Source organism: Solanum stenotomum, chromosome 5 (assembly GCF_019186545.1).
Source record: "Solanum stenotomum isolate F172 chromosome 5, ASM1918654v1, whole genome shotgun sequence".
NCBI lineage: Eukaryota > Viridiplantae > Streptophyta > Magnoliopsida > Solanales > Solanaceae > Solanum > Solanum stenotomum.
Window position 1 is genome coordinate 1970731 of NC_064286.1, and position 70503 is coordinate 2041233.

Genomic DNA, 70503 nt, shown 5'->3' on the forward strand with positions numbered 1-70503 from the left:
AATTTAAATTCGTATTGCGTACTTTGGAGTATTTCCGTCCATCATATTGATTTGATTAATTTAGATTTGTATCATGTTTCGTCTTTATCATGATCCATGTTGCGTAGGTCTAATAGCACTTCTTATCATGAGTTTTTTTTATTTTATTTATTTGGTTACGTCTCCCCTCGTATTACATTTATTTGATATTTACAATTTTATTGATTTGATTAATTCAAATTTGTGTCATGCTTTTTAGCATGATCTGTGTTGCATTGGTCATGCCCCATTGGTATTACATTTATTTGATACATGAGATTTATTGATTTGATTAATTTAGATTTGTATCGTGTGAAGTCGTTAGAGACTTTTAATTGAAGAAAGTAGTTGGGAAATGATGAGACTATATCGATATATCAGAGGGACAGTTTATCTGTGCTTTGCTGAATAAATTTTGCACGTCAGTCTGATCCCAATTACTTCTAAATCCTTTGTTTCAATAATTTTATATTTTAAAACCAGTTATATTAAAGTTTTATCGTTTGGTGTTTTATATATTTGCAAGACTTTTTGAAACTATTTATTATGTTAATAGTAGTTTGGATGCTTGTTGAAAATAACAAGTATTTGATGAAGTAATTGAGATATGCATATGCTAGTAAAATTATTTGTGTTTTGTCGGGAATTTAATATTACGGAATTTATAAAATAATATTTACAATATATCGATCATTAAAATTAAAACACTATATTATTTTACAAATGAAAATTATTACATCTTATCATTTATCTTTAATAACATAAATATAAATTAACGACTTTAAAAATACATATCAGGCATCCTTGGTTTGACCTCCCGTAGTGGTCCTTGCTGATCTGTAACATAAACAATGGTGTCAGCAAATCACTCAGAATTATCGTTGTTTTTAAATGAAAGGAAATTCTTCTATTTATAAACAACAAAAGATAGTGTGAACAAATATTTATTGTGTCTTATCGGAAAGGTTACAACTATTTGAAAAAGTTATAACCCTTCAGAAGGGTTACCATCTTTTATAAAAGTCACAATTTTTCATAAAAGTCGCAACACATCATTAAAGTTGCAATTTTTCATAAAAATCATAACTTTTCGTAAAAGTCACAATTTTTCATAAAAGTCACAATTTTTCATAAAAGTAGCAACTCTTCATTAAAGTTGTAATTTTTCATAAAAATCACAATTTTTCGTAAAAGTCACAATTTTTCATAAAAGTCACAATTTTTCATAAAGTTGCAACTTTTCATTAAAGTCACAATTTTTCATAAATGTGTCAACTTTTTATGAAAGGGGAAGGATAGTTTTAGAAATAAATAAATTAAAAAAGAATTCTGATTTGTGGTGGCGCCACGTAGGCGGGCCTGATATATGATTATTCTGAATAAAATTGTTACTTTAAAGTGATCTTAAGTAAATTTTACGAAGTGTATATATTAATTAATACTATGTAGAAAGAGAAATATTAAACAAAATGACCCTATTTGACAAAATTATTTGTTGATGTGTTTGTTTGCGGGTGGATTTTGTTGTTTGAGGTTTGGGGTTCAATTTCAATCCCTAAACAAAGCATGTTTTTTGCAAGATATATCATACTTGTGCTTAAAATTGTGGTTAAGTAAAATTGAAGTCAAAAACAATTTAAAATTGGTCTAAATAAATGAGATATAATAACTTTTATATGTCCTTTTAACTTGTAATAAGAAGATTAATAGTCATTAAATATGAAATAAAGTTAATTTTAAATTTATTTCGAAATTATTATCTTTAAGGGGAAAACAAGGAGTTATGAATCAAGAAGAATGGTTATTACGAGCACCTATTTTACCAAAAGGACTCACAAAAATTTATCAATGAGAATAAATAATTAATTTATCACATATCATGTAAAACTGTTGCTTTAAAGTTGAAATTAGGTGCGAGTAAACTTTTGACATTGTTCTAATATACCACGTTCAATTGAAATATGAAACTTTGTTAAATTGGTCCTAATTACACTTCGAACATCGATCTAATATACCATTTTCAAATCTTTTTGATGAAATTTCTCCCTCCGATACAAAAAGTGAATAAAGGGAATTCTTAAAGGCAGAATACTAGGTCGTTTTTCTTTTTAGTAGTCGATGCACATGAACTTTGTATCCCCTTTTGCTTCAATGTTGTGAAGGATTTGATGTACAATTTACTTAATTATTATCTCCATTTCAACAAAAACTCCATCATTATTTTCACACACGACAATAATATATTCAATATAATTTCATAAGTAGGTCTGAGGAGGGTAACATGGTCTCACCCTAGGGCGCACTGAACTAGGTGGGAGCAAGTTTGACAAAAGATTACACTATATATTCAAAATGAATTATTTTTTATGAATATATAGTAGATCAATATTGAATCTCTTTAACTTTTTCATGTGTTTACTTTTTCTGAACTCCTTCGTCAAATTTTTGGTTCTACCACTAGTCTTACCGCTATGCACCTTGTCAAATTCTTCCTTTCAGAAGAAAGGTTTGAAAGAAAGAAGTTTTTGATGGACCCTCGACCGAAATAACTTATATAAAAAAAACTTTATGAAAAGAAAATATGGCAAATACTATGATAACCAAAGTAAAAGGTAACAAACACACACAAAAAAAAGTGCCAGACAATATGAATTATAGCTGCCTAGTAAAGATTATTTTTGCCAGCTGCCTCTAGCTAGTTTTAGTTTTTGGAAAGCATGAGGAGACAAAGCAGGTGATCATGTCTGTCTAATGTTTTTGTCAAATTGCCCCCTTTGTACAAATTTCATATTTTACACAAGTTTTGGCCTGCATGTTTATAAGTAGGGTTGAAATAGCACATGGTCACTGTGGACTTAAGAATGAATCATTGCCCTTTTCCGAGTTTGAATTCGAGATTATAGCATAAACGCTTTAGGATGTGTTTAAGATATGTTTTTAAAATGCAAATTATAAAACTATACTACTTAAGACTTTAATTAATAAAATATCAATGTACTTCTATTTAATTACATACATAGTTTTTAAAAGAACATTTCAACAAAAATGTGTGTTTTTGGTATATAATATAACTATGTGTGAGATTGGTATATAATACCAACGTGTCAGACACTGTATACCAACATTATTACATGTTTTAACGCAAGTAATATTTAAAAGATTCAATGTATGATGTGGGCATATAATACCAACATTTCATTCAAAACAGAATCATTTACTTTAAGTAGTGGTTTCATATTCAATGTTTCATGTAGGTATAAATTACCAGAATATCAGTCATTGTATACACCAATGTTTACTATTATTTTTGTTTACACAACTATATATACCAATAATGCAACCATTATTTTTAACATTTTTATCATTATTATACATAATTTCTTACGTTAATGTTGTCTAATATAAATCAAACTTTTCACTTTAACTAGCTTTAAGTGTATTCAATGTTTCAAATCGGTATATTATACCACAATATCATCTAGTATATACCCCTCATTTATTATCAATACTTGTGCCTATTTCATCACAAGTACACCAAATCGGTATGTGATAGCCATTATTTACATCCATTTTTGTTAACATTTTTCAGTACTACTCCAAAATTATACCAAAAAATTTACGTTAATGATGTGCATTAATTTTGGTTCCAAACAAAAAAAATATTTACTCTAAGTAATGTTTTCAATTCAATTTGTATCAGTATTTGTGTTATTTCACAATAAGCACACCAATTGTGCTACATTTTTTTTGTATGTTACACTAACATTCACTCATTAGTAACAACACAAATTTTTTGAACATGTTGCATTTATCTAAGTCACCTAGAACGCAACAATGTATGTCAAACATGAGAATATCAAAGATATGTCAATTAAATCATCAATAATACAAATAAACTAATCAAGAGTAACCAAATTAGAGAAAAGTGCACTTATCAGTCTTAAAAAAATTCAGAATTGTTAGAAGAAAACATCAACAATAATAATTGAAATACAACAATGTTAATTCTGATAAGCAAATTTGGGGTAAGTCTTTTTATTATGTCATGATGTACTACATTTACTACAAGTGACTTTACTCCTCTTGTATTTTTCCTTCGTTAAATCCCTTCTTATGGTCGTTACTTGGTGGTTTGCCTGGTTGTTTCCTTATAATAACCCATATCGTTATGAATCTTCATTGGTGGAGATGGTCCACTCACGACATATTTTGGTTCTAAATGAAATATTGTTGTGTCAACACCTAATTGGGAAGCAATAGTAGTAATTAAGCCTTTATATTTTGTGTTTGCATCATATGTTACTCCTTCAATATCATAATCAACATATCTACCTATCTTAGATCAAAACATATTCAAAGTCAATCTCATCAATCAGCCTGGTCAATTCAATGTATTAAAATAATGTGCAAATTACAAAAGAATACTACTTAAAACTTTAATTAACAAAATATCAATGTACTTCTATTTAATTACATACATAGCTTTTAAATTACATACATAGTTTTTAAATTACATACATAACAAATTAATAAATTTTCGTTTTTTTAAGTTATTTATGTCGTAATTATGGTACTTAATATGTATACGTAAGTTTTTTGCCCGTTTTCAAAATATCGCTATATATGTATGATTCATTTTTTACTTAATTGATACAAAATAGCCCCCCCCNCCCCCCCCCCCCCCCCCCTCCACACACACACACCCAAATCATGCTGTAAACTACAGGTATGTGTTAGTGGCGAATCACTTCAAGATATTACTAAATAATTATGATATGTTTTTGCTCAATTTGTCCAAAACACCTATGCTTTAAACTATAGACATGTGATTCAGTGATGGTGCAAATTTCATGTTTAGCCATGCTTTGGACTTCTTGTCTACAAGTAGGGTTGAAATAGTACAAAAAGAAATACAAGGCTTCGAGATTTAAAGTTTATAAATTTTTAAAATAATTGTAAGTTAATATTAAGCGAATTTATATACAAGTATTCACATGTCTAGGTAAGAATCGATCCCTTAGATCCACCTTTGAGTTACGTGTTCATTCTTAAAAACACTAATTTAAAGAATATATAATTGTCTTCTATATATGTAGTTTGCGTACTCGTAATGAATCCGTACCTTGATTGAAAAAGAATCATAAATCTCTATTTTGAAAAAAAAAGCATTTTTAGTGAAGCCTTAACACGTGAACCTACAGAAACAGAACGAGAATTTTCACTAAGAAAAATGTAACTCTTCTTTTATCATATTTTTCAAATTTGACATTAATTTGTTTCTAGGTGTGTACCTATTTCTTTAGCAATTTACTCCTATATATGAATTTGGTACTAGACCTCACAACCCTTGGAAACATACACTAGTCCAAGGCTTTCTTTTTATAGTTTAATGATTCATAGTGGGTCCACATGACATTGAGAAAGTAAGGTACCAAATGAAAAATAAAAGCAAAAGAGAGTTGGGATTTATTTTTTCCATTTTTTTTGGATGTTTGATATTTGTATCGGAGCTTTAATTAATTTGAATTTATGCCAAGTAAAACTTATTTAATAGAAAATCACTCTTTATAAGAATTTTTTTCTATACTCATAATTCAAACTTGAAACGTCTGATTAATGGTAGATGAATCTTATCCATCCAACACAATTTTTTATATTGACTTGAAAGTTAGATACTAACCTATAAAAGACTCGATGAATATCAAGGACTATTTTTTATTTGAATTGTATATAATTATGTTCAAATATATATAAATTATCCATATTCAAATAGAAAAAAGATAAGAATCATTCTCTCTTCATATCTAGAGACAATATCATAAAATTATTCAAATTAGTGTTTTATGTTTTACTAAAAATAAATGGCACATAAGTTCTTTGATTTAAAGTTCAATATGAAAAAGGAGTTACTAGACACTAAAAACGGTATTTGGTATAATTAATTGGTATGGTACCTACCATACTACAAAATATTGAAATCAAACTTCAAAATATCGAATTATATCAAATTTAAATTAATATGATAATGATATAATAATTTTAAAAAATTAAATATCAAAATTATACCACAATTATCAACATAGATGGTGCTGTTGTAAATTATGATATTATAATTATTTTAAAAAAATAAATAATCATGAAAGGCCTGCAAATTACTCCAAAGTCTTCTACATAAAAATAGGCATTGACCTGTACCACTACAATTATTATTGTTGTTGTGGTTGACATTATTATTTATTTTTTACTTGAATAAGCAATAAACATGCATGGATGAAGAATAAAGTATGAAAATTCGATTACGATAAGTCGATAACTATCTGATTATCTTTTTTCTATACGAATTTAAATTTAACTTGGGCTCAATATAAATATTGAACACTGAATTAAAAAAAAAAAGAGAAATATTAATTAGCAAAAACACAAATGTGAAAAATGAACGCCTTACAAATATATTCTCCCACTTTGTTAAATAAATTATTCTCCCACTTTATTAAATGTGGTCCAGAAATATTACGATTTTTTTTACATAAACTTTGATTATCTTTTGCTTAAACAAATATACAAACAAAACTTTGTTTGTCTTTTTTTTGTTTATTAGTTAGGAAAGGTTCGCTATTTTCCTAAAGATATGACTCATATGAGCACAAAGAATTTAAAATTGATGCTACTTATACCTTAAATTAATAGTATAATAATAATTGAGTTTACAATTAAATATATATAAAAAAATTAATTTATATAAACACGATCTAATTAAAAACTATAAATCAATAATCAATCTTTTAAATCCGTCCTTGACCCCTAGTTCAATCCTAATAAGGGTTGAATTGGACTATTTGAAACCCCGTAAAGAGATTCTAATCATTTATCGTCCGAGATCGATTACATTTATACAAAGCTTTGAACTTGACTAATTGAAACTTCGCGAGAAGATTCCAATTCTTTAAATTCGCCTACGACCAGTTACGTGTGTATATATATAGCCAAACTTGTATTATTACATAAGATATGACCAACTTGTCTATATAGTAATGTAGAATGATAACATATATAAAGTACAAAGACGAACAATTTTGATGGTGAGGTAGTTGAAATCTCTCCACTAATTAATCTCGTGGTTCAACCTTCATCATAACAGAATTAGGTGCTAGGGGCAGAGGCGGACCCACATTCTCATTTGAGGGTGCACGTGCACCCGTTAACTTCAAAAAATGTTACGTATATATATGTATATATACCTTGAGATATAACATATATTTTATTAGGCGTCTTCAAGGCAGTAAAGTTGAATGGGTGCACTGGTTTAAACGCTTTGCAACGTTGTGTTCATGGTGCGAAGTAAAGTTTAAAGCCATCACTCCCCAAATCAAACTTTGCATAAGCGAATTATTTTATTCATATTTATATTTTAATAAAATTATCACAAAAATGGGTATTAGGAGACATGCTTTAGCTAAGGTGCTTTAGTCTTTGATAGTGCACCCATCGTCTTCAAATCCTGAGTTCACCTCTGGCTAGGGGTGAATTTAGCAGGTTGGTTATAGATTCATGTGAATCAAGTAATTTTTTTTACTTAATCTATGTGTATACATATATGTTGAAGAATATACATGTAAAACTGTAATCAACCCTCTAAATCTGCTTCTAGCTTCTAATCCCAATTGACGAGGATTGAACACAATATCTTAGTGGAGAAATTTCAACCACCTCATCTCACACCGGTGAAAATTATTTGTCTTTATACTTTAAATATATCATTCTATATTTTATATATATACTAGATTTTGTTGCTCGTGCTATGCACGGGCCCAATAACATAAATGATATGTTTTGGGGCTAATAACGAAGTTTTTGAAGCGATTGTTTGCTTGGATAAAGGAATAAGTTTTTTTATCACAAACCTGTACTTTCTTTGACGCTATTCAAGGCACAATAAGACTACCTACATACAACATTTTTGAACAATTTTATGTTATCAATTATCACGATTTAATTTTAAGAATCAATCAATTTTTTTTCTGTTTTTTTAATAAATATTTTAAGTTGTCAATTATCAGGATTTATTGTATTTTATACATAATTTTTAACGATAGATTAATTTCAAGAATCAATCGAATTTTTTTAAATGTATTTATTTTTGAAATATTTTATGTTGTCAATTATCATGATTTATAGTATTTTTACGATAGATTAACTTCAAGAATCAATGGAATTTTTTGTATCTTTTTCAAAACATATTTTATGTTGTCAATTATCATGATTTATAGTATTTTTAGGCAATTTTTAAATATAAAAAATTTTAAAAAATAAGACAAATAAATTAAAATGGACCCAATATATGTTATTTTTGTTGTCTCAATTTATGTGACACAAATGAAATTTGGAGAGTCATTGAATATTATATATTATACTTGGGCATAAACTCTCTTACGCACGGGCCCAATAACTATTATTTTTTGTCCTAACGTATGTGTCACAGATAAAATATAGTGAGTTATTTAAATTTAATATGATTTTTAAATATTTTAAGTTGTTAATAATGTAATTTATAATATTTTTACGTAATTTGTAAATACTTAATATATATTACTCCACTTGTCTCAATGTATGTAGCATAGATAAAATTTCAAGAGTTAATCAAATGTTGTTAATTGTTAAGATTTACAATACATTTTACGTAGTTTTCAGTAATTTGACATTAAATAATACATATTATTACTTTTGTCTCATTTTATGTGACATTGATAGATTAATTTTAAGAATCGGTCAATTTCTTTTTTTGTGCATTTTTAATAAATATTTTAAGTTGTCAATTATCACGATTTATTGTATTTTATACATAAATTTTAACGATAGATTAATTTCAAGAATCAATCGAAATTTTTTATATGTATATTTTTTAAAAATATTTCATGTTGTCAATTATCATGATTTATAGTATTTTTACGATAGATTAACTTCAAGAATCAGTGCAATTTTTGTATTTTTTTCAAAACATATTTCATGTTGTCAATTATCATGATTTATAGTATTTTTACGCAATTTGTAAATATAAAAAAAAATTAAGACAAATAAATTAAAATGGACGCAATATATGCTATTTTTGTTGTCTCAATTTATGTGACACAAATGAAATTTGAAGAGTCATCCAAATTTGCACTTTTTTTAAAAAAAAATTTAAAGTTATTAATTATTGTGATTTATAATATTTTTATGTAACTTTCAAATAACTTCCTAATTTATGTGATATGGATAAAATTACAAAATTAACCCTTTTAAAATGTCTTCCAGATATTTTAAGTTGTTAATTATTATTATTTTTAATATTTTTTTGGTAATTTGAAAATGATATACGTTATTTTTTCTGTCTCAATATATGTGACCCGGATAGAATTTTGAGAGTCAACCTATTTTATGGTAGAATTTTAAATATTAAATATTTTAAGTCATTTATAAATGATTTATTATATTATATTATTATATATAATATTATGTTATATATATATTATATTTATTTTCTACTATATAATAAAAGAGAGTTTATGTATATATTATATTATATATTATATAAACTCCCTTAGAAAATAAATATATATTATATATATTATATAGTAGAAAAAATAATTTATTATATTATGTATTAAATGTCTCATCATAAACTTTCTCTTATATATAAGTAGAATACATATAGACAAGTTGGCCATATGTTATGTAATAAATAATAATATAGGTAGGCGCCCCCACCTAGTATTTCCACGATTTGCCACAACCAATTGTACATAAAAACAGACATATACGCACGTAATCTCATTCACGGACCGCTACCTCCATCTACTTGTCTTATTTATTTATTTCATTTTTTTCACTTTAAAATAGTTGATAAAAATTAAGTGTTAAAAATTTATATTTTAAGTCTTATAAAAGAAAATTGTGTATCTCGTCAAAATTGGAATAAAGTTATACATCTTACTTTTTTTAGATTTTATTTGTGAAATTACAGTAAGTATGTTATTGGAAAATATTTTTAAGAGGATATCACTAGAATAATTAATATCAATTTGATTATAAACTTCTCATTTTATCATTTAATGAAATGATTTATAACTAAATAAATTTCTTTGGATTGTTTTAGACGACAAATTTTCGAAAGTCTTTATTTTTTCTCAAAATTTTAACAGTTTTTGTTAGATGGAAGATGCTTATCAATGGTAAAATCATAAATTGAGATTAATTTTAACTTACGATAAAATTTAAGATTTGAAGTTATGAATTTGTACAATGATTTCAACTTAATATACAATAATAAGTGAATACACAATATAAACAAAACTTGGTTAATTTTCTTGTGAACACACACGATATATGTACTACTCCTTTGATTTATTTTTATTCGTCACGTTTTAATTCACGAAAGAGTAAATCCATCATTACATATAAAATACTTTTGACATATATCGAACACGAATAAACTTTTTTAAAAAATACATCTAATTTGATCAGCTTATAAACTTAGCCAAACACCTCGATAATAGATTAAAAAATTTCAATTCCCTTCAATATTTATTTATGTATCATATACATATTTAAAAAAAGTGAATAAAAAGAAGAGAGGGACATTTGGGAAGAGAGGTAGAGGATGAGCACTCACATCCTCTGTTTTCATCTTATTCCTAAAATATTAATAATAATAACTATATAGCTATATACTCCTCTTTAGATCTCTGGTTATAATTTCTACCATTTCCCCAATTTGGGTTTTTTCTTGAAAAAAATGTTCAATCTTTACAAATGGTATGAGAAGATATTTTTGATTTGTCTCTATTTTTTTTATTTTCTTTTGATTTTTTGTTGTTGAGCTTCTGATCTGTTGGAATTTTGATGTTTTCAGATACATTGGATTGTTTTTTGATTGATGGTACAAGGATCCATGTTCTTGGATTGAATCCAACACTTTCCCCTTGCTGTTTGATCAGTATTCCCACCTGGAGTCTGCCTGATTTGCTAGATAAGGTCTGTTTCTTGTTTTGTTAATCCTTTTGTTTATCCACATTTTTGGATCTTTTTATAAAAAAGGAAAAAAAACTGGGGTATGGGGGAGGGGATTACAAAGTGGGAATCAAATTGTTATCGAAAAGATGAAAGTTCAGGTAGCCAACCAACTGAGTTAGTAAGATTTCCACCTATGGGGTGTTTTAAATTCCCAAGTTTTTGTTATATCAAGTTGGTAATTATCTACCTATGTTAAATTTGATTAAGATGCAGGCATTTTTGCTAATACAGATTCATAGTGATTGAATTTGTCTAGTAGTAGTATTGATTTTCTTGTATTATATGGTGTTAGATGTGATTTCGTTATGTGGGTGAAACTTAGTTTTGTGGATATTCAACTTATGATTGCAGCAAAAAAACTGTTTTTTCTTATGTTGAGTGGAAGAATTTTGCTCAAATTCTTAGTGATTGTCTATTTGTGGTATGAACTTTTTGCATTTGCTTGTGCAAGATGTGATTTTGTTATGAGGGAGGAACTTTATTTTGTGGATATTGATCTTATGATTGCAGAAATGATGGAGTCAGATCTTGGTAAGCTATTCATAGGTGGGATTTCTTGGGACACGGATGAGGATCGTCTTAAAGAATATTTCAGTTCATATGGAGAAGTGGTGGAAGCTGTGATCATGAGGGATCGTAATACTGGCCGTGCTCGTGGTTTTGGTTTTGTTGTATTTGTTGATCCTGTTGTTGCTGAAAGAGTAGTTAAGGAGAAGCATATGATTGATGGACGAACGGTAGTTGCTCTTATATTTCATTTTAATTCTTTCTAATTTATTTTAGATGAATTTCAATGCAGAAACATGGTCAATGAGGATTGTTATAGCTGAGCCAACTTGTTTGTAGTTGAAGCATAGTTGTTATTTATTTTATCTTTAGATATTATAGTGAAATGGACATACAAGATTCATAAAGCCGATCCCAACTAGTTTGAGATCGATCCATAATAGTTGTTCTACAAGTTTAATAATCATAGGTTACTTAAATGTGAGCTGGCACGGAAAGCTGTAATGGAAGGTTTATGCTAAATGATTTGTTGCACTTTTGCAGCAGCTAATTGATAGAGACCTATTGTTTACATTAAGTTTATATACACTTCAAAGACTCTATCAAACGGATAATCATCTCCATTTCTGAAGCTTTGGAACAACGGTAAAGTTGTCTCCGTGTCACCTCTAGGTCACGGGTTCAAGTCGTGGAAGCAGCCACTAATGCTTGCATTAGGCTAGACTGTCTACATCACACCCCACCCCAAGGGGTGTGGCCCTTCCCCCAACCATGCTTATGCAGGATGCTTTATGCACCAAACCGCCTTTTTTATCTCTACATTTTAAGTTGCTTCGATTTTCAGGTTGAGGCAAAGAAGGCTGTTCCTAGGGATGATCAACAAATAATAAATAGAAACAATAGCAGCATTCAAGGATCTCCAGGTGGTGGACGCACAAAAAAGATATTTGTAGGAGGCTTAGCATCTACTGTCACGGAGAGTGATTTTAAGACATACTTTGATCAGTTTGGTACAATTACAGATGTCGTAGTGATGTATGACCATAATACTCAGAGGCCAAGAGGGTTTGGATTTATAACTTATGATTCGGAGGAAGCAGTTGATAGGACATTGTTTAAGTCTTTTCATGAACTAAATGGTAAACTGGTTGAAGTAAAGCGTGCTGTACCAAAGGAGCTATCTCCAGCGCCTAGCCGTAGCTCTTTCATGGGATACAACTATGGACTCAATAGAGCCAACAACTTCCTCAACAACTATGCTGCTCAGGGTTATAATCTAGCGTCGGTTGGAGGATATGGGGTCAGGATGGATGGCAGGTTTAGTCCAGTTGCCGGTGCTCGTGCCGGTTTCTCTCAGTTTGCTTCTCCTGCTTATGGAATGGGTGTCAATTTGGACCCGGCGTTGAGCCCCACCTTTGCAGGAGCTTCCAACTTTAGCAATAATCTTGGTTATGGACGGATACTAAACCCATATCTCGGTGCAAATTCAAGCAGATACACTACTCCTATTGGATACAGCACAAGCAACAATAGAGCGGATTCTTTTCTAAGCTCCCCAACCAGGAATTTATGGGGAAATATTGGCCTCAATGCTTCAGCAAGTTCTGGTGGTCCAGGTTCATTTGTAGGCTCTGGAAGCGGAAATTATGGCGTCTTTGGGAATAACAATGCTAATTGGGGCTCTCTTGTTTCCGTTCCGGGTGGTAATTCTTCTGGATATGGTGGTGGAAATTTCAGGAGTGGGGAAAATAATTATGGGCTGGGATCTGGAGGACTTGGAAGAAACAATGCTGCTACAACCTCATCGTTTACTGCATCAACTGGTGCTTACGAGGGGTCTTACGGAGATCAATTCCGTGGTGCTTCAATGTATGGTGATCGAACTTGGCAAGGCGTGTCTTCTGATGCAGATGGTTCTGGTTCATTTGAATATGGTCTTGGAAATCCAGCTGATGTTTCTGCTAAAGATTCTGAGGATTATATCGGAAATTATAGTATTTCAAATAGACAACCGAATAGAGGTAACATTATACTTCCAATTGCCTCCCTTGGTATTTATTTGATAAATCTTTTTGCATCATTTCTTAATTTAACCATGAATCCGTATTTTGGAATATGAATCAGACTTTTCCTTTGGCAAGATCCTAGCTTGAAAAACATTAGGATATAGACACAGTAGTGAACAAAAGGTCTATGGATATTCTTTTCGTTAGTACTCTCTTTTAGGTTCAAAATTTGAGCTCAGTATATATGAAATGTAAAACTTTATTGTCAAAGTTTCTGAGTGGAAGACATAAAATGCTAGGTGATTTCTTCCCATTTGTCCTAGCCTTGGCGGACAGACTTTTTGTCTATTTAGGATTTTGGCAACCTTGCATTTTGTTCTTCTTCAGATGAGGCAATCTATGCCCAAAAAATACACCAAAACTTCTGGCCAATCTTAATTAATGACAAAACAAAGATGGATTGGATCGAGAGGCGATGCTTATGCCTTGTCACTATGGTGATGGGTGGTGAAAAAACTGGGAAAATTGCCTAGGGACCTGTCTAGTGTGGAAAAGGTCATCTTCACTATTCATCCACTCTAAATACATGTGTGTGCACATACACGTGATGTGAGCGAATATTATTTTTCACCCCGACCATATTTGTAGATGGGAAAAGGCCGTCTACACCTTGTAATCCACCCTCAACTGTACGTGCAGGCGCACACATGCACACACACTGAGACATGGTACACACACTCATGCACACGCATGTGCACACTCATAAATAATGTTTATGTAAAAAGGTATGGTAGGGGGAGAAAAATACGTTTTTTCCTCCCTTTTCCAGATACCATTGCCATCCCTGGCCATGACACTCATTTGTGGTCACGGATTACCCAGACTTGCCAACAATGAACAAACACTAGTGCTAAGAGGGCAGTATGGGATCCTGCATGCCGAAGTGGAGCTAGAATAGAGTTGTGGGTTCGGCCGAATCCAATAGTTTTGGTCCAAACCTTGTATTTATCTTAAGAAATTCATTAATATGTACTACAAATTATTAATTTAGAACCCAATAACTTGAAAAGACTAGAATCCCAAACCCATAACCTTCAAATTCTGGCTTTGCCCCTACCTGCATGGTATGGGGTCACTATTTTCAGCTGACAGCAAAAGCAGCCTTACTCGTATATGGAGATTGTCGACAAAACTTGTTTTATCTCGTATATACAAATAAAAAGATTGTCTTCAATTAGAGATATATAATACCGGTTTGCCATCATTTTGGTTAAACTTGCAGTTGGATGCATAAAATAAAGCAATGTATGTATATTATCTTTCTCCAGCACAAGTTAATTCTTGAAAGAATGCTATTTGTTATTCAGAAATTGAGACAGCTCATCTTTTCTTTTTGACTGTTTCCAGGAATTGCAGCATAGAAGATTTCGTTATTTGGATATCTGAAGATACTTAGGAGAACAGACTTATAAGAGAAAGAAGTGGAAGTCGATGTTTATATAGTACCCCTCACAATATATATAGATATATATATACATATATATTTATAAATATATTTCAGATATAAGAAAGCTGATCTCTAGAGCTAGTGAGGCGCTTGTCCAGTTTTAAAGGTGTTTTGTGACAGTTTGAAGTATCAATATAGTAAAATCAATATAGGCTCTTTTTTCAGCACTCGATCAAGATGTATATCAGATTGCAAGGTATACATGATACCGTCTATTGTAGTTGATGTGTTTGTGCACCCCCGCGATAAGACCAGTACCTCTGGTACTATGTTGAGCGTTAGAGTTGTCATTTTTTATATTCTTTTTTTTTTGACGTTTTGTTCACTGTAGTGCCCGGCAAAGTTGCTGGTGTTTGTTCTTATAGTTTCCCCTCTCTTTCTGGGATTTGCTTTTCTTTCAGATTGTATGTGAGGTCATGTTTGATTTACTAGTGTGAAACAATTGGGAATACCAACTTAGGATCCCATCAAATAAGTACTGAATATTCTGAATTCATTTGATACTGCAGATTTTGTAAACAATATATTTGAAGCTTTATGTTTGTGTATGGGACTATATTGCACATGAAGTAGACTTTCCCCTTCTCTTTGCTTGCATTGCTTATCCATAAGTGCTTCATTCAAATAATCCATGTTTGAAGTTTGTTTTGACTTGTATGGTTCTTTGCTTTTTTAGGTTTATGTATTTTTTGCTATTTTGCTGGGATAGGAGGGTGCGGAAGACAAAAAATTGTGGTAGGAGGATAGTAGAGAGCGAGACGTAATCTTGTTGTCCGTTCATATTAGTAGTCTTAATATTGCTCCTATAGTTTTTAGTCATTTGATTTTGTTACACTATCTGTTGATCTTTGTAGCTCAATTATCGTATTGATTTGTTGTAGTTTTTGTCATGTTACTATTTGTTGTTCCTTACACTTCCGTTACTTCTCATTCGAGATTGTGTTCTTTTCCCTGAGTCGAGGGTCTATAAAAAATAACCTCTCTACCTTTTGGGTAAGGGTGGGGTATAAACTCTATCCCACTTTCTAGGACTATATTGAATATGTTATTGTTATTTTATATTGCTCGAACTTTCCACAAATATCGTTACAATTTAGATTCTAAAAAAATACACTATTTTTGAAGGTTTTGACATGTACCAAACAAATCCATCTTGTTGGTGTCCATGTTTTTAAAAGTAAAAGGTGCAAAAAATGGATAAGATCCATCAGGCTTGAAGCGAAAAGCGAGAAATGAAAAATGCAACATATGAATTTTGGTATAATATTAGTCGAATTTCAACTTTCAAATTGCAATTATGCTCCGATACTAATCTTCCAATAATTGAAAATTGAGATTCAAAGCTCACTTTGCGCGTCATTGTTGGAAACACTACTATTTGAGGCGCATATCTTTTGGCGTGAAGTCGAAACCTTTGGCTTGGACATCATTATCACTTAACGTGATAAAGTGATGACTTTTAATAACATTAGTTGATCCTACTATAGTTTTTTTTGTTAGTAAAGTTTTGACACAAAAAAAATAAATATTGATCTGGTGAGATCACTTTTATACAAACAAGATATAGTATTTGCGTCATCAGCTATGCTCAGTCTCTCTAGCTCTTAATTTAGAAATCTTGATAAAAGGATAAAAATGCTAGTTGTGAACTCATAAGTAAATTGCTCCCGTTATTTGATTATTTGATAAGCAATGCAAAGGTGGATCATAGATTCAAACTATGAATTCAAGTTCAAAATTCTACTATAATTCATTCAATCTATCGTATTTGAAATCTATTCAATATTATAACCACCCCTCGAAGTTATTACTTACTTGATTAATAATCATTATGTATTGAATTATAAGATAAAGTTTTAAGATGATATAAGATTTTTAATGATACTTCTGAACAAATTGTAATCTAAATAGTAAAATATTGTCTACTCTTATCATTCCTTTGAATCAAATATTTGTACCAAATTGGAATAAATAAAAATTGAGGGACTGAAATTGAATTAGAGGCTAAACAACAAGGACTAAAATGCAAAGGGAGGACAAAACTGGTATTTTAACTACAGCTAGGGTTTTAAAAGATGGTTTAAAAACCCAGTGGGTCTCATTTAGCCGTCCCGCTTGAAGAGCCCTTCTCCGTTGCAGTGCAAAATCACCGGAACCCTAGGATACTTCGTCGCCGGCAACCATGGGTAACGAAATCGATCCTATCAGCTTACCTTTGACTTCGTTTATCTCGTTTGTTTGTTTTCTATTATTGTGAGATTGTGAAAAATAAGCTTAAAAGAGCAATTTGCTATGGTGTTTGACAGGTATCTCTCGTGATTCGATGCACAAGAGACGTGCCACTGGAGGCAAGAAGAAGGCATGGAGGAAGAAGCGAAAGTAAGTGGAAATTATTGTTTTCATCTCAATGTGATGTTACAGAAGATTCAAAATAGTCGATACAAACTAATTCGGGATGAGTGTAGTTGATAGATTGGATATTTCTACTATTTTGTAGCTGGATGCAATGGAATGGATGTGTTGTTTTATATAGTTTTAGTTAAACTAAGTTGAGGTTGAGCAATGAGATTTGTTGATGTTATTTTGACCTGAATTTAGTTATCTGTGTATATAAGATTGATATAGTCGATCAAACTTATTTGTGACGAGTGTAGTTGATATATTGAATATTTTCTACTATTTTGGAGCTGAATGTAATGCAATTGATGCAAAGGTCTTATGCAGTTTCCTAAAACTTACTCGAGGTTGAGAAATGCTGATTTTTTGATGCTATATTGACCTGAATGTAGTGATTTGTGTACATAAGATTGATATATTCGTCCAAAATAATTTGGCAGGGGGTCTAGTTGATATATTGGATATTTTCTACTTTTGTAGCTGAATACAATTGGAATGGATGCAAAAGATTCATACGGTTCAGTAAGAGTAACTTGGGATTTGAGTGAAATTGATTTTTTGATTGTCTGACTATATTGATCTGAATGTAGTGGAATGTGTACTGATATAGCAGACCAAAGTATTTTGTGGTTGAGTGCCATTGATTTATTGAATGTCAATACTTTTTGATCTGAGCATAGCTGAAATGGATGCTACATGAGGATTTTTGTAGTTGATTCAAATTAATTTGGGATAGTGTATTTATTTTATTGAATGCCATTTGTCTGATGAAATATGGACCTTTTATAGAGGAAGAAATGTAGATTTATTAGGATGTAGTTATAGGTGGCTTTTGTTACATAATTGCAATGAGTTTTTGTCTTTTTCCTTAGAGTAGATCTTCCCAAATTCTTATCTTGGGTTGTCCATAGATATGATTTCAATTGAGCGTACATTATGATGTTGACTTTTGATTTAATGTCTCTGTGAAGGTATGAGATGGGAAGACAGTCTGCAAATACAAAGCTGGTGCCTAATGCTAAGACTGTTAGGAGGATCAGGGTCCGAGGAGGCAATGTGAAGTGGCGTGCTTTGAGGTTGGACACTGGAAATTACTCTTGGGGTAGTGAAGCTGTTACTAGGAAGACCCGTTTATTGGATGTGGTCTACAACGCCTCAAACAATGAGTTGGTTAGAACACAAACTCTAGTGAAGAGTGCTATTGTGCAAGTTGATGCAGCTCCATTTAAGCAGTGGTATCTCCAGCATTACGGTGTTGAAATTGGTCGCAAGAAGAAGAGTGCTGCCAAGAAGGAAGGAGAGGTATTTGCACAAATGCTTTTCTCATCTTATGTGGGCTCTTTTGTTCATGATGTTCCACTTCTTTTTATTTGATAATTATTTTATGATACAATTTATTGACTTAATTCACACACTTAGTTGCAAGATGTTTTGCTTGAGTATTTGTGAAGCTACAAATGTTTCTTGCACTGTATGTGGTGTTTCTCATGCAAATTGAAATACACAATTGATTGTGTTAAATTTTATAGAGACGTTTTGCCCCTCTTTTCTGAATATTGTTCTTTTAATCTTTTTCAATGTCTCTTGTGGTGAATTTTGTCTCAGTATATGTTTACAGCATCGTGTTCTATTGGTTTGGTTGGCATAGAGTCTCAGTGCATTATGTGAAGGTTTCTATTTGATTTTTCAGGAGGTTGCTGAGGCTGCTGCAGAGGAGAAGAAAAGTAACCATGTCCAAAGAAAGCTGGAAAAGCGTCAACAGGATCGCAAGATCGACCCACATGTTGAAGAGCAATTTGCTAGTGGTCGTCTATTGGCGGCAATCTCATCACGACCTGGCCAATGTGGCCGTGCTGATGGGTATGAGTTTTCTTCTCTATTTAATCTTTGTAGAAAACTATGAAGCTTAAATCTGTAGTCTCTTTGTTTCACTCTACCGACCTGCTACTAACTAATATTTTGACTTGATGTTATGCATTTAATGACATAATACATTTTTTCAACTATGAAAACTCTTGGCCATGCTAACTTGAATTTGCCAAATCTTTGAATTGGAGGTCTAGTATTATCTTAATTTTTTTTGGCTGCATCTTTGCTGATTTTTTTTATGGCTAAACTAAGATCATATGTCATTGAATTAATGATCTTTTCCTTGTTGATATAGATTTAACTATCTGCATCAATTCTGGTCCAAATAAACCGTGATGAAAAAAATGATTTAACGAAAAAAAACTTTTCATCTTAACCATAAAAATGATTTAACTAGAATTTTAATTTAGTCTATAAGACAACAGTGTATGTTTGGTCTTGAATATCTTACATTTATGCATCTTTTGGAATCTATTAGTTATGACTTTGGACTTGGAAGATATAAAATACTTCCTCTGTACCAGATTATGTGAACATTTTCTTTCTAGTTCGTTCTAAAATAATGGAAGCTTTCTAAATTTGGGAACAATATAACTTGAACTTCTCATTTTACCCTTGATGAGAAGCTCTTACAGGGGTAATTGCATAGCTTCCTTTCTTCAGTGTTTATATCTATCAGTTTGCGTCATATAACTTTAACTTCTCATTTTACCCTTGATGAGAAGCTCTTACAGGGGTAATTGCATAGCTTCCTTTCTTCAGTGTTTATATCTATCAGTTTGCGTCATTTGCTATTTGTTTTGTTAGCCTGCTATTTTGCTGTCTTGTGTCCTTGCACCTTACTATAATTTCTTCTTTAGGGTCTATTGGAAGTAACCTCCCCACCTTGCAAAGGTAAGGGGGTAAGATCTGTCTACGTGTTACCTCCCCATACCTCACTTGTGGGAATACATTGTGTATGTTGTAGTTTGTTGTCGAGAACCTCTTATACCGTCCCAAATATTACAAAATGTTAAAAGACCACACATCCCAGAAGTCTGAAAATTATGACCATAAGTTGCAAAAGCTTTTCTTTCTTTGATTTCAAACCGATTCAAACTTTATCACATAAATTGGAACAGAGAGAGTATCATGCTTGACTCTTGCAGCTGCCATTTCTTACATTTTTTTATTTTAACTTTTGGCAGTTACATCTTGGAGGGTAAGGAACTGGAGTTTTACATGAAGAAGCTACAGAAAAAGAAAGGGAAGGGTGCAAGTGGTGCTACTGCTTAAGAGTTGTAACTCATCATAAGTTTTATATGAGATTGCCTCTGTTATTACTCTCCATAGAATGGGAATTAAGAACATCCTTTAGCTATTATTAGAGTTTAAGATCAGACTTATCTTTTTTGTAATGCGATGTCACATGATTTTGACAGGGTCATCTTACATCACTAATGTTTTCTTCAGATACATTAAGATAAGGCTTGTGTCAGCTTTCAGATTTTACATTGTTGAGAACTTTGCGTACTATGAGTTCAATTTTTTTTGGTTTTCCACCGTATGTCCAGAGCTTTCATTAGAGCTCCGACTAAATTTAGATAGCGCATTGTATGTATCATTCAGGAGTAATGCTTCTAACATAATTTTTTCCATATTCGGGGTTGAATTCGAGACTTGTTTTCCACTGTTACATTTTAATAGCAAAGGTAAAATAGACACAAATAAATAAATTATTTCTTGATTTTTCAAATTGAATAAACATTGTTTGATAGCTATTTTTATTATATACTCTCTCTTATTCAAAAAGAATAATCTAGTTTCCTTTTTAGTCTGTTTAAAAAAGAATGACTCTTTTCCTTTTGTGGTAACGCTTCAACTTTTCACGTGGTATATTTAAAATCACAAGATTAAAACGCTTTTTTTTTTTCTTAAACTCTATTTTAAGTTAAATTTGGTCATTCTTTTTTAAACGGATGAAGTAATACAAGTAAAGAGGGACGGAGGGAGTAATAAAAAAACAATATATTAAGGTACAACAAAGAAGAATAACACATGGCCACGTGTATTTGTTACATGATAATTTCGTCTTCTTTTTCCCAAACGTGTTAATTTCCCCAGCAAGCACCGCAAATTTTTTGTTTTCTTATTAGCAGCTAAAACGTTCATTCATACATATCATGCAGCAAAAATATTACTTAGAAATAGAAAAACCCCCAAATGATGTTAAATTTGATTCAGAATTGAGTTTTAAAAATGGCACTGTTCGATTATGTGAATGATACTGGAAATAATAGCAGCGATGAGATGGTGGTTTCGATAACGGTTTTCGTCGCGATTTTGTGTCTTTGTTTAGTGATTGGTCATTTACTCGAAGAAAATCGATGGGTTAACGAATCCATCACCGCCATTATCGTTGTAAGTATATATACATACATATATATAATTGAATTCTTGAAAGTTCGAGATGGATGTTTGAATTTTTTCTTCTAGCAGATAGTACTTCCTCTGTCTCAATTTAGAAAATTTATATGAGTCATCGTAAAAAGGAACATTTCTATATTAAATAACAATTTAAATTTAAAATGTCTATTTTATCCTTAATGAAATAATTTATAGCTACTATAATTAAATTTTACCACAAGTTTTAAAAGTTTCCCTTTTTCTTTCTTACATTGTGCGGAGTCAAACTAGCTCACATAAAATAGTACGGAGGGAATACTACTTATTACACTTATGATTTTATAGTAGAAAATATGGTTTAAATTATGTCGTTAAATATTTTTGTTAAGATTGTCTTACAATTCAGTCTATGGAATAGAGGGAGTAGTATTCTATAGACTAAATTTGCGGGCAATATTTGATTCTTTCATCCATTGGGATTTGAATAGTCAAATGTATTGTTCAAAGTTCGGATCTTTGAAAATTTTCTTAATAGTTTGTTATGAATCTTTTACCGATCATTCTGAACATATTTTCAAAATTTTATTATTTTCTTAAAATACAATTGATGTAATTATAATTTAAAGTTATAGACAATTAAATTTGTAGTTACATTGTACTTTTTAATTTGTCTAATTCACTTCAATTTGAATCAATCATGTTTTAGCATTGACTTCATAAGATTATCTTCAATTCTTTGAGGTGTATTCTTAGATTATCTTATAAACCATGACAATCACTATAATATTGATGATTTTATAAGTAAAAATAATACTCTAATTGACATAACCTATTAGGTGAATTCTTGATCTATTTTTAAATAAATATACTACTTCTAAAGTAATTTTGATAGTTTAACAATTCACTCCATTGAAAAAGTTTTTAAAAATATAATCAATAAGAACTTAATATAAACATTTGTGATGTTATATAACGTACAATAATTTGTATGTCTATTTATGTCTTACGAATTATTACAAAAATATTATATTGTCAATTGAAAAAAAAAATCAATTATCAAATTATAATTGACTATCATATATTTTAATTATTTTATGAGAATAAAATAATATATATATAAAAAATATTAAATAGATATAATATCTCTTTTTTTAAAATTTGACTTTAAGCCGCACATTCTATTGAGTTGTCCACATCTTTATTTTAATTTAATTAATTAAACGAATAAATAAATAATAAATCACTTATAGTACTTAGAAGAATAAGTCCTCAGCATAATAAGAGGATCAGATACAGCAAAATACAACAATATAAAGATATCCTCCTACACTTGTGTATTTGGCTGCATGATAATTTAGCCTTATTACAAATGTGTCAATTTTCTAGTCAATACCGCAAAATTTGTCTTATTTTTAGCTCACTCTTTCCACTTTCATATATATCATGCAACAAAAATATAGCATACAAATAGAAACTAGCAGAGTTGTTAAATTTGAGTGTGAGTGAAGTGGTGAAAAAATGTCCCTTTTCAATTACGTGAATTTTATTGGGCATAAGAACAGCCATGAGATGGTGGTTCCGATCACTCTGTTCGTGGCGATTTTGTGTATATGTTTAGTAATTGGCTCTTTATTCGAAGAAAATCGATGGGTTAACGAATCCATCACAGCCATTATCATTGTACGTATACATACAATTCCCCTCTTTTTCTTCGTTATGAATTAGTAACATGTACATTGAATTTGAGGTGTTGAATTGATTCATTTGTACATTTTTTATTGTGTTTGAGTTGTCAAATGAATTTGGATATGTCCATTCAAAAGCATTTACTTTTCAATAATGTTTTGAAATAAATTATTTGAGCCAAGTACGTGTTTCTGAGAAACATGTAAGGTCTGCATACACACCGCTCTTCTCCGACTGCATTTGTAGGATTACATTAGATATATTTTTGTTGTAAAAGTATTACTCCCCGTGTTTCAATTTGTTTTTATTACTAAAGCTTGTTTAAAAAAGAATATCTTTTTTTCTTTTTGTGACAACTCTTTAATTCTAACTTCATGTAGCATACACACCACTCTCCTAGATTGCAGTTGTAGGATTACATTGAGTTTGTTATTGTTGTTGTAAAAATATCACTTGTTTCAGTTTGTTTGTCTCACTCTCGTTTGTGATCCGTTTTAAAAAATGCATTTTTTCCTTTATGACAACGTTTTAGTTCTAACTTTCCACGAGAACACAAGATTAAAGATAGCTTAAAGTGTATTTTGGCACATTCTACATATCATTAGATCCAAGAGTACAAGATTCACAAAGTCCTTTCATTTTTTATTTTTTAAAATTTTGTGTCAAATCAAAACCAGACAAGTAAATTAAAACGGAGGAGTACTTTCTCTGTTCTAATTTATTTGACATAGTTTCAATCAACAGGCCCTTTAAGAAAAAAAAATACTAAAGAATTTTGAGACTTGGTGGTCTTAGGAGCACCCGAGCAACATAGTTTCTTAGTCATATTCATAGTTTCCCTGAATTATTTGGTGTTATTTTATTTTTACGTTTAGTTTACGGAATTATGTGTTTTGTTTTTCACTGGTTCTGAGTGTAATAATCTACTCCTCTGGTGTATAGGGTCTCATATCAGGGACAACAATACTTCTGATAAGCAAGGGGAAAAGTTCTCACATACTTAGATTTAATGAAGAAGTGTTCTTCATTTATCTACTTCCACCGATAATATTTAATGCAGGGTAAGAAGTTTTATGTTAAATTATAATTCCATCAATGTCAAACATCTTACTTTTTAAAATGACATGTTGTGTATACATATCTTATCCAGATACCAAGTTAAGAAGAAGCAGTTCTTCCATAACTTCTTAACTATTATGTCGTTTGGAGTTATTGGTGTTTTCATATCATCAAGTATTATCGCATCGGGTAATCTATCATTCCAAAGCTTCTGCTTTTGTTATATATCTAATTTTTTTGTTTAACATTCATTTCTGATTAATATAGGCAGCTGGTGGATATTTCCCAAGCTTAATTTCAATGGATTGACTATTCGTGACTACCTTGGTTTGTTCGTTCTATCTGAGTTTCCTTGTTTGCTTTCATTGTTGATATTAGCTAATTCTCTGACTTATTAACTGATGCAACTGTTCTGACTTCTGATTAAGGTATTGGAGCAATATTTTCGGCGACGGATACTGTTTGCACACTGCAGGTTAATTATAATGGCATGTGAGGTTGTGTGTCCTGTTTCGTTAAGGCAGCTAGTTAGTTACATCTGCATTGCTGCAAACTTTATGTGCAGGTTCTTCATCAAGACGAGACTCCGTTACTTTACAGCCTTGTCTTTGGGGAAGGAGTAGTGAATGATGCTACATCAGTTGTTCTATTCAATGCAGTGCAGAAGATTGATGTCGCAAGATTCAATGGCTGGTCGGCTTTCCATGTCTTTCTAGATTTTCTGTACCTGTTCTCCACAAGCACTTGTCTCGGAGTTGTTGTTAGTCTTTTAACTCTTTTAATTCCGTACTATGTGGTAGAGGCCGGATGTAGTTATTTCCACAATACTCGAAAAAAATAAAAAAACTGTTTATGTTGTGTCCGAGGGTATAGGATGGTGTAATTGATGAATTATCGTCTTCTAAGAAACATTCGTAGTTTCAAGATTATCCTTCCTAGTCATTGATTTCGCTTCTACGCGAATGTATAGTTACTTATCTTAAAATGTGTTCTGCTCCTTGGAGCACGAGTGCCACGAGCAAACAGCCTTGCTGAATGTGTCCTGTTTCTGCATGCAGGCTGGACTTATAACATCATACATTCTGAAGGGCTTATATTTCGGAAGGTAAAATTCGTGTTTGATCTTTCTGTATTCATATATGGAAGCTCAGAATCTACATTATCCTATAAATTCTAAATGTTTCATATCTGTGCAGACATTCTACCGTTCGTGAAATATCTCTCATGCTTCTGATGGCATATCTGTCTTACATGTTGGCTGAGGTATAGTAATTACTTGTACTATACTGTTTTGTGTTTACCTGTATGTGTTGAGAAATCACTAAATTAGTACACATAATTGATTTCAAACCAATAAATCAAATGAGACGTGGTAGAATCCCGAACTTAGGCACCATATAGTTCAATCCTAGTTTCGTCTGCGAATTCTATTTTCATATATTTTTAAGTAGTCTCATGGTATTTACAAACTGATTATGTTGTTTAAAGCTTTGGAGCCTCAGTGGGATTTTGACCGTCTTCTTTTCCGGAATCTTGATGTCTCACTATGCATGGCATAATGTGACTGATAGTTCAAGAATCACTACGAGGTATGCATGAAGGTGCCATTCATATATTTTCTGCAATTTTGACCTATGCTCGTATTAGGGGAGACTTAATGCCTTTAAAAATGAGGCTTCCGTCTTAGGCCATCAAATTTGAGGTGCCTCTTTTTTTTTCTTTTAGCAATAATAGAATTATTTTAAGTCCCTTTTAACCAAAAAAAAAAATTGTATTGTGTCTTTCATTTTATTTGTCTTTTTTTTTTTAGTTTGTTTCGAAATATTGAACAATGTTTCTTTCTTTTTTGTCAATTTTTAAATTTAACTTCCACACGACATGTTTAAGACCACAAGATTAAAAAATATTTTGGTATATATATATATAAGTGTCATTTCATCTCACATAAGCATAAGCAAAGGATAAAATTGTCAAATAATTTCTGAAAGATTAAAAAAGGTACAAGAAGTTAAGGCCAAAAACTATAAGATAAAGCCAAAATGACAAAAGAGCCCTCAAACTTACATAGTAATTCCAGGAAGCACACACGTTGACGGTAACGTGTGTGCTTATTCCCCTTTCTTATTACTAATATAGTTTAGACCATAGAAAAAATTAAGTTTTTCAATAAAAATCTAGAAGATTAGATGTTAGACTTAGGCTACTAATTATCTTGAGCCGCCACGGAGAAGTATGATGATGTATTGAGATGATATATACTTTGGACCACAGGCATGCATTTGAAGCTATGTCTTTCATTGCTGAAACATTCATATTTTTGTATGTGGGGATGGATGCGCTGGACATTGAAAAGTGGAAAATGAGCCAACAGAGGTAAGATATCAACTCAATGTTATCATTCAATTATTATTGATTTATATTTGGTTATCAATTCATCTTAGGCTTGGGCCACAACCTTCTCGTATAAAAAGGAAGAGATAGATAACTTCTCTTTGAGTGTTCAATTAAAAGAACTCAGTGTGTATGTTTAGTGCTTTTAACTTAATAGAGTTTGACTGATTTGGTGAACAATGTCCTTGTGGGTAGGGGAGGATCTAGGGGGTCGGGAAGGTATTGAACTTCCTCGGTAATAAATTACACTGTATATATAGCTTTTGAATATCCTGAGGACCTGAGCTCAAAGACATGAGATTGACTTATTAGTGGTTTAAAATTTACTTTGAGGTTCCAAGTTCAAATCCATAGGCATTATATATTTATTTTTTGAACTCCCTGACTGAAAATCCTTCTAGAATCAACAAAACAAAGCTGACTCTTTTATATCCAGTCTTGCTGGTAGTGTTTGGACTTCAATGGGAATATATATTACTGTGCTCGTGTTGATGGCTATTGGGCGTGCTGCTTTTGTGTTCCCTCTCTCTGTTCTTTCCAATTTCATGAATCGAAATGCTACAAGAACGCCGCCAATAACGTTCAAACATCAGGTAACATGCTAGTTATTTCTTGAAATAAAATGTGCGCTGTGTCATGTGTGCTATTTTATCAGATAGTAATTTGGTGGGCTGGTCTTATGAGAGGGGCGGTTTCTATAGCCCTAGCGTTCAAGCAGGTACCTTAGCATTTCCCACGATATGGATCAGTTTTAAAATGAAGTCTGTCTGATTAATATTGAACGTATGAACTTTCGATGCAGTTCACTTTCTCTGGTGTCACTATTGATCCAGTACATGCCGTAATGGTTACGACTACAGTAGTTGTTGTGCTCTTCAGTACTCTGGTAAGTTAATGGCAAATTGGATAAGATTTTGATATTTGGTATGGTAAAATCTATTAGAACTACAGAGATTTTGACATTTCTGGTCCTTAGAAGTAGCAAAACAACTCATCTCTCGGTATTCCGCCAAATAGTTTAGGCTTAAACAGGTTTGGGTCATTACATGTATGGAATGCAAACTGAACATACAAAAGAAAATTGGAAATTTTGAATCATGTAAATTTGGAAGAACTTTAGCTAATGATTTAAGAAAAAAATATAGTAGTTTACTAGTCTCTGCATTTTTCCGAAGAGAAGAATAAAAGAGAAAGGAGGTCGGGTAATGTTGCGGGGTTGGGCTATGGACAATTATTTGACCCTTCTTGACGTAACTATGTTTCCCAAAGCAAACTTTGGGACCCTCGAGTGATGACTCATTTATCAATTTGACATTGTTGCCTGTCCATTTGAACTTAGGGTTATTCGAAAACGACCTCTCTACCTCCACGAGGTAGTGGTAAGGTCTACATTCTTTCTACCCTCCACAAACACCACTAGTTTGATTTCACTGGGTATGTTGTTGTTGTTTGGCCTGCCCATTCGACCCAACTCGTCAATTTGTTACCTCTCCCTTTGTTTACTTTTGGTAACTCCATAAATTCATTGGTTTCATTGCAGGTTTTTGGCTTCTTGACAAAGCCACTTATTCATCATCTGCTTCCGCATAACGACAGTAGGAGAGGTATAGACAGAGAATCATCTATCTCAAAAGAGACACTTCCATTGCTTTCGTTTGATGAATCTGCCACAACCAATCTACTACGCGCGAAGGATAGCTTGTCCATGCTGCTTCAAAGACCTGTATATACAATTCATTCCTACTGGAGGAGGTTCGATGATACTTACATGAGACCGGTATTTTGTGCACCAGCCATAAACGAGGAGTCTGTGTAGTAAGTAGTTGAGACTCGCCATTACACAATGGTGACAATCGTACTCTCTTTTCGTTAAGGAAGCAAATCATCTGTGACGAATGATGGATTATCGAGATTTTGAAATTTTGACATCTGAACTATGGTTGGAGATTTTATACATTTGCTCTGATGAATCAAATCTTGTTGGAATTATGGCATGTCTTGTTCCTTCGACTCTTCAAGAAAATTAAAATGCATAGCAAGGGCACGTAGAAGATTCGATCTCTTTATGCAATAAAATGAGGATTTGTCTATTTGTTGGAAATGTCTTGTAATGCTGCTGCTAACATGCCGCTGATGATTCAAAAAGTTGTTGTAAGACATAGGTTTATGTTGGAACAATTAGTAGTGATGAAATCAATTGGTTGATCTTTACTTTTATTTATCATATCTATTTGACATATATAAGTTAATAGGTACAGTGACTATCTTATGTTCAGAAAAATCGAAGTCTATCGGTAACAATATTTTTATTTCATAAATATTGGGGTATTGACTCTACCTTTTAGTTAAGACAATGACACTAAGATCCATTGACACTTCAACTAAAAATAGTATAAAACAAGATCTATTGACACTTCAACTAAAAATAGTATAAAACACTGTAAAGGGTGGACATAAATATAAAAAAATCAAAAAATTGGAATGAATCGAACTAATTTGGGTCTTCGATTTCGTCTTTTTGGTTTTTAAGTTTGGTTTTCTTGACTAAGACAAATATGGTCTTTTAAGCGTAATAAGTATTTCATCTTCGAGTAGTAGTTGAAGATAAAATGTTCTTAACTAAGACAATATGATCTTTCAAGCGTAATAAGTGTTTCATGGCGAGACATGTCATAATTTAGCATGATTTTAAATTTGTAAGTGACTTGTACATTGATTTTATCATCATTTATTTTTATTAGCATCGAACAATCGTTTTGATAAACATTACTAAATTGAACATTAGTTGAAAAAACCAACCGAACTACATTAATTCAGTTTGGTATTCAGTGCACACTTTTTCAAAACTAGAAACTGAAGAATCAAATCAAAATTTGATAAAATCAAACCAAAGAACAACCGTGCACCACTACTAACAACTTTATTAAACTGTTTATAAGAAAAAACATTGCTAAAATTTTATATTGTCTAACAACTTTATTAGATTGGTTATAAGAAAAAGATTTGCTAAAATTTCATCTTTATTTGGTACTCTCTCTGCCTAACAGTAGTTGCCTATTACTGACTTGACACATGATTATAAACAATAAATGATAATGGTAAGTTTACCAGAGTACAACTATTAAATATAAGTTATCTAAACATTGAAAATAAATCGTACTCCCTCTGTCCCTAATTACCCGTCTACTTTTGAATTGACACATCTATTAATGACATAGTGAGTTTACCATTTTACCCCTATTAATTATGAAGTGGATGAAAAGTCCTACATTTTAAAAAATAATTAGTCATTTAATTGAGGGTATAATAAGTAAAAAGAATTTGTCCTTTCTTGATTTGTCAAAATGGACAAGTAATTAGAGACAACTATAAAAGGAAAAGTAGACAAGTAATTAGAGACATATGGAGTATTTAGTAGCAAAGGTAAAGTAGACATAAAATAGTAAATTATTCATTAATTTTATAAATTGAACAAGTAAAGATGGACGGGGAGAATATGTTATAAATATATCTTATTGGTATTTGATATGAATAAGTTAATTATTGGAGAAACAAATAATTAATTAAAATTTATCTACTAAAACGGAAAAAGAAAAAAGACCTATAAATTAGGCGTCAGTATCGCCAAATTTCTGCTAGTTCTGAGTTTCTAACATTTCACTCTCTACCACCACCGGTTACTCTTAAATAGGGTTTCTCCGTTGCGCGCGCCACCGCAATTCTCCGGCGACTTCGCCGTCGTTTCGATTTCGTTCTATACACAGGTGCGGTCTTTTTACGTTACGCTATGGAGTTTCATCGAATTTACGTACAGAGCCCTAAATTTTGTTAATTCTTTGGACCAAAGAATCGGTTTATGAATGATTTTGGTGAATTTCGTCGTTCTACGTCGTTTTCTGGTGGTATGAATTGTTTATTTTCCTTGTTTTTGCCTTAATTAAGCAGTGTAGGGAGTTGGTATGAATTTGTGTTATGGATGTTTTGTTTAGAAAGTGAATGATTTTGGTGAATCACATGGTTCTACAACGTTTTCTGGTGGTATGAGTTGTTTATTTTGCTTGTTTTTGCCTTAATTCGGCAGTGTAAGGAAGTAGTTTGAATTTGTGTTTTGGTTGCCTATCTAGAAAGTGAATGATTTCGGTGAATCGCAATGTTCTACTACATTTTTTTTGGTGGTATGAATTGTTTATTTTACTTGTTTTTGCCTTAATCAAAACTCTGAATCTCTCTTTGCTTGTCAAATGAATAAGCCTGGGAGTAAAGACATTCAGTCTATCCACATTATATAAAGGAAATTCAGCTGTCCATGAGTCTCGCCTTGTTACTCCTAATCAGCCTTTAATACTCCCAACTAATTTTACTAACTTCTAAATATACTTTCTAGGCATAGAAGGATTGGATTCAAAATTGGTGCTGAACTCCAATTTTAGATATATAACCATGCCTAACAATCATAAATTTTCACATCGATGGAGGCTTCATTTTTGTCTAAAACAAGTTTTCTACTGTATTACTGCAAAAAAAGTTTTCCACTATATGAAGCCATGTCTTAACTTCGTGCTTCTTAATATTGTATACTGAGTGAATTTCATTGGCATGTAGTCAGGTATTGCCCCAGAGCATTTGGGGAAAGTGGGAATGGTATCTTCTGATGATGAAGCTGAAGCAGTCCCAAGTACTGTCTCTAACTATGAATTTGTGGATGATAAGGATGAACCTGTTTCATTTGCGGAGCTAACATTTCAGTGGAATGATAATGAGAGTTTGGATGGGAATAAAAGACATATTTTCTTGCGTGGGACTGCGGATAATGGCCTTCAGAAGATTTATAAGCAAGTCACAACATGGAAGATTGATTCTTCGCGTATAGAGCCAGCAATTTCAGTTTTGTCTAAAGAGAACAATTGGATCAAACTTGAAAAACCAAGGAAGGCTTTCCAGGATACCATTAGGTCAATCTTGATCACTGTGCATTCGTTACACTTCCTGAAAAGAAATCCAGAATCTTCTGGCAGAGCTTTGTGGGATCATTTATCTAAAGTTTTCAGGTTCACTTATAGATATCTTGTATATTAGCATATATGTTTTTTCCCTCGAGAAATCTGGAATCTTACCTATGTTTTTGTAGTGTGTATGAGCCCAGGCCTTCGGAGAATGATCTAGTGGATCACATGATTTTTATCAATGAAATTGTTAAGCGTGATGGAAAATTGGCGCAATCTAAGGTTTGTGTGATTCCTTGTTGTGATCATTCAGTTAGTATGTGGAAAGATCTCTGATTCTAATGGTTCTAAATTCACTTTTGTTATCCTTCTCAAAAAATAAAAATAAAATTCACTTTTGTTATCTGTTTGGTTTTCCCTCGTCTTTTTTCTATCTTTGAAATACAATTGCATAAGGGGGTAAAACTGAATGTATGTTAGCATGTTTCTTGACTGATATCACTAATAAATTTTCCACTTTGACCTTGGCTTCAAATTAATTATGGGGCGAGGCTTCAAATTTAATTAATTCTCATGTTGTTATTCAAAAGTACTTTCTGATCTATCCTGTAAATAACATAATGTTTTTCCAAAGATGAATTAACTAGTGTCTGAATTGAAATGGAATTCAATCAGGTCGTTTTTTTGAGCCTGAGTTTGTCTGTTTTCTTTTTTGAATTTGTTTTATTTTTATTTTTGTTTGTATTCTCAAATATTTTGCATCTTTGTAGCCAAAGGTGAAACTGATCTTGTTTTATGCAGGTTTTACTTACATTTATGGAGGAGAAGCCTAAGAAGAAGAAAATCTTTGATGAGGTTGTACATATTCTTTCCCTTGCATTTCTTAGACATGAAGCAGGAACTGAGGAATAGAATATTTTGTTCTTTTTTTGAGCTGGTGCTTGTTTCTTTTGCAGGTTGGATCAATATCTGAGTTTATAGTCGATGAGATCATAAATGACGATGAAGAAGAAGAAGATGATGATGAGTCTGATTACAATCACTTTGAATCTCTCTGCGCAATATGTGACGATGGTGGTGAACTTCTTTGGTCTGTGCTAAGCCTTTACCATTCCACAAAGACAACACTGATATATATCTTGTGTTGCACCTTTCGTTGAATCTGCAATCACATACTTGAATTATCAGTTCGCCAAATGTTTTATCTCATCTGATTTTCTTTGATATATGTTCCAGTGTTGATGTTGTGTATGCACCCCGATAAAGATTTGTACATAGGTGTAGACCATTGATTCAGCTTATTCGTCATCTTAGTGAAATAAAGTCTAAAGAAGGGACTGATAAGCTCGGCATTCCAATGTCTAACTGAATGTATAGCGATATGCCCACCTCCTTTGTTTAGGATTTCTTACTTTGTTCTACTGCTGTTGACATTTTTCTTTGCACCTAGTTCTCCTAAGGACTTTTGTAATTTCATGGTCAATATTTACCTGATAGTAGCATGTAGGTAGTCCTGCTTCCCTTTTCAGAGGTGGTTAGTTTTGGTTCTGAATTGCTTATATATCTAGTGCCTTTTTTCTGCTTCTCCAAATAATATGCCTCTTGTGGTCCTAACCAGCTGCGATGGGAAGTGCTTGAGGTCATTTCATGCTACTGTGGATGATGGTGCTCAATCTCAGTGTGGATCTCTTGGTTTTACAAAAGCTCAAGTTAAGGTATGTCAAAAATTGCCCGAACAATGAAATATTTTTAGAACTTTCTGTTGATCAATTTCTACCCTTCTAGTGATGACATCCTCATCTCTGGTTAGCAAATTGATTCCTACTACTAATACATGTTTCCCCTTACAGGCAATGAAATATCAAGATTTCTATTGTAAGAATTGTGAATATCAGCAGCACCAGTGCTATGCTTGTGGGAAGTTGGGTTCTTCTGATCAATCATCTCATGCGGAGGTACTGTGAGACCTGTTGTGGAATAGTACAATTGTTTGAAGATGTTCCTAGCCACCTGTATGAATGTTGACTTGTTAAATCAATAGGAAAGATTACTTGGTGCATATTGAGATAGCACATACTCTTATTTTTTGGTTTGTCTGGGTGCTGTTGTCTTCTTCTTCTACCTAATTCTCCCTTTTTAACTCTAGGTTTGCCACCTCCTTCTTTTCTTTAGTCTTTTTATTTTTGTTTTTGTTCTATCTTATTCCTCTTTTATTTGTACTCGGCAGTCATTTGTCTATGATAGGAGTTATTGACTCCTATTCCCCGTGGAAGGAAAAAACAAAGAAATTTTTCACAAAGGCTAGCCAAAGTACCTAATGCATTTAATTGTGTATGATGCATTTTTTCATTAAGAAAGCAAATATAAGTATGCATCCCTGTGTTAAAATTATCTTAGCTTTGAGTTGGTACTGTGAATTGGATTTTTTCCATGGATATGGTGTCAAAATTCAGGTATGGTTTTCAGGTCTTCCGTTGCGTTAATGCGACTTGCGGCCATTTTTACCATCCACATTGTGTTGCTAGACTGCTTCATCCTGATGCTCAGTCGAAGGTTGATGAACTTAAAAAGAAGATTGCTGCTGGTGAATCTTTTGCTTGTCCTCTGCATCAGTGCTGCGTCTGCAAACAAAGAGAAGATAAAGATAAACCTGAGCTACAGTTTGCCATGTGTAGACGGTGTCCAACATCCTATCATCGGAAATGCTTGCCTAAGTACTTTGTTTTCCTTGATGTTTCTGTGGACTGTACCTTGTGTATAAATGTAACGAGTTTTATGTAAATTGCCAGGGAAATTGTTTTTGACAAGAGCAAAAATGAAGAAGTAAATGATGATGATGATGATGAGGAGGAGGAGGAGGAGGAGGAGGATGATGATGATGTCTTGCCAAGGGCGTGGGATGGTCTTATAAAAAATCGAATTTTGATCTATTGTTTGTGAGTTACTTACATCCAACTTGTACTTTTACTCTTATCCATATGAGCTGGTATTTCAAGTGACCTTTAGTCTTAATTTTTTCAAGTGACTTATTCTAACAAATTCCTCAGAAAACACGAAATTGATGAAGAACTGGCTACACCTTCAAGAGATCACATCAAATTTCCGGGAGATCGTGAGAGGGAGAAACAAACATCGGAACAATTAAGAAAATTTAAAGGAATGTCTGCAGAAGTGACTAATGGCAAGAGAGTGATTGCTAAAAAATCAGAAACTGTTGAAAAATTATCCAAGGCAGTGAAGGTTGATTTTTCCAGAAAGAGAGAGGGACTGTCTCTTCCTGATTCTTCCAAAAGACAAAAAATTATTGATGTTACTAGAAAGAGTTTGAACAAGAGTTCGTCTGCAAAGCTCAACAAAGCTACCAAGAGTGAAGGTAAAACCTCTTTGGGTGATAAGTTATATGCACTCATTAGTAGGGAGTCACAACCCGGTGAGTCTGGTGAAGAGGGGAAAACCAAGATCGTGAAGTCTGACAAAAAGGAGAAAAACAGTTCACAAACTTTAGATGCTACATCAAAGAACAGGTGAAGCATTTAGCTCTGTCAATAGCCATTTTCAGTTGAGGTCCTAGAGATATCTCAGCTCTTCTTTTTCCTTTGCTTAGGATGGCTTTTTTAATTCATAGCTACAAATTTTGGCTCTGGATGTGAGCTTATATATGTCTGTTGTGCAGAATATTGTCCATGATGAAAGACGTTAAATCCTCCATAACTATGGAGAAAATAGTGAAGCAGAAAGTACCCACAACACACGCATACTCGTCAAAATTTGACAAGTCTATAACCTTGGGGAAAGTTGAGGGTTCCGTTGAGGTACTTCAGAAATAACATTTCATGTTGGTTTCTGTTAAACCTAGATTCATAAATGTTACCTATTTAATCAGATCCCAAAGAGACCTCCCATAAAAATCTGACCTAGTTTATGTCTTGCAGGCTATTCGTGCAGCTTTACAAATATTAGAAAGAGGGGGCAAAGTCGAAGATGCAAGAGCTGTCTGTGAGCCTGGGCTTCTTGCTCAGATAATGAAGTGGAGGGTACGTGTTTCATTCTTCTTTTCAGTTCCAATTTGCTTATTCTAGTTTTGCCTTGAGGTACGGATGTTGAGTTGTTTGTGCGAAACTTAAATAAGCCACCTTTTGACCCTAAACAACAACAAAATGATATGATGAACAATGTCCCGCCTCTTCAAACCAAAGAAAGATAGTGATATTCTTGAGGGATGTGTATTTGTTGGAATACTGTATTACAGGATCAAAGCATATTATATCAAAGCATATTTGTGAGACTGTTTTCAGAAGGCCCTCGACTCAAGGAACGCAACTCAAATCAGTTTGTAAAAGAAAACAACCAAAGTAAAGAAAACAACGAATAATAAAGAAAGCATTGCATGACATTTAGAAAAAAAGGAACAATAACAACAAACTAATGCGTTAATCGAATCACAACAAAACAACAAGTAGTAGCAAAAATTGAAGGACAAGAAACTATGAGAATACGGTTAATAGTACTGGTATGAAATGAGAAACACGTACAATGCACTTTCTACCACCAAGTGTATCTCATAGATAAGAGGGACAACACTTAATATCTACTAATCTTCTGCTCTAATTTGTGACTTCCACATCCTCCTAACTAAGGTCCTATCCTGTCCTTGATTAGCAAAGATGCGCCATATCCTATATAATCACATCATTTGCTTTTGCACCGTACCTCTACCTCATTTAAATCCATCAATGTTAACCTCTCACACGTCCTTACTCTTGCGTCGGTGCATCTCTTTTTCACATGCTCGAATAATCTTAATCTCGCTTCCCTCACCTTGTCCACCCTGGATGTCACTCCCACCTTGTCCTAGATATCTTCATTCTTGATCCTATCCCTTTTTGTATGCCCATATATTCAACTAAATATCCTCATTTCCGCAACTCTCATCTTTTGAACATGAGGGTTTATTAGTTAGCCTACACTCCCTTCCATACAACATAGCCAACTTAACGTACACTCTGTGGAACATACATTTGTGTTTTAGTAGTAATTTCTTATCGCACAGGACTGTAGAGGTGAGCCTCCATTTTTTCCTCCTTGCACCTATACAATGTGTGATTGTTGAACAAAGAGTACATTGTATGACAATAAGAATAACATACGCGGTGTAATTGCACAAGTGGGGTCTGGGGAGCGTAAGATGTACGCAAACGTTATCCATAATGTGGGGTGGAGAGGTTGTTTTTGATAGACCTTTGGCTTAAAAGGTAAGTTATCAAAGAGTAGATCCTCCAAAAGTAAATATATGGTCACAAGTTGCGTTGGTCCCTTGTGGGGAAACACGTGAAGGTAGAGGAAAAAGATGGAAAAGGATACATATACGTCTCACCGAAGATTTTGGATCTCTCTTTACTATTAGGGGTCGTTTGGTAGGGTGTACAAGAATAATTCTAAATAGAATATATTAGTTATGCTTGCATTAATTATGCAAAGATTATTTCTTATGCATTGTTTGGTTTGGTGTAATAAAATAGCATGCATTGCATAGTTTAAAAAAAAAATATGTACAAAGATACCCTTCACAAATATGGTGCAAAAGATGTAAAGAAGATTTTGAGGGTGAATTGAGTCTTTAACCATACTAATGTGTGCATTAAATCTCCTTGCATTACTAATATCATGGATTTTCATGTATTAGTAATACACTCCTCAATACTCAATAGAGTCTATAACTAATGCACATAGACTGAAAGTGTATCAAACAAGTTACTACTAATACACATACACAAAGCTAATACACATACACAAAGCTAATCCATGTATTATTTTTTTCTAATACACAATACCAAACAACCCCATAGTGTAAATATAGCAGTAATGAAATCAGCATTTGCTCATAGTGGTTTTGATAATTGTAATTTGTGTTTGGTTGCTTTATCCAAATAATTAGTATTTTGGTTTATCTCTCGTGAAAATCACTTCATAGACTAATGGCCAATCATTTCTTGCCGAATTAGTTCTGGTATATAAATTTCTTTAGCACTTTTTCTTAAAAAATTAATTTCAGTAGCATTTGTCAATAACTGAATCAGATTGAATGTTGATAAATAAGGCTAAAGATAACAGTATGGACTGGTGGTTTGATTGGTTTAAGTTTCTTTTGTTTTAAATGGATAGAAATGTTTCAATATTAAGTTTGATTCTGGTCTTCCAATCAAATAGCTGGCTTTCTTTCTGCATATTTAGATGGCTGTTTTGTGATTTGTAGTGCTGAAGTATTAATCGATTCTGCACAACTAGGTCTTAGCATTTTATATTAGTTGTTCTCGTGGGTTCAAGTGTTCATTGCACTTTCAACAGGACTCTATGTCAGTGGTTGCTGAAAATCTTACCTCTCTTCGCTTTCTACCTTGTTCTTCTGTCCTTATATTGTGTCCCAAAATTCAAAATTTATGTTGAATTCCTTTTGGGCTCTTTCCTAACTGTATGAATTCTTCTTATTTTGTAGAGCAAGCTCAGAGTATATCTTGCTCCCTTTCTATATGGCATGCGCTATACGTCCTATGGTCGCCACTTTACTAAAGTGGAGAAGCTTAGAGAGGTGAGCTTAGCCTTCAAACATATTTGTTGTCAGAAGATATATTTCTTAATGTGTGTGATTTTACCTCTCTGCCTGGTGGTATCCGAAGGTGAGCCAGAAAGAAGACTAAGCCTTGAAGTTTAAGGGCTTTTAAATTTGGGTTTGGTGTGGGGGATGGGGAGATGGGGAAGCTCCTCTTACTAATTTGTCATTCCTTTTAGCTCCTTCTTAAGGTAGTATAAAATAAGTTGGTGATGTCCGTTAGCTTTTCCCCGTTTAATATCATTGCCTACTGGTTCCATTTTCCCTTTCTTGGTTATTGTTTTAGAACTTCCATTTCCTAAGGTACTTGACTGACATACTGCTCTTTAGGGCGTCATCAGGTGATGATTATTCAGTGGGAGTTTCAATTATGCAACACTTTTTTTTTTGGCTCAACTTCTTTTCGACTGTTATATCACTTCTCTTGAAAAAATAAGGTTTACACAGGAATGTTAAAAGAGGAACTCCTGCTTCTTCTTGTTACTTCAGAAAAAAATGTATTTTAGGAACTCTTGTGGTCTACTGATGACTGACTAACGATGAATCTCAGTGTTCAGAAGATCAAAAGTTTGCATATCTTGATACGACAGATTTGTAAGTACTTGTTTGTCTTTGTGGGAGTTTATGTTATCACCACTCTAGAATTTGCAGCCATAGTATAGTGCATCATTTTCCCGTTTTATTTTATATTAAGGAGCAATGCATTATATAAAATTGCTATCTTCCCACCTCTCCCAAAAGCAAAGAGAAGTAAAAGAAAAAAAAGGGCAAAATTTACGCTTTCTAGGTTTAATGACACGTCTTCACTTTCTTGCTGGATCATTTTCAGCTTTGATTTCACTTTGATCATGATCTGGTATATTCTCTAAGTGCATTTGCATGCCAATCATCAGATTGTAGAGTGTCATCACTCATCACCACACAGGAATTCGCAAGCATGGTTGAGTTGAGTGCATCATTTTTTTCCTATTATTTTCTTCTAATGTTCAGTGGATCATACATGGAATGCTATCCTATTCCCACCTCTTACAAATGCTAAGAAAAAAAAAAGCACAAAACAACTCGCTATCGTTCAACATTTCCACTTATGCACCTTCTTGCTGGATCATTTGAGCTGTGATTTCTCTTAGGGATGTACATGGGGCAGGGCATGGTGGGGTAGGGAAAGACAGCTGATATATCTGCACACCTTCTGGTTGGATCACTTGAGTGAGCAGTGATTTCTCTTGGGGATGTAAACAGATCTCTCACTAGGATAGACATAATGAATAATAGCTTAAGAAATTTTCGTTGTTCATTGTAATGAAACATCACTGTAATTCTATTTGAAATTAATAACAAAAATGACTGAAAAACACTGTCGATCACTATAAATTATATTGCCTCACCGTAAGAGAAGTAGTGCTGACTTAATGGGGTTTTCATGAGAAGTAGGCTATTGGTTCCTATCCACTTTCGTGCTTGGACCTGTTTTTCTTCAAAACCCACCACCTTCCCTCCCCCTTTGACCATGATCTATGCGATTTTCTTAAGTGCATCTTATTTCATGTCTGCTCATTAGGCTGTAGTGTCTCTACCTGCTATATTTACTTGACTGAGTGTGTGATTCTAATGTGCAGATTGTCGATATGCTTCATTGGTATGTTCGAGATGGTGATATGGTAGGAATCTGTGCTGGCCTTACGTTTTATGAGTGGAACTCTTACCTACTTTGAGTACAATAATTTTCTCATTCTGTGAAGTGGCTATAATTCTCCAACTTAATTCATTGATTTTCTGCTATGCTAGTACTTTTATAGGGGAAACACAGTCATCTGTGTTGCTCCTGTTGTACTTTGGAATGTGATTAATTGATGCCTAACAGTGTTATCAAAGGCGCGCTTTAAGCGCGCTTAAGCCCTAAAGCGAGGCTCAAAACGTGTTAAGCGCTTCGCCTCGCTTTATGTGCGCTTCAATGCCGTCATCAAAGTTCTAAGACAAACTTTTCCTTGTCAATGAGCCTCTTATGAAGAAGTGACACTAAACAATTGATATTTCACTTTATCATTAAAAAAATTCAATTTCTTTGGTCATATATTTGTCATTCATGTTTATAATTATTAGTTTTGGACTAAACATACACATTTTATTTTTTTCTCCCTTTGCGCTTTTTTTCATTAAAGCCCACGCTTTATTTGCACTTTGCGCTTAAAGCCCCCATGGACCTTAGAGCTTTTTTGCGCTTTTCGCTTTTAATAACACTGATGCCTAATACTTGTGACTTGTAAATCTGCCAGGATCATGCTATTTATGATTTGTGAAGTTTCTAAGATTGGACAAGCTCCTTTGTTAGCCGGCAATGGATTTAAGTTTTTGTTGTTTGTTGAGCAGATTGTGGACTTCTGTTGCGGTTCCAACGATTTCAGTTGCCTCATGAAAAAGAAGCTGGATGGAATTGGGAAGGGTTGCTTGTATAAGAATTATGATTTATTCTCACCAAAGGTGAATTATTTTCCTTGTTTGTTAAGTGCATGTTTCAGGTGGAGAATGCCCTAAGAAATGATGATAGACGTCCAAGCTTTGACGAACGACTGTCTATATGCTTAGGTGTTTTGCGCATTACTTATTGTAGTTCCTTGTCCTTCCTGCAGAATGATTTTAATTTTGAGAAGAGGGACTGGATGACTGTCAAGTCAGACGAATTGCCGGAAGGATCGAAGTTGGTAGGAAACAAAATTTCTTAAGAGCACAACATTCACAGATATATACCAGCTCCAATATTAATTAGTTTCACCATACATTGCTTGGACTTACACTTTTTACCCCTTGGTGTAGATCATGGGGTTGAACCCTCCTTTTGGGGTCAATGCTGCTCTCGCCAACAAATTTGTTAACAAAGCACTTGAGTTTAAGCCAAAGCTTCTTATCCTCATTGTTCCAAAAGAGACGGAACGGTATTTTGCATCTCTTTTATTTGTGTGAACTTCTTTCTTCTCTCTCCGATTTTGATAAAACTTTTCTATTTGAACCAGGTTAGATGTAAAGAAGGGGTCTCCATATGATCTAATTTGGGAGGATGATGCGTTGCTTGGTGGGAAGGTAAACTGTTTCTCCCCTTTTTTGTGAGTTGGTAGACAAATGTATTATTAAGAACATACGAAGTAAACTGTCTGGTGGTTCATCCTTTTCCTTTCCAGTCATTTTATTTGCCTGGGTCTGTTGATCAAAATGACAAACAAATGGACGACTGGAATGTGAGTGCACCACCGCTTTATCTTTGGAGTCGCACTGATTGGACAACCATCCATAAAGTAATTGCTCAACAGCATGGCCACCCGTCCAATATAAAATTAGAAGAAAATTTCTCCCACACACCTGCCCCTCGTTCACTGAAACATGAAGAAGATGTGTCGACAAGGATCAATAATGACACTGGTTTTGAGGATAAGAAGCAACATCAGCACCAAGAATACAAGGAGAGATCACAGAATAACAGTGGAAAAGAAGTTAGTGATAAACAGATCCATGGGAAGAAAAAATCTGATGAGAAGTCAAAGAACGGGAGTCAGGATAAAAGCAAGAATAAATTTGATAACAAGTCAATGAGAGAGAGTCAGGATAGAAGCAAATATCAAAGAGATTTGGATGAAAAATCAAGACAGGATAAGTTCACAGCGAAACGTAAGAGAGATTTGGATGAAAAGGCAACAGAGGACAAGTCTATAGGGAAAAGATCTCTGTCTTCCTCCCCCAGAGTGACCAATCATAAGTCGGTTGATCGGCACACAATAACGTCTTCTAAGGCAGAAGAGAATGGAGACTATCAACGTTTTGCAGGTCAGAGTGCTGCTGCTTCACTGAGAGAGCAAGAGACAGGGTATGGGGTACATCAGGACAGAGATTTGGAAAGAATGCACATCTTGCGAACGGAGGAGCCTTATTCAGGTTTAACTCACCAATATCCTCAGTCTGCTAGTCCTGGTCCTGGTCCTGAATATATGGGGCACAGGGCACATCAGGACGGTGACATGGCAAGAAGAAATGGCTTGCCAATGCAGGAGCCTTATTCAAGCTTAAATCACCAGTATTCTCAGTCTTCTAGTCCTGGTCGTCAGTATGCATTCAGGTCGTCAGATGAAAGATTTGTGGGATACCAGAGAGATCATGCAGATATACCTGGTTATAGACCATACACCAGTCACTCAAATGGCGGGATGTATGCAAGGGAGTCAGATGTCCGACCACAGGGTAACCTTTATGGGCAGCAGTGTGATGGGTATTTGCCTCCCAGAAGCAACTATGTAGCAGGTGCTGGCCCTGGATACCATCCGAGTCCAACTGATCCAACATATGGAAGGATCAATACGCCTGTGCAACAGTATGCTCCACAGGATGAGTTATATCCTGGTAGAATGAGTAGCATGGGATCTGAAGGCAGAAGCGACATCTACGGTGGTGGTATTGCTAGACCTGGGTTTCAAGGTAACTCATTGGGCTTCGCTCCAAGGCCTTACCACCCCTATTCACAGCAAAATTCGTCAGGGTGGCTTAATGAGTAGATAGACAGTGGGCTGGTTGGTTTGCGGAGTGTTGAAGACGTGTCCTATTTATGTTTTCGTAGTTTCTGCTTATTTCATCCTTTATCGAACTTCCTTTTTTTGCCGCATTTGTTTTCAATCAATAGTAGTAAAAACTGAAGGCATTATATGTGTAGAGTAAAAGATAGAAATGCACTGGCAACTATGCTCCTTGAATGCTTTCTCTAGGGGTTTCTTGTTATGTAAACTTATTTTGTTCCTTAATGCACCTCCACTTGAGCCACATCTTTAAGTGGTGAAAATGAAGGCATTGTGTTCGTCTTTGAAGTGGATAAACTTGGGTGAACTTTTGTTTTAAATTTTAACCTCATAATTCTTAGTAATTCTTGGAATTTAGCATCGACAGGATGGTTATTCTTGTTATATGTTTTGTTTTATCCAGGTATAGCTAATCCTTTGGATTGCTATTTGAAATTAGATGTAGTAGTTCCCTAATTTGGCAATTATTTATTTCCGTTTTATGGAAACAGTACGTATAGTCTCATTATTTTTTAGCCCATTTTGAGCTAGTAAATAGAAATTAGGCGATTTTATAATTTTTTCGTGTGTGGTAGCTCATGGATATTTTAGTGAATGACTTTCAGATGATTTTTGTTGTGAATCTTTATGAAACCCTCCGTACAGCGTTGGGGGAGTAGTACGTACAATCTCATTATTTTTTGAGTTCATTTTGGGCATTTAGGGACCAATTTATAAGAATTAAATGTTTTTCCTAATTTTTTCATGTGTTACCCCATGAATATTTTGGTGATGTAGCTTTCAGATGATTTTTTTGCGAAACATTTACGAAACCCTTCATAGGGAGTTGGGGGAGAAGTATGTACAATCTTATTATTTTTTTAGTCCATTTTGGGCATTTAGGGACAAATTTAAAGGAATTAGGCTAGTTTCTCAATTTTTGTGTGTGTTAGTCCACGAGTATTTTAGTGATATGACTTCTAGCCGATTTCTTTGCTAAACCTTTATAGTACCATCCGTAGAGAATTGAGGGAGTAGTGCATACAGTCTCACTATTTATTGAGTCCAGTTTGGACATTTAAGGGCAACTTACAAGAATTAGGTGACTTTCTTAATTTTTCGTATGTGTTAGCCCATGAATATTTTGGTGATACGACTTTTGGAGGATTTCTTCACAAAACCTTTACATACCTTCTGTAGGGTGTTGGAGGAACAATACGTATAGTCTCACCATTTTTAAAGTTCATTTTAGGCATTTAGAGACCAATTTACAGGAGTTGGGTGATTTTCTCAGTTTTCGTGTGTGTTAGCCCATGAATATTTTGTAATATGACTTCTGGATGATTTCTTTGTGAAAACTTTATGGAACTCTCCTTAGGGAGGTTGGGAAGCAGTAAGTACAGTCTCACTATTTTCAGAGTCCATTTTGGACATTTAGGGGACAATTTATAGGAATTAGGCGATTTCTCAATTTTTTCGTGTGCGTTTAGCTCATGAATATTTTGGTGATACATTTCCTGGATGATTTTTGGTGAAACTTTTACAGAACCCTTCGTAGAGACTAGGGGGAGCAATACGTACAGTCTTACCACTTTCAGATTCAATTTTGGACATTTAGGGGTCAATATAAAAGATTTAGACAATTTTCTTAGTTCGTGTGTGTTAGCCCATGAATATTTTGGTGATATAGTTTCTAGACGGTTTCTATGCGAAAACTTTATGGAACCCTTTGTGGGAAGTTGGGGGAGCTGTGTGTATAGTCTTACCATTTGTAGAGTCAATTTTAGGCATTAAGGCACCAATTTAAAGGAATTAGATGTTTTCTAAGTTTTTTTCGTGTGAGATAGCCCATTAAAATTTTGTTGATATGACTTCCAAACTATTTATTTGCGAAACTTTTATGGGATCCTTTGCAGGGAGTTGGGGGAGTAGTACGTACAATCGTACCATTTCCAGAGTTCATTTTTGGAATTTGGAGTCTGGGGTTGTTTGAACTAAAGTCTTAACGGACGTCCATGAAAAAATTCGGCCAAAAACACGCCAGAATTTCGAATCACCAAAAATCCATAGACCATGCACACGAAAATCGACAAAATGGAGGTTTACCTTCTCTGGGCTTGTTTGAACTTGAAAATGGGCCCGTTTACCCCTTGTAACCAACTGGTTCCATTGCTAAGGTCTTAACGGACGTCAATGAAAATCGGAAAAATGGAGGTTTACCTGCTCTGGATAATAATAAATCAATGGACTATAACACACGAAAATCGACAAAATTGGGGTTTACCTACTCTAGGGTTAGTTCGAACTTGAAAATGGGCCCGTTTGCCCCTAGGGACCAACTGGTTCCATTTCTAAGGTCTTAACGGATGTCGATGAAAAATTTAGGCAAAAAATACGACAGAATTTTGGATCACAAAAATCCATGGACTATAGTACACGAAAATTGACAAAATGAGGGTTTATCTTCTCTAAGGCTTGTTTGAACTTAAAAATGGGCCCTTTTGCCGCTCGGGACAAACTGACTCCATTTCTAAGGTCTTAACGGACGTCCATGAAGAATTTCGTCTAAAAACATGCCGGAATTTCGGATCACCAAAAATCCATGACCTATAACACACGAAAATCAGCAAAATGGGGATTTACCTGCATTGGGACTCGTTTGAACTTGAAAATGGGCCAATTTGCCTCTCGGGACCAACTGACTCCATTACTAAGGTCTTAACGGACGTCTATGAAAAATTTCAACTAAAAACACGGCGGAATTCTGGATCACCAAAAATCCACGAACTATAGAACACGATAATCAGAAAAATAGGGGTTAACTAGTCTGTGCTCGTTTTAACTTGAAAATGGGCCCGTTTAACCCTCGGGACCAACTAGCTCCATTACTAAGGTCACAACGGATGTCCATAAAAAATTTCGACCAAAAACACACCGAAATTCCGGATCATAAAAAATCCATAGATTATAACATACGAAAATTGGCAAAATGGGGGTTTACCTGCTCTTAGGCTCGTTTGAACTACAAAATGGTCCCGTTTGCCCATCGGGACAAATTGGCTGCATTACTAAGGTCTTAACGGACACCCATAAATATTTTCAGCCAAAAACACACCGAAATTCCAGATCACCTAATATTGATGGTAGGACACGAAAATCGACAAATGGGGGTTTACCTGCTTTAGGGCTTGTTTGACTTGAAAATAGGCATGTTTACCCCACGGGACTAACTAGCCCCATCACTAAGGTCTTTACGGACGTCCATGATAAGTTTTGGCGAAAAACATTCACGAATTCCGAATCACCAAAAATCCATTGACTATAGCACATGAAAATCAGCAAAATAAGGGTTTACCTACTTTGGGGCTCGTTTGAACTTGAAAATGGGCCCGTTTGCACCTCAGGACTAACAAGCTCCATTTCTAAGGTCATAACGGACGACCATGAAAAATTTTGGCCAAAAACATGTCGAATTTCTAGATTACCAAAAATCCATGGACCATAGCACAAAAAAATTGGCAAAATGGGGGTTTACCTGCTCTAGGGTTCATTTGAATTTAATAATGGTCCTGTTTTCCCCTCGAAACAAACTGGCTCTATTGCTAAGGTCTTAACAGATGTCCATGAAAAATTTCGGCCAAAAACACACTGGAATTGCGGATCACCGAAAATCCATGGACTATAGCACACGAAAATTGATAAAATGGGGATTTTCCTGCTCTGGGCTCGTTCTAACTTGAAAATGAGTATGCTTGCCCCTCAGGATCAACTGACTCCATTACTATGGTCTTAACGGACGTCCATGAAAAATTTCGGTCAAAAACACAATGGAATTTTGGATCACTAAAAATCCATGGACTATATCACATGAAAATTGGTAAAAATTGGGGGTTTACTTGCTCTGAGGATCGTTTGAACTTGAAAATGGGCTCATTTTCCCATCGGGACCAACATGCTCCATTACTAAGGTATTAACGGGAGTCCATGAAAATTTTTGGCGAAAAATACGCCGGAATCTCGGATCACCAAAAATCCATGGACTATTGCACACGAAAATCGGCAAAATGGGGGTTTACCTGCACTGGGGTCGTTTGAACTTGAAATAGGCCCGTTTTTCCCTTGGGACCAACTGGCTCCATTACTAAGGTCTTACATGAAAAACTTCGGCCAAAAACACGCCGAAATTCTGGATCACCAAATATCCATGGACTATAGCACACGAAAATCGGCAAAATGTGGGTTAACTTGCTCTGGGCTCGTTTGAACTTGAAAATGGTCTCGTTTACCCATCGGGACCAACATGCTCCATTACTAAGGTCTTAACGGACGTCAATAAAGAATTTCGGCCTAAAACATGTCGAAATTCTGGATCACCAAAAATCGATGGACTATAGTACACGAAAATTTGCAAAATGGGGGTTTACCTGCTCTAGTGCTTGTTTGAACTTGAAAATGGGCCCGTTTGCCCCTCAGGACCAACTGGCTCCATTATTAAGGTCTTAACGGGTGTCCATGAATAATTTCGGCTAAAATCACGTCGAAATTCCAGATCACCAAAAAATCATGGATTATAAGCACACAAAAATTGGCATAATGGGGGTCTACCTACTCTAGGGCTCATTTGAACTTGAAAATGGGCCCGCTTTTCCCTCGGGACCAACTGAATCTATTACTAAGGTTTTAACGAACATCCATGAAAAGTTTTGGCAAAAAACACGCCGAAATTGCGAATCACCAAAAATCCAAGGTTTATAGAACACGAAAATCGACAAATGCGGGTTTACTTGCTCTAGGCTCGTTCTAACTTGAAAATGGGCTTGTTTGCCCCTTGGGACCAACTGAATCCATTACTAAGGTCTTAACGGATGTCCATAACAAAAAATTCATCCAAAAACAAGCTAGAATTTTGGATCACCGAAAATCAATGGACTATAGCACACGAAAATCAACAAAATAGGGGTTTACCTGCTCTAGGGTTCGTTTGATCTTGAAAATGGGCCCATTTAACCCTCGAGACCAACTGACTCTATTACTTAGGTCTTAACGGACGTTCATGCAAAAATTTGGCTAAAACACATCGAAATTCTGAATCACCAAAAATCCATGGACTATAGCACACGAAAATCGATAAAATGGGGATGTACCTGCTTTGGGGATCGTTTGTACTTGAAAATGGTCCCGTTTGCCCCTCGTGACCAACTGGCTTCATTACTAAGGTCTTAACTAACGTCCATGAAAAATATCGACCAAAAACACGCTGGAATTTCGGATCACCAAAAATTCATGGACTATAGCACATGAAAATCGATAAAATGGGGGTTTACCTGCTCTAGGGATCATTTGAACTTGAAAATGGGTCTGTTTGCCCCTCGGAACCAACTAGCACCATTACTAAGGTCTTAACGGACGACCACAAAAATTTTCGGCAAAAAGTAAGCCATAATTTTGGAGCACCAAAAATTCATGGACTATAGCACACGAAAATCAGCAAAATGGGGGTTTACCTACTCTGGCTCATTTGAACTTAAAATGGGCCCGTTTAACCCTCGGGACCAACAAGATCCCTTAATAAGGTCTTAACGGACGTCCATGAAAAGTTTTGGCCGAAAACACACCGGAATTCTAGATCACTAAAAATCCATAGACTATAGCACACGAAAATCATTAAAATGAGGGTTTACCTTCTCTAGGGCTTGTTTGAACTTGAAAATGGGCATGTTTGCCCCTTGGGGATCAATTGGTTCCTTTACTAAGGTCTTAATGGACGTCTATGAAAAGTTACAGCCAAAAACACACTGGAATTCTCGATCATCAAATATCCATGGACTACAGCACATGAAAATCGACAAAATGGAGGTTTACCTGCTCTGGGGCTCGTTTGAACTTGAAATGTGCATGTTTGTCCCTTTAGACCAACTGGCCCCTTTACTAAGGTCTTAACAGACGTCCATGAAAAATTTCGGTAAAAAACAAGCCGAAATTATGGATCATCAAAAATCTATGGACTATAGCATATGAAAATTGGCAAAATCGGAGTTTACCTGCTTTGGGGCTCGTTTGAACTTGAAAATGCGCATGTTTGCCTCTCGGGACCAACTGACTCTATTACTAAGGTCTTAACGAATTTCCAAGAAAAATTTCGGCCAAAAACACGCTGAAATTTTGGATCAGCAAAAATGCATGGACTATAGCACACGAAAATCGGCAAAATGGGGGTTTACTTGCTCTGGGGCTCGTTTGAACTTTAAAATGGACCCGTTAGCCTCTCGGGACCAACTAGCTCCATTACTAAGGTCTTAACGGGCATCCATGAAAAATTTCGTCTAAAAACACGCCGAAATTTTGAATCACCAAAAATTCATGGACTATAGCACACAAAAATCGGCAAAACGGGGTTTACCTGCTCTTGGGCTCATTTGAACTTAAAAATGGGCCCGTTTACCCTTCGCGACTAACTGGCTCCATTTTTAAGGTCTTAACGGACGTCAATGAAAATTATTGGCCAAAATCACACCGAAAATCTGGATTACCAAAAATCCATGGACTATAGCACACAAAAATCGGTAAGTGGGGGTTTACCTGTTCTAGGGTTTGTTTGAACTTGAAAATGGTCATGTTTGCCCCTTGGGACCAACTGGCTCAATTACCAAGTTCGTAACGGACGTCCATAAAAAATTTCGGCCAAAAACACGTCGGAATTCCGGATCACCAAAAATCCACACGAAAATCGGGAAAATGGGTCTATACATGGTCACTAATTGGTGTAACCGTTCATTCCTGTAATGGATTTTTGGTGATTCGAGATTACAGCTTCTTTTTTGTCAAAAATTTTCATGGATGTCCATTACGACTTTATAAATGGCCTGAGTTGGTCCCAAGGGGCAAACAAGCGCATTTTCAAGTTCAAATAAACCCCAAAGCAGGAAAAATCCAATTTTACTGATTTTTGTGTGCTATAGTCCATAGATTTTTGATGATTCAAGATTCGACTTGTTTTTGGCTAAAAAATTTCATGGACTTACTCTACGACCTTGTTAATAGCGTGAGTTGGTCTTGAGGGGCAAAGGGGCGCATTTTCAAATTCAAACCAGCCCCAAAGCTGGAAAACCATATTTTACCAATTTTCATGTGCAGTCCATGAATTTTTTCTGATTCAGGATTTCGACTTATTTTTTGCCAATTTTTTTTCATGGACGTCCGTTATGACCTTTTTAATGGCGTGAGTTGGTCCCGAGGGGCAAACAGACACATTTTCAAGTTCAAACGAGCTCAAAAGCAGGAAAAACCAGATTTTTTCAATTTTTGTGTACTATAGTCCATGGATATTTTGGTGATTCGGGATTCTAGCTTGTTTTTGGCCGAATTTTTTCATTGACCTCTGTTACAACCTTATTAATGGAATGAGTTGGTCACGAGGGGCAAACATGCGCATTTTCAAGTTCAATATTTTTGTGAGAAGTACGTATGGTCTCACCTTTTTCAGAGGCAATTTAGGCATTTAGGGACCAAATTACAGGAATTAGGCAATTTTTATTAGTTTTTCGTATATGTTAGCCCATGAATATTTTGGTGATACGACTTTAGTCGATTGCGTTGCAAAACATTTATATTGCCCTTCTTAGGGAGTTGGGAAATTAATACATGAAGCCTCATTATTTTTACAACATTTTTGGACATTTAGAAACCATTTTACAAGAGTTAGACAGTTTTCTCAAATTTTCAAACACTGCGTGTGCTTATACACATCAAGAGCTCCAATAATCAAGATTTTGCATTTCGAGACCTAAAACGTAAAGAAAGTAAAAGTTGCACCATTCTTGACAAAACCCAAGTTGTTTGGAAAGGACCCTCCAAATTCCAAGGTATACAGACAACGACAACAATTTTTGACAAATTCATGTGTTTACCCATAAAAAAATCGATAATCATGATTTCACATTCCAAAGACATTGAAACTCGAGAAAAGTAGAAGCAACCTCAATCATGGCCGAGCCAAGACCATGTGAAATGGACTCTCCAAATTCCAAGGCAAACAGCCCAGTGAGAATTTTTCAAAAAATTCATGTACTATATACCCTTAAAGCTCCGATAATCATGAATTTGCGTTTCAAGACTTCAAAACGCCCAAAAAAATAATGTTACGTCAGTCATGATATAGAACCATTTGGGATGGATCGTCGAATTTCAGGGCAAATGGAATTTAGGGTCCATGTGTGAATGTCATATTCCTGAAGGCCAAAAATTTGTCAAAGATGCAAATGGTCTAAAAGAGTTATATGAATGTAAGACAACATTGTACATTTCTACGACAGAGCCAAAGCCATTTCAACAACACACTTGATGCATCCTCAAGGAGAAGATACAACATATATTACATAAATAGTCATGTACCCAAAAAGGTGAACGAATGCAGTTGATATTCACTTCCACTGTCCCATTCACAAGGATCACAAAAAGAAAGACAACTCAGGTGAAGGGGTAAAGGAAAACATCCTTTCACCAAAACATTCAAACAGAGATGGCAACAACCGCACAGCATCCAGATCTTCCTTCCAGGCCTGATCAAGTGGAACCGATGTTTTTTGACCTTGACCAGCAGTCATATCCCTTCTACCAATGGTTCTCAGCATATTCTCGTTGTGCTGCAAACCATGTGATGCTGAAGATACACCAGTTTCTGTAACCCTAGGGGTTACAGCATATCCAACAGCTGGTCCTTGTGTGCTTACTGGCAGAGAATTTGCCGTCATTGAACTTATTGGGCCATCTGTCATTAATCTCTTGGGTGGAGGCTGGGTCATCATGTTGTCCAAGCTTGCTTTGCGTTTGCCTAGACATTTTCTTTTTGTAAGTGTTTGTCGAGACAAAATCAAGAGGCAATGATAGAAGTGATACATTCAAAGATGAAATGATAAAATATTGCAGAAGATATGTAAGTTGAAGCTGTGAGAAAAATTGGAGAAGAATATTATTGAATTGTGTATCTACATTATTACATGGAGACCCTATTTATAGACACTAAAATACAATCCTTCTATTACTATTACTATTCTTATTCCTATTTCTATTTTAAGTAAGATTGTATATAGCTATTACTATTCTAACACTCCCCCTTATGCTGGTGCATACAAGTCATATGCACCTAGCTTATTACAAATGTAATTAATATGAGGACAGATGAAGTGTTTGGTGAGATATCCGCAAGTTGAACACTAGACTTCACAAAATTAATAGTCAATCTCAATGTGCTTAGTCTTCTCATGCAATATTGGATTTGATGCAAAATGTCAATAAAACATAAAGTGATTAATTCCTAAATTACAGTGTTGAACTTCCTAAACCAAGTTTCAAAAGATTGTTTCGGACCATAGAGTGACTTATACAATCGACATACAAGGCTACTAAACTCCCCCTGAGCAACAAAATTAGGTGGGTCCTCCATATAGACTTCTTCACAATGCACAGTCGCCAAAAAGTGCTCAAAATCTAGTATAAATATATGGATCTAGAATCAATAGATTATTCGATATTAAACAAGAAAAAGTAACTGAAAAATGGACCGAAATATGTTCATGAGTCAGAGTATAAGATTTGATGACTGAAAGTGGTCACAATTTGAGAAATAAAAGTATATGGGTAAGGTCGGAATGATGACGCGATCCTACTGAGAAAGACAATTATAAGGGTAGGATCGGAATAATGGCATGACCCTACTGAGAAAGAGAATTATATGTGTAGGGTCGGAATGATGGCACAAACCTATTGAAAAATAAAAATTATTAGAGTCGAATTGACGACATAACCCTACTGAAAAAGAAAAATTATATGAGTAGGATCGAAATGATGACATGACCTACCCAAATAAGAAAATAGTCACCGGAAAAATGATACTACGCAAATTAGATATAAAAAGGTAGTCACCAAAAAGATGACATGGTGCTCCACAAATTGGGTATGAAAAAGTAGTCACAGGAATGATGGCACGATGCTACACAAATTAGATATGAGAAAGTAGTCACCGAAATGATGGCACGGTGCTACACAAATTAGATATGAGAAAATAGTCATATGAAAGATATACGGTGACCCAACTTTTGCTAACATAATCATTGGCCAGACGGTATATTTGGGTAATAGCCACCCGCTGGCAGTGAAAGCTCATTGATTTTCTACCAAGATCGTAGAGACTCTGATATCATGTGAAAAATATTGGAGAATAATATTATTGAATTGTGCATCTACATTATTAGATATAGAGACCCTATTATAGACACTACAATACAATCCTTGACCAAGTAGGAAACTATATACTATTCCTATTTCAAGTCGAATTGTATATACCTATTCATATTCTAACCGAAGCATTTGGACAAAGAAGACGACAAAGAAGACATCCATGGAAAAGGATTCCCGACTTTTAACACAAAACTAGTAGGACAAACATATATAACAAGACTCGTGAGTTCTAATAGATCATATAAAGAAAAACTGGCCTCCAACATTTAGCATTAAATTGCTCCACATTATTCTGCAAGGAGAAGCCGCAATATATAATCCACAAAGAAAAATGAGAATAATTTAGGAAATCTGTCATACAGATCATATCTATCTAGAACCATTTCAATATTGACTGACACTCCTAGAGGCAGAACATATTTAATAAACAGCATACAGAAAAGTTCACAAGGAAAAAGAATTACAAGCTCTAGTTATAGATTCCTTATGGGAAAAAATAGAATAAGTAAAGCAAAGACCAGGACATACTCGACAATGTAGTTGAGACTTTCCATTTACTCTTCAGGAATGTGCGAGTGGATGGAGATAGTGAAGCTGGAAGCAACTTGAAGCGCTCGTAGATGCATAAACCAGCAGCACACTGCGAACCCATTACATAATTAGGAGACTAACTGCAGTAATGCCAAAATATCTAACAATAAAAGTTAGAGAAGTCACATTTCACTGTGTTCAATATCACATTGAAATGATTGGACAAAATAATGAAGAAAGACACATTAAACATTCAAGACAACTGACCATCAAGGCTCCATATACACGCCAAGCTTCAAACCTCTTCATTTCATTTTTTTGCTTCTCGGGCTGCATTTCGGGTTCCAGTAATTGCAAATAAGCCTCAAGATTTGGCAGCACAAGTAGGCGAACCTATACATACAAAATTAGAATATATCACCAATTGTTGCTTACACTTCAAAATTTAGTAGCAGCAAATAAGATGGAAAGGAAGAACAGGGAGAACAAGGAAATACCACACCAGGTCCAAGAGCTGCGAGTCCTTGAATTGCTCCATAATGTTGTGGCAGCGCCTTAGTTGGATCCAGAAAAGCATGCAGCAAAGTACTGGTGACACGTGACTGGAGATTGTGGTACACACGACCATATCTACACAGGTTTTACTTGTGAACAAGACAGCACCAGTTGATAAAGATGGAATTATTACCAATATTAAGTTCAATACAGTCTATAAAGCACAAAACAGAAAAACATGTGTTCGAATTGCCAACAACTATACAGAACATGCACTAGCAAACAACCACCTTCTCATGGGGGCAGCAACAAGGAAAAGGGAGAAAAGCCCAACATGTAACAGGATAAATTCAGTTGGAGCTAATAGCTTGATCAACATAGAAGTAACAGCATATGAAGCAGATGCATTCTTTCTGTAGCTTCCAAATGTGAGAACTGCGTGATCCTTACCTCTTGCATATTAAAGCAACCAACGTTGCTGAGAAGTCCCTAAGTTCCCAATGATTGTCAGATAATCTGTTTCCCAACCTTCTTGCAACAAGGCATGTCATTATAGAAGGCATCAACTGGTGCAGCTGGAGATAAACTCGGCAAAATAACTAAATTATTCGAAAAAAGAATAAAAAGTCGCATGGAGGAGAAAATTATCAGATCAACCACGGAAAAATTAGACAACACCATGAATCGAACTGCGTGGTTGAAGCCAAAGCCTAGTTATCCATTATGTATATAACACTGCTTTAATGAACAAAATAAACTAACACAGCTTATTCAAATTAAATGAATTAACTAATGCAATCAAACCCTCTCTTTTCTCAACAGATATGTACTCCCCTTTTCCACTGTTATTTTTAAGTGATTTCAAAAACAATAAAGTTTAACCAGTCCAATCATCAACAGAAAATTTTATACATTATCCTAAACCTACTTTCTAGAGTAAGAAGTATGTTACACCAAGACATCAGCAATAGACTCACATATGGTTCAATATGTATTTGTGTATTCTGGAGAAGGCTCCAGAGTAGCCGCATCAAAGCGAAAAGGAGAGGAAAATTGTTCAAATTCCGAGAAACCTGACATGTAACAGACTATCATTAGATCATTTGTCCATCACCCACAAATGTTGCATGAACTGGGCTTAAATCGGCTACAATTACCTCATCAGAAATAAAATATGTAAAGTAAGGAACTACTGGATGAATCCCTGAGTCTGTTGCTAAGCTTCGTAGAGCTTCTTTAAAGAGAAGGGGATTAGATCTATCTACAGTAAGCTCTTTAATTTTTTCATAATAGAGCTGCAAAAAAAAAGAACAATGATGCATAAGGATAAATATGGGCAAAAAGGATACAAACATTTTGGTACAATTATACCTGAAGCTCACGCGATAGGACATGCTTAACAGGTACTTTAATATCAACAGGAACTCCATCCTCCTTATACTCGGTATTTCTAGTATCAGACAGCATGGCTAAGGCTGTGATAAATTAATCTGTTAGTCTGGAATATTGAAAATAAATACAAATTTTACTAGTACTAATACTACAAGAATACTCCTCATTTCGTAGCAGTTGTGGGGAAAAGAAAATTATTCAAGGGAGGAGGCAAACTAAGAGAATGGGAATCAGTAGGAAAGAACACTACGCATGACCAAAAAAATCAGATGGCTAGGGTAAAATCAAATACTAAAACATGCGGACAAGCTAATTGCAGTTAAGGTTGTAACAAGATATGGACCTTCAGGCAGAGGGTTTTCAGGAATAGCAGGTTGTACTCCTTCTATAGCTAACCAATGGGCAACAACAGCAGCATCTAGCGGTGCTTTCGGCAAAGGAGCTTCGATCACCTAAACCACAAAACGCGACAACTTACTATGAACATCACTTCAATAAATTCACAAGCTAAATCTGCTAAAACCTCGTTTATCAAAGTTTCTTTACATCTTTGAATTCTACATCCTTCTCTTCAATGTAGAACAAATCTTTATGTCCAGCCGCTCTCCTGAACCTTAACGGATCCCCTGAAGCAAAGCCATAAATTGGCTGCCCAACACAACAGACATAAAAGAACAACCAATTACACCACAATTTCAAACTTAGATAAATCAGCTATAGCATATGTTGTTTGGACTCTCCAAAAATATTGCTGCCCCCGAGTTGACTCCTCCAAAAATGCACTACCTTTGGAGGATCCAACACACAATCATCAACACTTTTGAAGATTCCGAGCAACATAGGCTGGTATAAAACAGAAAAGGTACCTCTACACCTCTCAAGCTAAGGGCAGCATCTACATCATCAGTAGATAACGTAGTTCTCTTCGAATGATGCATACATTTAATAGCTTCCTACAGTATCATACAAAAATTTATGCAAATTACATGCGCAATAACCTCAACAAAAAAAAAAAGAGTCAAAACTTCACCATGCCTATGTTCCAAAATTAATCTCGAAGATCAAACCATCCATGTTTTGTTATTCCAAAAGAAATGTGTGTTTTTGTTTGTATAAACAGACTATGTGTGTGTAAAAGGAGTTACCTGCATAATCTCTCGAATGCGGTATTCGACATCGACGGCGAGAGCAGGCAAGACATCTGGTGACAAATTGCTTACACCTATACTTTGTGATATCACTTCTATTGTCTCTTTCGGTACTATACTCATCTTTCTACTAGCTCCGGTTACTCTAGGTTAAATCCAGCTGTGAACTCAGAAATTCGGCGATTTCGGTCAGTTTTTCAGGCGAGGAGTAACTGCTAGCACAGCTACGTCTCAGGAACTCTGAAGCGGCGGACGACGGCGGCGTCGGAGCGGCGATGGAATGGAGAGATTAAAACCTAAGCGGAGTGTAGAGAGAGAAAATTGTAAGAAAGCGTAAACGCTACAATGCTCAGTCTCGCCGAGGACACTACAGTGACCCGACGGGTCGTTGCAATCGGGTCAAGTGGTACGATAGAGTCTCGGAGCACCAATATTTAAAACCTAGACAAAATTTACAAACTGTATAACTTTCGTTTACGTGGGTAGAGTCAGGTAGGATAATTATGTTCAGTGAAAAATTACATTATTTATATAATAATAAAATTAAATTTTAGCTATATATAATAAATTTTGAACTTCATTTGAATTCTTTGTGCGTTTACTTTCTCTTATTTGAACTCATTTAATGAAAATCCGACATTTTCTTTAGTGAATATAGATACCTACAAAATGAAATCTACGACTTAAATAGTACACGTAAACTTGGCTACTTGATGCAAATTGTACTCGTACAACAGTGGGTTGACCCAGATGGGCGGAACCCGCACCAGCCCAAACAATTGTATCATATTTATCGTTAGAAATTTACATATATCTTACTAGTTTAAAAGTTGATTTCTTAAATATACTTTAGTTTGCAATATTACTTATTTTATCTTTATCATATTCTAGTGTGTCCAGATACGGGTTGTGAATTAAAATTAATTTTAACAACAACCAATAAAGACATGTCACGTAATAATTAAATTTATTATTTTTATTTTCAAAGTACACCGTTAAAGTTAGGGGCAATTTAGATCTCATACATTGAAGTCAAGGCTAATTTAGAGCCAACAGGTTAACGATAGGTATATTTGTACCAAATTCGATAATTCAATGGCATTTTAGACTCTTTCATAATTAATATTATAAATTTAATAAAATTAGTCATGATCAAAAGAACACAACCACATTCCATATTATACACCTAAAGGGTGCGGAAAAACCAAAATAGATATGAATGGAAGATGCCTCTGGAGCTTCTTGAAAAGGATTAAATTGAATCCTCCTTCATTGGAAAATCATAGTGCACAAATAGGGTAAAAACAAGTATTTTTGGTTATATGTGAACTGTTGAATCCCTTTTGACATAAGAAAACATTGTAGTGGTAAATAGGATGCAAAAGTCGCCTTCGAGTCACAAGTTCAAATCCTACATGTGATAAGTATTATTTGAATCTCTTTGTATAAATTTCTGGCTTCGTCACTGCAGATATAACTCAGTACTTTGTGTACCTAGTTACTCGTATGGATTCTTGAAATTTTTGAGAAGTTCAGGGATGTCATAACCAAGCATGTCATCAACAGCTTGTATCAACTTGGGTTTCAATTTCTCAAACTTGTCAATGTTATAACCATTCAGAATTTCTCTAAAATGTTCAACATCTGGAAAATCCCCAGCTGGTAGATGGTGTTCTTTTTGAATCTGTTTGGAAGAATGATAACATTAAAGACATAGATTAATGTTGCTCGTACTCTCCAAAAATGTTATCGCACCTATGTCAGATCCTTCAAAAATGCACTAGTTTTAGATCCAGACATTTTTGAAGAGTCTGAGCAACATACTAATAAGTTCATATAGAGTTAGTGAATAAGGGATGACATATACCTTTACGAATTCATCAGCCAAGTTATCGATCAGTCTTTTCTGCGTCTTAGATTTGCCCATCATAGCGGGCATCTCCTTTTTCAGGTGACTTATGATATAAGCATGTACCTTTGCAGCTCTAGCACGTTTTACGAATTCATTTATCTGTACGCAACAAAACCTGACTTTCATCCTTTGTTTAATGTAAAATCAGAAGCATAGTTTACAACAATAATTGCGCCTCAGTTCCAAATAAGTTGGGATCAGCTATATAAACCTCACCGACCGCAAGCTCAACTCAAATCGGAAGCATAGTTTATGAGCAAAAAAATATTTTAGGATCACATTCAGAGATTGTGAACTTACACGGCGATCACAAGCCTTTTTGGGTATGTTTTTCAGGTCTGTAAGGAGATCATCTTGCTCCTTCTCGAAAAGTTCTTTCCCCAAAGGCCCTGTGAGATCCTCATTTATAGGACTGTCATTAAATGATCTGTAAAAGCCAAAACATCCACAGAGTTTACGCAAAACGTTGAACTCCAAAAAGAAAAGAATTTTTCGTCTTATTTTCCATATAAAAATGAAACATTTTGGATGACTGACTTCATGATCCTGAAGTCAAATAGACAGAACTATGAAATGCACATTGCACTACTAAATTTGGAGACTTTATTGAAGAGTAAATTGATGTTGGGCCTAACCCAACTCCGAGGGGAGGATTGTCCAAGACTATATAATGAGACCAAATGATCCTTAAACCGACTAATGTGGGATACCCCATGGACAATACAAGAAGGGTAGGCTTGACTCTGCTACTATGTAAAGAAACGGATTTTTGACCTAACTCAACTCCAAAAGGTTAGCTCATGAGGGGAAGATTGTCCAAGACGATATAAGGAGACCAAATGACCCTTAAACCGACCGATGTGGGACTCCAAATCTCACATTATCATTTTGTGCCACTTAATCATATTTAGTTTGCTATAATCTCCCATCGAAATCAATCATGTTTTAATTGAAAATATAGAGATCATACCCGATGTAGACACGTGATACTTCAGGGGTATTCTGAACTTTCCCTAAAGACCACATCAAAGCTCCATAAACCCTCATAAGCTGCAATGGGGACCAATTAAGAAAACAAAATTTAGCAGTCTATAAAGAGGTTGTGAACATGAACGAAGAAAAGAAAATAATATGCCTTACTTGTTGGGTATCAACTTTGTCAGCTTTGTTCAATACCACACGAATCTTATCGTCGTGTCCTTGAAGAGATGCAATCACACGTTTGAATTCATCGCTAATATCAAGTTTGTGAGGATCAAATAAAAGCAGAATGAGATCACATTTAGCAGCAAACCAGGATGTCACCCCCGTAAATTCATAGCTCCTCTGTGTTCGTTGCTTTTCCCCTGATAACACTCCGGGTGTATCAACAAATGTGATATTCTCTAACAGCTTTTTCAACATGAAAGAGAAGGAAATCATTCAGTTTCTATGTAAAAAAATTGTTTTCATTTACAGTACGATTAACAAAGAGATACTCACAGGATGAGGCATTTGAGAACATTCAAACTTTGACAAAAATGCCGTTCCAAAAGTTGTCAAACCACTAAATGGCATATCTGCTTGAACAGCAATTGTGTTCCCTGGGATACTTCTTTCATCAGGTCCATTCTGTATAATACACAGTGTAACTTATGAATCCACGTGAACCCAATATTTTTTTCCCAAATCATGTATACGTACTAAAAAATCCACTAAATATCTATAAATATTTGATGGTGAACTCAATTATAACAGTATATTAACTTGGGGTCCATGTAGGAACGCATAAACTTCAAGTCCTGAATCTGCCTCTGGTTAAAGTGAACAATTGCCAAACAAATGATTTAGTACTTTTAATTATAGTAAATATAGTAGTCCTGTTATAGAATCAGAAAACATCGTCTAAAGTAAGCAGCTACTATTTCTGGGACAACTTTTAACAAAAAACTTTGAATTTCAGTACAGTACAAGTTTTCTTCTACTCGGCACCATACCAAGAAGGATAATAAGCGAGTGAACAAAGTTGTCAGTACAAATCAGATAAGTAAAAGTACCATGACGACAACAAATCTGTCTGTTGTAGGCTCCGGTCCAATATGAGCACCTATGGACATAAAAGAATCACAAAATGAGCACCAAGAGGTTGTTTCCATAGCTCAAACCCGGGACCTACCAGTTACGCCAAGAATCATTTTTGCTAACCTGGATAGCTGGATCTGAGTAAATGCTTAATGAAGGTTGTTTTGCCAGTGGAGTATTGACCCAAAAGCATCACCATTGGTTTGGCATCAAAATCACTATTTGCCTGCCAAACATAGAAGAATAAAGAGGTTAATTCATCCATATGCATCACCGTCAATCCGTCATCATGATACCAATAACGGAATTTAAGATATTTTCCTATTTGTTTAATAAGGATAGCTAAACTGAAATGCTACACCTACCAATATAGGAGAGACAAAATCACTGTAGTGATATGCAACTTCCAGTGGCTTTAGTTTTTTGGCGTACAATTTCTTCAGTCCATCGATTATTGATGTGACATAGTTTGAAGGGACCTGAAAGGCAAATGAAAAGGACCAAGCATCACTCCAGGAGCAAAACAAAAATACATGCCAATGGAATGCTATAGGATGTGTTCGGGACAGTTTGGGAAAAGGACATTTCCATGCAATAATTTCAACAGATAGCTTATGATATCAAAGCAAAGAACAGTTTTCATTGACAGACGAGGACCACGATAATTTTTCACAAGTTAGCTTCATAGGGAGTACATGCCGTCATGTTTAAATTGTAATTATCAAATGAAGTCCCACTTGTACACTGTGAAAGTTATATAGAATATAATTATAGTTTATAAGTTTGTCGATCATCTTAAGACATTGCCTAACAGAAGTTTGTCACGTAGTTTGGAATGAAGATAGTGTAGAAAGGTACTCCTTCTAGAAAAGGATACCACATATACAGCTAAAATATGAAACCATTGCATCTGATGCAAAACAAACAGAATCATTTGAACAAAGTTAATCTTCGGAAGTTACAACAGACGAGCATCTGAAAAGTGCATTACTTAAGCAAGAACAGGCAATATTTGAGCGTTTATAGGACACAGAGATAAAATGAGAGAAGATCCTTGAGATGGTTTGGCCACATCCTATTTCGAACTGTAGACGCACTTGTCATGTGAAACTAAGGTGATTGAAGGTGTTAAAATAGGACGAGTAAATCTAAAATCACGAGGAAGAAAGTTGTCTCAAAAATCTTATAGTCTCTTGAAATTCATGCAGATTAAATGCAAAATCAACACGATAGAAGAAATAGATTGGTGGTACCACACTCACCTTCTTTGCAGATTTTGACGATGAAAACCAATTAGCACGGGAAGATAGCGTAAGACTGCCTGCTTCGCAATTCAATTAGTTAGATGCAGAGACTCCATTCACTCCCCCTTCCCAATTTCCCAAGAATGTAAACAAATAGAAATAGAAATCTTATTGTATTTACTGAAGTAACATTACCATTACTGTCAGGTACCCATTTGGCCACGCGCTTCTTCTTCTGTAAACCATTTGAAATAACAGTTAAGCAATAGATGGTAAAAGAAAAAAATGAATCTAGCTGGCATACTTACAGCGAGAAGTCCGTCCAGACCTTCCATTGTAGGTGGCTGTAAATTCTCGAAGTCAACTGCATTGGATTGAAATTGTTCTAATTATAAGACCAGTATAAGATAACAAATTCTGCTTGCCAAAGAAAGCCAATACATGCCATAACGAACAATCAACAAATTTCAGATTAAAAATTAACCACATTCGCCAGAAGGTGCAATTTTAGCACACATTGAGGATAAAATAAGAGAAAGTCGCTTGAGACAGTTTTGGTCACATCGTGTGTCGACCTACAGATGTACTGGCCCATAGGTAAACTATGGTGAGTGAAGGCGTTGAAGGGGGACTGGTAGACCTAAAATCACATGAAAGACCTCTAAATGCACAAAGGAAGAAAAAGATGTTGGGAACTGGCTTTAGTCTATTAGAGAACTTCAAATATTATCATTACTATTAATTACATATTTACATATTTTTCACATTTTACTTCTATTTGGTACGATATTATCATGAGTTGAGCTTAAATGGAGAAGTGAGGATTCATATAGCTGAACACAACTTGTTTGGAACTGAGCTGTAGTTATTTTTGTAGTAGCAGTCATGTGACAACTGACATTACTAGCATACTGTATGGTTATTGTTGAAGCTGCATAACTTACCGTCAGCATTTGAGAAATCACTTGTCACAGCATGGCCAGCTTGAGCCAAAGAGACCAACTACATAGTGAAATGCAAAGAATGATCTGCAGTTTATAGGGAAGAAAATTAACTATTAAAGGTGAATGAGAGTCCACACAAAGAGCTAGTACCTGCATTGCAGTTATAAACTCTTTAAAACCAAGATATCCTTGCCGTTTGGAATCTGCAACTGCCCACACCTTCGGAAAAACATAGAAGTAAAACGATTTGATTAGACATAGGTATTAAATGAATAAAAAGGTACAGTAATAGTGCATCAGCTTCATAGTCGTAACAAAAGGTCATATATAAGTCAAAAACAACTATTAGGCTACACATAATCAAATGATATTTAGCCTGGCGTGCTGTAACAATCTCTCAAATAACTAAAAGGTCAGCCTCAAAACAAACCTAAGAAGAATTTTTCGTGCAAGTCATCTCGAGGCTTTCAAATACATACAAGCAGTTGACATCCTATTGAAAGATAGAAAACATAGATTCGCGAAATTTAATTTTAGCAGGCAAACGAGAGAAGGACTCATTTCAGAACCAAATATTGCTAGAGGCTATTTCCACGGCTTGAACCCTTGACCTCCTACTCACAGGTTATGGCCTTGGAGATAGCCTCTCATTTCGACAACGTAAATGTTGGTCCAGCGGGAGCTTAGTGCATTGAGTTGTCTTTTTTTTAGGTGCAAACAGAGGAGAGAAAGGCTACTAATGAGTTACCATTCTGATCTTTTATGTGATACTTAGATGCTGGAAAGTGATAATATGGCATGCATTTGGCTAATTATGATCCAACTGGCAAAGAAACTCTGTTAAGAGGAGGACAAAAGCCTATGGGTTGGGGATTAGCATATCACATAAACGAAAAGCAGTTACATTCCAAGATGGTTGTCAGCATATCAGTTATGGGAACGAAGCTATTGCCTCAATAAAATGAACAGTACATTAGTTCAACAACAGACTATACAACATGAAGATGAACTAGTTAAGGTCATAAAAATGATTCAAGATGGAAAATTATTGAACAACCAATAATCATTTAGAACACATTAAAAATAACCTAAATGATATCTTGAGGAAGCTGCGGAGCCAGAATTTTGGTTACCACCCTAATACGGAGTTATAGAAGTGCAACGATTAATAGTACTAAAAATATTACAAAGAAACACCAAAGAAGTGAAGGGTTTGTTTGAAAATAATTATGCACAGAAAGAAGAACCTGCTTGAGATCTTCACGAGGCAAGTTTGACATTGCAAGGAAGCTGGTGGCATCCTTTCCTATGAGACGTCCATCTCCATCTGTGATACCATTAAATTCAACAAATGTTAAACTTGAAGCATTTAAAACTCATAATTTAAAATACACTGTGTTTCAATTCTAAATAACTCTTGAAAGTCGAACCGTTTAAATTTAAATTATGGATTCATATCCACATTCACATATTTAAATAAGAAGAATGATGAGATCACACGTGCGAGAGAGAGAGAGAGAACAAACCCGAATCAGCAGAACTAAACCATTCTTGATAAATCTTCTCGTTCCTTTTGGAGCAACGATTGATGGGATAAGTATCAAACTCCATTCTTCACTGAAGCCAAGTTGATTGTTATGCTTTTGAACAAGCTAGCACATTTTCATTTTTTAAGGGAAGATCCAACTTAGTTTGTCCTACCATTGCTGAAAATTACATAATTAAGTTTTTTTTTTTAAATGCATCATGGATCACATAGTTAAGAGAATGAGCTTAACTAATATATCGAAGATGATAAAAAGAAATGCCTACATTATTTGGTTATATTTACAATGGATATATATATTTGCGACTTGATAGCTAGTGTAAAAGTTTTTTACGTTATCGAGGTGTATAAGTTAAACTCTAATCGAATATGGTATAACAGCAAGCAAAAGTCTTTTGTTAAAGTCTCATCATTGTCCATAAAAAGAAAATCCATGTATCCATGAAACAAACTATGCAAATACATTATCAGGACATAAAAATGTAAATTATAAAAAGCATACTTTTTCTAAAGAATATCAAAATCAAATGTGATTAAGTAGATAAATAATGAATTTAAGTAATAGAATGACAATTCAATAATTTAGATCAATAGAAGGTGTTAGTTGAATAGCTTTTCTGAAATGTAGATTGGAGAGTATTAAAACAATTTACTTTTCGGAAAACACGTTTGGCCATAAAATTCTGAACTTCAACTTGAAGTTGAATTCCAGAATTTTCAAGAATTTGAAAAACAACAAAAAGGTGTTTCCACTTTTTTCCTCCAAATTACTTACAAAAAGTCAAAAACAACTCTAATTTGTATTCATGGTCAAACCAATTTTCAAATATCATTTTTCACTATAAAAACAAAAACTTTTTTTTTTTTTCAAATTTCACAATGAATCAAATAAAGTAAAAAATTATTCATGGAAAAAGTGAATAATTTTCACGGTCAAGCCCCCCCCCCCGCCCCCCCCCCCGGTATAGTTGTAAGAAAAAATCTAAACAACAATGTATTCAGATTTTTTGATGTTTTGTTTTCATGAATCATAAAAAAACATGGAGAGAAAAATTGGTAAGGATGAAATCATGCATGGATGCATGGAATGAATGAAATCTTTTCATTCTTAATAATACAAAATTCGAGCCCCAGAAATGAAAAAAAAATCCTAGTAAAAGGCTTTCCTCTTGAATGGGCCGGGCCTAACATAGCTCGAATCTAAATTAATTGAGTCGGTGAATTTTGAAAATCAGATGATTAAATAAAAAAATAAATCATCAATACTTACAAAGATGAAGCCTTTAGGGTTTCAATATGAAAGAATTGTGTTGAAATGGCTTATATATAATTTGTTCTTGCTCTCTAATTTCTCTATGCTTTCTCCTCTTGTATATTTGTTTTTTGTATCAAATTAATGAGAGGAAAAAGACAGAGTTTATGATGAAAATATGAAGAAAAAAAAATTTTAAAATGAGAGAAATCAAATCTGCATGGCTGATCTTACTGGAAGAGATGAAGGCACAAGGAGAAAATAAAGGAGGAAAGAAAAAAAAACAAAATGAGATAAATTGAGGCCTACCTTAAAATAAAATAAAAATTAAGAAAAGGAAAAAAGATATGGAAAAAAAGAGTTTATGTTTTGTAAAAATTGTATAAATATTGGGATTAATGATGTATATTAATTACTTAAACTAAAGTAAATGTGATATACTTTGGGATATTTGCATATAAGTTAAATCTTTTTTTGAATATGTCAATGCTATCTTAATTTTATTTATTTTCAATGTTAACCTATTTGATATGCATTTTGACGTTCAAATAATTTGAATTTAGTATATATAAGACATATTGAAAAGTCCGAAACTTTTTAATTCCTAAAAATCGAACTCGAGACTGCCTTCATCTTTTTTTTTTCATGTTGTCATCATGTGTCCTATTGGAAATATGTCATGTGGTAGAAGTAAATTAAATCATATTAATATACACAAAAACCAGAAGTAACATGACATAACCACATATTTCCTCAAATAACTCCATTGAAGGTGGCATCAGAACTACAATCCATCTTGATAAGTTATTTAATTTAGAAATAAAAAAAATGATATCATAAATGATATAAAAGTTGAACAATCAATTAAATAGCTCGCCTTTTAAGAAGGCGACGGACCTATGATCAGAACAACACAACAAAATGATTAAATGAAGAAGAATGAACCGGAGCCCTGAGGCTAGCACCAGGAGAAAATGGATTGACAAACTTGTAAATTGTGTTTGGTAAACTTCATCCATCTTTCTCATTTTTTGATATCTTTAAACTCCAACGATTGGACAAGTCAAAAAGTCCGTTTTTGACTGACTATGTTGTTAGGACTCTTCAAAAATATCGTCAGGTGTGTGTCAAATCCAAGCAACATAACATGTAGCTAATAATAATTCAAGAAATGCCAATGGTTTTCCCAAGCAACCAGAGAACTAGTGATAATTCTAACCCAAATATGGTGTGAATAGAACTTCTATCCAGCATGAATCCATAAATTGTTACTCCTGCTCTATTGTTCTCAAAATATGTCACTGCAAACAGATTTGTCAAAATAAAGTATCATTAGAATAATCCTAGCTAAGTAGCTATGCAATATTACAAACTTAATATTGAAAGATCAGTCCGGTGCACTAGGCTCCCACTATGTGTGGGGTCGGATAAAGGGCCAGACCACAAGGGTTTATTGTACACAGTCTTACTCTGCATTTCTCGAACCCGTGACCTCCTGGTCACATGGCAACAACTTTACCATTTACGCCAAAACTTTATTGTAATAGGATAAAATTTTACTGTGTGAAGATTTTAACACAGTTGTTATGGAGAAAAATTATTATATATTGTCAGCATGGGCGTAGTTAGAGGGCACAAGGGATTCATCTGAACTCCTTCGTCAAAAAATTATAAATATTCTAGCTCCACTACTGATTGTCAGTGCATATAAGTTAAACTCGCAATAATATTAGTGCTCATTTCTCAAGGGAAGGAATAAGGAAAACAGTTTTAACCAGCATATCATACCTAATGCCTGTCTTTTCTGGAATGAAATTGTGCTATAGGCATATGCATGGACAAATTTCGTATTGTCCAACTCGTCTTCTTCATCTCCGACATCATCAGCATCAGATGATCCTTCAGAACATACAGGAAAGACGTGGTCAGAGGTCGCTCGAGTAATTGGTGTATCAGCCTCAGTCGAATCAAATGAATCTATCGTTGCACATACGTGCCACTTGGCTGCAAGGCACGTAACGGATTGAGCCTTGTGTGTAATTCTGGTTGCACTTCGCAACAGTATCATCAGCCCGGCGAGAAGGCTGACAGAGCAGAGCTGCATATTAAGACGACAACATTTAATCACGAGTAACAGCAACAAAATGACTATTCAGGATAAGGATCGGCTGGATGAACTAGGGGTCAATCATCTTGGATAAGAATCATAATAGGTACTCCATTGGTTTCATGTCATATGACGGTGTTTGAATGAGCACGAATTTTAAGAAGGAATGAAAGACTGACCGACTTTAACCACAAATTTGGCTACCTGAACTTTCACTTTGTTTGTAATGGTTCGATTCACCACCTTGTAATCTCCTTCCCCTGCCCCCATTTGTAAAAAAATCAAATAAGAATGCTTATTAGACATACCGCGAGTTCACCACTTTCGTAGATATGAAGATCTGCAGTTGAGCGTGTGGTCATGAGAAGGGACGCGAATTGGCTTGCTGTAACGAACATCAATGCCCACAAGATGAATGACCGGTACCTATGGCTAATGATCCTCAAGTGCCTCCTAATTCTCAGGTGCTCTCTCAACACTGATTCAACATCAGAATCCACGTGAAACACCTGAGCAAAATCTTGTAGTCGGAGAATTTGAAGGTAACATATCAACCGGAAAAGTATGCAGACTAGGAAGAACACGACTGTCCTGTAAAGCCAAGAACTCAGCTCTAGAATGCACGCGACAGTGTCACTCACAATGACGTTGCCCAAGAAGGGGATTCGTGTACCACCCGAACTGTACCACCAAATCTTGTACGCGCATTCAACAGCAAAACATGGCAAGACAAATATGAATAAGATCTTTAGTGAACTCTGCATATTGAGAAGAAGTTATTATTACATCAAAGTTGATCAATACTCCATTTTTTCAACTTATATAAACAGTACTCTTTCTATTTCGAAATGTCTCAAATAATCTGAATGCAATTCCACTAATAACATTTTCAGTTGTATTCATCAAGACTTTCAAGAATTCATTTAACTATTTCAAAATCTTAATCTTTCATTTGATGTTTTCTCCATTATTTTTTTCCCATCAATATAAAAGTCAAATCAAAGTCTTAAGCTATGTGCATAGTCCTTAGGATGAAATTCTTACCATCTTTACGAGATTATCAAGTACCCCTCCGTCCCAATCTATATGACATTATTTGACTTGATACGATATTTAAGAAACTTGTGACCTAAAATAAACCTTAGATATTAGTAAGGTTATAAATCATTTCATTAAGGGTAAAAAAAGGGAATTTGAAAGTTGAATTGTTTCTAATTATTGAAATGTGACATTCTTTTCAGGACGACCTTAAAAGGAAAGGTGACACATAAATTGGGACAAAAGAAGTCTATGTTGCTCGGACTCTCCAAAAATGACACCGCACTCCTATTGGATGTTTAAAGAAGGATCCAATACACACCCGTTGGCATTTTTGAAGAGTTTGAACAACTCAAGAGGGAGTTATAAATATCACGAGATTTACGTCTAATTACCTAACAAGTGAGTTAATAATACAAATATATATTCACTATCAGTGCATAAAACTTAAACTCGGAAAGAAAAAGAGAAGGCTTACATTGAGCTGTTCAGTGTAGCCTCTTCTAACTGTTTCACTCTCATCACAAAGCTTATCAAGGAATAAAAACCTTCTCAGCCCATATTTCTTAACAAACTGAGAAAGACAAACAAATGACAAAGCAGCAACACTGCTAAGTGATAGCTGCACAACGTTGTCATATGGACGACTGTGTGCAGCATCACTATCGTCCCTTGCCAGAAGAAAATGCGAAAGGCAAGGGACAATTACAGCTAACAGTATGAAAACAAACCAAGAGAGACAAGCGGAAAACGCGTTGGATTGATCCACACACATCCATTTCAACCATGTTCTGAAACTTCGTAATTCGTCATAGGCATTTGATACTGTTCTTTCAATTCCCTTGTTTTTGTTAAGTAAACTTTCCTTCTTGATGTCACACATTTTGTACAAGAAGTTTTGTGTATCTCAGTTTTTTTTTGCCTGAAGAAAATTGAACTGTGTTTCAGACAAGTTTATAGTAAATGAGAAATGGCGGAGCTAGAAATTCATACGAGAAATTTACAAAGTATATAAGAGGATCATACCTGTTTAAATTATACCTGGACAGAGTTAATGGTACCTGTAATAATGAGAAGTACCAAATTATGAAGTTATGAATATCTATAATAATTTCAAGTTAATATACATTAATAATAACAATTGAGTTTATCCTAAAATATATAGCCCGAAAAATGCAAAAAGTGCATTTTGATCGATAGAGTTATTTAGTATTTATGTTTATGAAGGTAACAAGTATTTCATTAAATGACTTGGTAGATATCAAGCCTGAATGAGCTTATAGCCTATTTTTTATAAGCATAACCCGTAACAAGTTAGGAATTCTAAACTATGACCTTTGTTTTTTATTATTTTGACTTATAAATAAGTGTTTAAAAAGATTTTTTATTTTATTCAAATACTATAAAAGTGTTTAAAAATTCTTTTGATTTAGAATAACTTAATTCAAACAAGTTCATAGTTACCTGATATATATGGTGAGGGAAGATAATAAATATCTCACAAAATTAATCGTAATGCGCATAATTCAAAGGCTATGATTATTACAAAAAGAAATAGAATGTCATACCTGAGATTCGAGTATGTAATCTAAAGCAATTTTTGAATTCCTTTGTGCTGCACTAGAATTTGTGCTTCAA

The 70503-nt window shown here is 34.4% G+C and overlaps 7 protein-coding genes and 1 non-coding gene across 12 annotated transcripts in view; 5 read left to right on the forward strand and 3 right to left on the reverse strand.

Annotated features, from left to right (window-relative positions):
• The first annotated feature begins 365 nt into the window (after positions 1 to 365).
• Positions 366 to 456, forward strand: LOC125866483 (small nucleolar RNA Z122). Its single transcript, XR_007446538.1, has one exon. It is a non-coding gene; the product is annotated as a small nucleolar RNA Z122 (small nucleolar RNA).
• A 10178-nt stretch (positions 457 to 10634) lies between these two features.
• Positions 10635 to 15656, forward strand: LOC125864835 (heterogeneous nuclear ribonucleoprotein 1-like). Of its 2 annotated transcripts, XM_049544919.1 has the most exons (5): positions 10635 to 10809; positions 10907 to 11028; positions 11578 to 11804; positions 12419 to 13595; positions 14988 to 15656. In XM_049544919.1, the coding sequence occupies exons 3-5, from the start codon at positions 11580 to 11582 to the stop codon at positions 14999 to 15001; spliced, it is 1416 nt and encodes a 471-aa protein (XP_049400876.1). In that variant the 5' UTR covers positions 10635 to 10809; positions 10907 to 11028; positions 11578 to 11579; the 3' UTR covers positions 15002 to 15656. The 2 variants fall into 2 exon arrangements, with proteins under 2 accessions (XP_049400876.1, XP_049400877.1); XM_049544920.1 differs by lacking the exon at positions 10907 to 11028.
• Positions 15657 to 17164: 1508 nt separating this feature from the next.
• On the forward strand, positions 17165 to 20806 carry LOC125865056 (40S ribosomal protein S8-like). Its single transcript, XM_049545221.1, has 5 exons — positions 17165 to 17273; positions 17394 to 17466; positions 18456 to 18786; positions 19175 to 19344; positions 20541 to 20806. Exons 1-5 carry the CDS (start codon positions 17270 to 17272, stop codon positions 20626 to 20628), a joined length of 666 nt encoding a protein of 221 aa, XP_049401178.1. The 5' UTR covers positions 17165 to 17269; the 3' UTR covers positions 20629 to 20806.
• Positions 20807 to 23256: 2450 nt separating this feature from the next.
• LOC125865513 (sodium/hydrogen exchanger 4) lies at positions 23257 to 28901 on the forward strand. Its single transcript, XM_049545710.1, has 15 exons — positions 23257 to 23418; positions 24367 to 24485; positions 24575 to 24672; positions 24751 to 24810; positions 24912 to 24958; positions 25049 to 25243; positions 25542 to 25588; positions 25680 to 25746; positions 25972 to 26072; positions 26755 to 26856; positions 27311 to 27467; positions 27530 to 27592; positions 27677 to 27760; positions 28415 to 28685; positions 28810 to 28901. The coding sequence occupies exons 1-15, from the start codon at positions 23257 to 23259 to the stop codon at positions 28899 to 28901; spliced, it is 1665 nt and encodes a 554-aa protein (XP_049401667.1).
• A 1591-nt stretch (positions 28902 to 30492) lies between these two features.
• Positions 30493 to 43247, forward strand: LOC125864487 (protein ENHANCED DOWNY MILDEW 2). Of its 2 annotated transcripts, none has more exons than XM_049544506.1 (19): positions 30493 to 30638; positions 31477 to 31922; positions 32003 to 32099; positions 32619 to 32672; positions 32774 to 32907; positions 33436 to 33532; positions 33668 to 33772; positions 34284 to 34531; positions 34607 to 34753; positions 34865 to 35341; positions 35491 to 35629; positions 35750 to 35851; positions 38311 to 38403; positions 40044 to 40085; positions 40795 to 40905; positions 41055 to 41126; positions 41239 to 41357; positions 41436 to 41502; positions 41601 to 43247. In XM_049544506.1, exons 2-19 carry the CDS (start codon positions 31513 to 31515, stop codon positions 42960 to 42962), a joined length of 3876 nt encoding a protein of 1291 aa, XP_049400463.1. In that variant the 5' UTR covers positions 30493 to 30638; positions 31477 to 31512; the 3' UTR covers positions 42963 to 43247. The 2 variants fall into 2 exon arrangements, with proteins under 2 accessions (XP_049400463.1, XP_049400462.1); XM_049544505.1 differs by having other exon boundaries at positions 30499 to 30638; positions 31481 to 31922.
• Positions 43248 to 51322: 8075 nt separating this feature from the next.
• LOC125865729 (transcription initiation factor TFIID subunit 6-like) lies at positions 51323 to 57160 on the reverse strand. Its single transcript, XM_049545958.1, has 12 exons — positions 56759 to 57160; positions 56480 to 56566; positions 56160 to 56261; positions 55957 to 56065; positions 55593 to 55696; positions 55379 to 55516; positions 55199 to 55294; positions 54672 to 54796; positions 54224 to 54356; positions 53994 to 54119; positions 53724 to 53835; positions 51323 to 51789 (listed from the first exon to the last, which is right to left on the reverse strand). Exons 1-12 carry the CDS (start codon positions 56882 to 56884, stop codon positions 51407 to 51409), a joined length of 1641 nt encoding a protein of 546 aa, XP_049401915.1. The 5' UTR covers positions 56885 to 57160; the 3' UTR covers positions 51323 to 51406.
• Positions 57161 to 58204: 1044 nt separating this feature from the next.
• Positions 58205 to 64628, reverse strand: LOC125865126 (EH domain-containing protein 1-like). 3 transcript variants are annotated; one of them, XM_049545299.1, is made up of 16 exons: positions 64449 to 64628; positions 64170 to 64249; positions 63073 to 63141; positions 62923 to 62980; positions 62287 to 62342; positions 62174 to 62213; positions 61997 to 62055; positions 61100 to 61213; positions 60858 to 60960; positions 60710 to 60759; positions 60156 to 60284; positions 59814 to 60065; positions 59644 to 59723; positions 58974 to 59100; positions 58629 to 58772; positions 58205 to 58445 (listed from the first exon to the last, which is right to left on the reverse strand). In XM_049545299.1, the coding sequence occupies exons 1-16, from the start codon at positions 64531 to 64533 to the stop codon at positions 58260 to 58262; spliced, it is 1632 nt and encodes a 543-aa protein (XP_049401256.1). In that variant the 5' UTR covers positions 64534 to 64628; the 3' UTR covers positions 58205 to 58259. The 3 variants fall into 3 exon arrangements, with proteins under 3 accessions (XP_049401256.1, XP_049401258.1, XP_049401257.1); XM_049545301.1 differs by lacking the exon at positions 64449 to 64628 and having other exon boundaries at positions 62923 to 63006; positions 64170 to 64250; XM_049545300.1 differs by lacking the exon at positions 64449 to 64628 and having other exon boundaries at positions 62287 to 62322; positions 62923 to 63006; positions 64170 to 64242.
• Positions 64629 to 66561: 1933 nt separating this feature from the next.
• Positions 66562 to 70503, reverse strand: part of LOC125866369 (uncharacterized) — a 4046-nt gene continuing 104 nt past the window's right edge. Inside the window, exons 1-6 of the mRNA XM_049546730.1 lie at positions 70434 to 70503; positions 69892 to 69926; positions 69344 to 69802; positions 68136 to 68585; positions 67509 to 67818; positions 66562 to 67021 (exon numbers count right to left, since the gene is read on the reverse strand). The exon at positions 70434 to 70503 is cut by the window's right edge and continues 104 nt beyond it. Of these exons, the coding sequence (XP_049402687.1) occupies positions 66885 to 67021; positions 67509 to 67818; positions 68136 to 68585; positions 69344 to 69748 (1302 nt within the window). The 5' untranslated portion in view covers positions 69749 to 69802; positions 69892 to 69926; positions 70434 to 70503 and the 3' untranslated portion in view covers positions 66562 to 66884. The remainder of the gene's footprint in view (positions 67022 to 67508; positions 67819 to 68135; positions 68586 to 69343; positions 69803 to 69891; positions 69927 to 70433) is intronic.

Coding starts and splice junctions, on each gene's coding strand:
- LOC125864835 (XM_049544919.1), top strand. CDS start 11,580: ATGATGGAGTCAGATCTTGGTAAGCTATTCATAGGTGGGATTTCTTGG. Junction 11,805..12,418: donor ATATGATTGATGGACGAACG/GTAGTTGCTCTT, acceptor TTCGATTTTCAG/GTTGAGGCAAAGAAGGCTGT.
- LOC125865056 (XM_049545221.1), top strand. Junction 17,467..18,455: donor GCATGGAGGAAGAAGCGAAA/GTAAGTGGAAAT, acceptor GTCTCTGTGAAG/GTATGAGATGGGAAGACAGT. Junction 18,787..19,174: donor CTGCCAAGAAGGAAGGAGAG/GTATTTGCACAA, acceptor TTGATTTTTCAG/GAGGTTGCTGAGGCTGCTGC.
- LOC125865513 (XM_049545710.1), top strand. CDS start 23,257: ATGTCCCTTTTCAATTACGTGAATTTTATTGGGCATAAGAACAGCCAT. Junction 24,486..24,574: donor CCGATAATATTTAATGCAGG/GTAAGAAGTTTT, acceptor TATCTTATCCAG/ATACCAAGTTAAGAAGAAGC. Junction 27,468..27,529: donor CAATAACGTTCAAACATCAG/GTAACATGCTAG, acceptor CTATTTTATCAG/ATAGTAATTTGGTGGGCTGG.
- LOC125864487 (XM_049544506.1), top strand. CDS start 31,513: ATGGTATCTTCTGATGATGAAGCTGAAGCAGTCCCAAGTACTGTCTCT. Junction 31,923..32,002: donor CATTTATCTAAAGTTTTCAG/GTTCACTTATAG, acceptor ATGTTTTTGTAG/TGTGTATGAGCCCAGGCCTT. Junction 35,342..35,490: donor GATGCTACATCAAAGAACAG/GTGAAGCATTTA, acceptor TCTGTTGTGCAG/AATATTGTCCATGATGAAAG.
- LOC125865729 (XM_049545958.1), bottom strand. CDS start 56,884: ATGAGTATAGTACCGAAAGAGACAATAGAAGTGATATCACAAAGTATA. Junction 56,066..56,159: donor AGGATGTAGAATTCAAAGAT/GTAAAGAAACTT, acceptor TTTGTGGTTTAG/GTGATCGAAGCTCCTTTGCC. Junction 55,517..55,592: donor TCCTATCGCGTGAGCTTCAG/GTATAATTGTAC, acceptor TTTTTTTTGCAG/CTCTATTATGAAAAAATTAA.
- LOC125865126 (XM_049545299.1), bottom strand. CDS start 64,533: ATGGAGTTTGATACTTATCCCATCAATCGTTGCTCCAAAAGGAACGAG. Junction 63,142..64,169: donor CTCGTGAAGATCTCAAGCAG/GTTCTTCTTTCT, acceptor GTTTTTCCGAAG/GTGTGGGCAGTTGCAGATTC. Junction 60,066..60,155: donor GTTCTCAAATGCCTCATCCT/GTGAGTATCTCT, acceptor ATGTTGAAAAAG/CTGTTAGAGAATATCACATT.